This window comes from Ascaphus truei, chromosome 2 (genome assembly GCF_040206685.1).
Source record: "Ascaphus truei isolate aAscTru1 chromosome 2, aAscTru1.hap1, whole genome shotgun sequence".
Classification (NCBI taxonomy): domain Eukaryota; kingdom Metazoa; phylum Chordata; class Amphibia; order Anura; family Ascaphidae; genus Ascaphus; species Ascaphus truei.
In genome coordinates, this window is record NC_134484.1 from 473,741,780 (window position 1) to 473,813,868 (window position 72,089).

Here is a 72,089-nt window from a genome sequence, read left to right on the forward strand (position 1 = left end):
GACGCCCTTTATCAAAGAGTACTGGCCCCTGAATCCACCCATGATGTACGTTCCTATCATCAACAGGATAATCAACAAAGACAACAACAAAAGTCTTTCCCTTTATTTCAAAAGGACAGAAGAGAATCAGAAGAGGGAAGAAGGGGGGAGGAGGGGAAGAGGTTACAGGTCTGCTCCCAAACGGAAGAAATTTTGAGTGACTTTCCTAATGTCATTAATATATCAGGAACTACCCTCTCCCCTATTGAGATGTTACTTTTGGATAAAGGCCTTAATTCTCACCTGCTACGAATTTCGATTTATTCAGTACTACTATTGATGTTTATAAATTTGTTCGCAAATTATCTTTAAAAAAGTTTTTTCATAAATTCAGTGAAAATGTTATTGGGTCGACCGGGGTGGGTGACTTGGATGGGGGGACACCACCTGTTACCGAGGGTAATGTCCCCTCATCCGACTCCGTTCCTCCGGTATCTACTGCTTTGCATACTTTTAATGATTTTTGCACATTACAGGATATGAATGACCTCCTGTCGGAGCAAATTTCTGATGAAATTATTGTACCTACTTTTTCTGAATGGAATTCAGGCTTAAAAAAGAGCTCTATCTTCTACCCCACTCACATTAAAGGTCAATTTTTAACTATGTTTGAAAACTTGGTCATCAGGGACCTTTGTCTTCTAGCTCAAGGGTTTTCATTTTCACGTATTAATCATGATAATTTGAATCAAGGTGAACGCCTAGCTTTGAAAGCTCTACAAACTAATTCTTCATTGGTTATAAAGAGTGCGGACAAGGGGGGTGCCGTGGTGGTGCAGAGTAGAGACAGTTATGTCAAGGAGGCTTTACGCCAACTTGACGATGGCTTGTCCTACCTTGTACTACCCGCGGATCCTACACCGCACTTTTTAGAAGCCCTTGTTGAACTGGTAGACTCAGGTGTCATTATGGAAGTTTTTTCCAGTGATGAGGTTCAGTATATCATTCCATCACATCGTATTGTTCCTATCTTCCACCATCTCCCAAAGATCCACAAGACATTGGTCGACCCTCCTGGTCGGCCAATTGTCTCTAGTATTGGATCTTTGGGAGATGGTCTGTCTAGATATGTTAACAATTTTCTTCAACCTTTCGTGAAAAAACTACCCTCTTTTATACTGGACTCTGGTGATCTTCTTAGTCAAATTAAACATGTCACTTGGGATAATCATTATTTGTGGGTAACACTTGATGTTATATCTCTTTATTCAATTATACAGCATGATCATAGGATGGCAGCTGTTCGCCAATTTATTGAGATACCAGAAATTTCAATTTTTCAATCTGCATTTATTCTAGACGCCATTTTCTTTCTTCTCACGCACAATTTTTTCACTTTTAATCACAAATTTTATTTACAGTTAATTGGCACTGCTATGGGCACGAGCTTTGCTCCTTCGTATGCAAATCTCTTTATGGGTTGGTGGGAAGCACTATTTATATTTTCTTGCACCAACACATTTCGTAATAATATTATTTTTTATCAAAGATTTGTGGACGATTTAATTATTATTTGGAAAGGGGATGTCACTACACTTCACTCTTTTGTTAATTATCTCAATAATAATGAATATAATCTTAAATTCACACTTAATTTCCACTTACATCAGAAGTTCCATCCCTGAGACAGTTCCACAGACTGCAGGACTGTTCTACATCTGGAGTTCTTCCGAGACTCATATCAATGTTGCTTTACCTTCCTAAGGGCGGACAGTTGCCATCCATCTCATGTGATTAGAGCTATCCCTGAAGGACAGTTCCTCAGACTGAGAAGGAACTGTTCTACATCTGGCGGTTTCCTTTAACAGTCTGAGGATCTTGGTAAACGTTTCTTGGATAGAGGTTATTCCGAGACTCATATCAATGTTGCTTTTGACACCGCCCTCAACACAGAGAAAGCATCTTTGTTACCCCTTCGGGATACAGGAAATTCTCCCCTTGGTACATATTCACAGACTCATATGAATAAACACAGGACACATAGATCTATGAAATCTGATAATAAATGTCCACTATTTATCTCACAGTTTAATAAACAAAGTGGGAAGATTAAATCCATTATTTCCAAACATTGGAACGTTTTATCTATGGATCCTGTGCTGAGTAAATACATTGATTATGGTCCTACATTTGTGTACCGTAGAGGGAGAACAGTCGGTTCATATATTTCCCCAAGTGATATAACTGCTCCTAGAACTGATAATTCATCTTTTATCACCAGGGGTTCTTTCAAATGTGGTTCTTGTAGCGTTTGTAAACATATGAAACCTGCCAAGAGGTTTTTTTCAGGATAATTTACAGCATCCACATGATGATAGGACAGGTAGTTACATTAAGAAATTCTACATTAATAACTTTATAAATTGTAAAAGCCAGTTTGTTGTATATCTTATAACGTGGTTGCGGTAAAAGGTACGTGGGAAGAACGATCAGAGCTCTTAAGGTCAGGATATTAGAGCATTTAAGACATATAAGATTGCATGATACTAATCATCCTGTTTCTAAACATTTCTCCGAATGTGGTCAGGGGGGGTATCAGGAATTTTTCATTCCTGGGTATTGAATTAATTAATGAAAGACCTAGAGGAGGTGACCGTATCAATTTATTGAATTGTAGGGAAGCGTACTGGATATTTATTCTTCAAACGCGCTTCCCTATGGGTTTAAATATTGATTGGCAATTGGCCGATTTTCTGTAAATACATTTACTATAGAACCAATATATGTTCTCTAATTTTTCAATTATTAATATTTCTTTATTTTTATTTACAAAGGTTTTTGTTTTCTTATTAGCATTTTTTTTTGTTATCTATATGTTTCTTTTAAACATTTATTTTTAACATTATTTCTAAATATCCTTTCTAAACATTTTTCTAACATTTTTCCTGCTGCCCCCCTTTTTCTAATTTATATATTTTTTGCTTGTATTTTGCATTTTTCTGTGTTTATCATAATTTATGTCATTATTTTCAGTTATTACAGTACATTTATTCTTAATAGTTATTCCCTTGTTATTACATGTCAAGATAGTATCATTTTTGCTTTTCATCATAGTTATCATGTTTCTTTGTTTTTAAGTTTTATTTTCACATATCATTATTTTAATATATTCTTGGGCTATATGCATTTTTACAGTGTTATTCATGCTTTTTTTTTTTTTTTTTACTTATTATTATTTTGTTGGGGATATAGAAGATCTTCAGTCCTTATGCTTGCTATTATGGTTTTGGGATCCTTTTTTTCCTATTATAGCTGCCGTATGCATTTGCCCTTACTTGTTTGGCTTCCTCCTGCTTGTATTGACAATTTTGCCCTTAGACGGCGCCGTGTCGTTCTGCGCATGCGCAATGGTGCGTATTGCGTCATGACGTCATCGCGATCCCGTTTTTGGCGCAAATTGCTTACAGGTAGGAGGGTGTTTAATGGGTGGTGTTACACTGTATTATTATCCTTGATAAAGAATGCTGTGACGTTCGAAACGCGTTGGATGGGTCTCATGACACATTAAAGTGCCCTTTTATTCATTTTTTGACTTTGAGTCCTTCTTGCTCCATTTGGCTCCTGCGCTCCGTTCATCCTTTTCACTTCTGGTAAATCATCATTGGAAGCAGCACAGCCTGTCAGCCACACCAAGGATATGTGAGTACTTGCAATTATTCAGGGGGACCTGCCAATGAGACTGATTGTGGGTGGGCTTGCACTACCCACCACCTGTCTTCAGGAGGAAAGTACCCATTTGGTTATTATATATTACCCTCATCATTACTCATTACAAAATACCTTTGGAAGGCAGTGGTCTTGGCTATATTATAATAGTTTTTCCTGGCATTGAGCGCTTTTGCCAATTTTTCTGTCTTTCTTTCTTTCTTTCTTTCTTTCTTTCTCTGAGGTTGTCAATCAAAGGGGTGGATATTGGTTGGGACGCCCCCTGCTGTGTGTGGGCCAATCTGTATCCGGCTTCGTCTTGTAATGAGTCAAAGTTAGAGACACTCACCTGAGATGTTCAAATTGGCACATACCTCCTAAATTAAGTAGTCAGTTAATCAGTTAGTCAGTGTTGATTGGGAGCTGAGAGAGAGGAGACAACACAGAAGAAAGCTGTCTCTTCCCTTTCCCCCATGCTGAGGGAAAGGGGGGTCAGGGAGGGGGGTGTGGAGAAGATCATGCTACTAGTCAGGGCTCTGCACTAGGTAGACAAAGGACTGATCATGTAAAACTGCTGTGACATGCTGTATCTGCAATAAAGCTGCAAGGAAAAGACATTGCTGTGTGGCTTTCTGTCTCTGCATGAGGAGTGTCAGTGAGGATCTATCCCCTAAAGACCCCAGAGGATCCTCACTGGCTGGAGGCACTGCACCACCTGGAGAAGCAAGGTAATCTGTCCCCCTGTTCCTGTCCTGGCTCTCCCCACACCACCGCAGAGCCCTCAGCCCGCCTGTTACCAGCAGGTACTGTATGCAGCACGAATACCCCTGAGAGTAACCAGAAGAGCACCCCCCATATTACTTAGGTGAGGGGGGGAGGAGGGGAATAAAGCGGTTACATTAATAATAAAGAAGAAAAGGGAGTGAAGTAGCGCCAAATAAGAAGTGTTGAAATAGTGTAAAAATCATATTAATGATAATTTAAATGAATATTTCCAAATCGGCAAAATCACTAAAAATTATAGATGTGTATACTACAATTTAAAATAAATATATATAACATATATTATGTGCTCCTATTTTGTGAAAAACAATTTAAGACAACACTCCAAAAACATGTGATAACATAAAATACAAGAAAAAGAAAAATTGATATAAAAACCAATCCTTGAGTGAAAATTCTTAAATAGGAAAAAATAGTCCTGGTATGAGGGGATCTCTGGCAGCTCTCAAATAGGATGAACCACATCCAGATGATACCTATTAGAAAAGAAAAAAGAGAGTGCACGCCCCATTGCATAATACAGTAAATTTATTGGGAAAGGGGAGGGGGGGGGCGTAGAAAATCCACTCAATCTAATTTAGATTTGCAGGGGATCTCCGGAGCTGAACAGCATTGGTTTCAGGTCCGGAGACCCCCAGATTCCTGAGATACAGGCCCCGTTATGGGGTGCCTGTAGAGACAGACACAGCGTGGGGAGAGAGACAGACACAGCATGGGGAGAGAGACACACAGCGTGGGGAGAGAGACAGACACAGCGTGGGGAGAGAGACAGCATGGGGAGAGAGAGAGAGACACAGCATGGGGAGAGAGAGACAGCATGGGGAGAGAGATAGAGACAACATGGGGAGAGAGAGAGAGCATGGCGGAGAGAGAGAGAGAGACAGTGAGAGAGAGAGACAGCATGGGGGGAGAGAGAGAGAGACAGCATGGGGAGAGAGAGAGAGAGAGAGAGAGAGAGAGACAGCATGGTGAGAGAGAGAGAGAGAGAGACAGCATGGGGAGAGAGAGCATGGGGGGAGAGAGAGAGAGACAGCATGGGGAGAAAGAGAGACAGCATGGGGGGGGAGAGAGAGAGACAGCATGGGGAGAGAGAGAGAGAGATAGAAATGTAAATATTTGCAATAATTGCACTGAATTTGTGTTCTATTGTTTTATTTGTATTTTTTTCCCTCCCGGGCGGGGAGCAGGGGCCACTAGCAGTGGACGGGGAGCAAGGGCCAGTAGCGGTGGGCGGGGAGCAGGGGCCAGCAGCGGAACATGGGGAGCAGGGGCCAGCAGCGGCAGAAGGGGAGCAGGGGCCAGCAGCGGCAGAAGGGGAGCAGGGGCCAGCAGCGGCAGGAGGGGAACAGGGGCCAAAAGGGGAGGGATGGGAGCATGTAACTAAAGCAAAGAAAAAGGCAAAGGCAGAGGTTACACTGGGGAGATACAGTCATCAGGGATACCCCCCTCAAATACCTATGATGCATTGTCTTGGGGGGATACTATGAATGCAATGGAGGAAGGTGGAACAGAAGCCTCAAAAGTGAGGGGGAGGAGGAGGCAATAGCAGATACTGTAAAAAAAAAAAATGTAAATATTTGAAATAATTGCACTGAATTTGTGTTCTATTGTTTTTATTTGTATTTTTTTCCCCCTCCCGATGTAAATATGTAATGTTTTGACTGTCTGTTTCCAAAATAGAACAGAAACAGTGGGAAAAACTGTGGAGAAATATAAATATTTGCAATAATTGCACTGAATTTGTGTTCTATTGTTTTATTTGTATTTTTTTCCCTCCCGATGTAAATATGTAATGTTTCGACAGTCTGTTTCTGTATTGTATATGTTGCATGTTTTTCAACAAATAAAATCAGAGAACTCTGCTATCTGAGCTGCTAGCCAGACCGATTCACCAACTAACTCTTTCAACCAAAGTAAGCATTGTTAATTTGTTTTCCTGACTGCTTAATACACACTTACGGTTTGGTAAATGGTTTAGCCAGCCAGCCTGCTAGATAGGCCTGGAGTGTTAGTCAGTTCTCCCAATGTGGAGCAGGATTTGTTTTGGTTTTTAAAGGGACAGTGTACCCACATGTTATGTTATGCTGTGGAGAAATAAAGCCACTGAACGTTTTCATTATCCTGAAACTACACGTGTGGACTGTTCCCTGACCTCGGCTACAGGCCGTCCTGCCACAGACACACACATAGAATGGGGGGGGGGGTTAGGGGGGGAGAGAGACACACACAGAAAATGGGGGGAGACAGCAAGGAGAGAGAGGCAGACAGAATGGGAATAGAGAGAGACACACATAGAATGGAGGTGGGGGAGAGAGACACGGAGAATGGGGGTGGGGGGAGGGTGAGAGACAGAATGTGGAGAGAGACAGAATGTGGAGAGAGAGAGTCAGAGAGAGAGAGAGATAGAGAGAGTCAGAGAGAGAGAGAGAGTCAGAGAGAGAGAGAGAGAGTCAGAGAGAGAGAGAGACTCTGTTTTAAACGCTTGTCACGGGGACGCGCTTAATAACACATTTATATTTCGTGGGTCCTGATTGAGCAGAACAGGTTGAGCAAAATAAACTGAGATTTATTCCCTTGATAGGCATACACACGACAACTGCAGAATACACTTAATAATTACACTCACGGGTAGAGAAACAGAGGATAATGTCCAGAAAGGTGCAAAGCACCAGAAGATTGTCCTTTAAAATGTAGTCCTTTTGCAAATTGCCAAATAAATAGCCAGTCCAATCCTTCTGTGAATGTGCAAAGTCTTTTCTGGTTCTTTATGGGTTCGGTCTGGAATCCCCAGGGCTAACGAAATCCTGAAGCAGGGCAAGTTTCCTTGTTGCGATGTTTTTAACACCTTGCGTTCTGGAATCGTAGCCGCTGTACTCAGGTCTTATCCGCTTGAAGAAATCAGGTAACAGCAACAGCAATGGAGGCATGTGGCACCTGCCACAAGCTGAGAGACGTACACTAACTCCCACACCCCTGTGTGAAACTGTTACCCCTATACCCTGCAATCATTATACCCTACCCCCTAGTATTCGTGTAATTATTGTCCCCCACCCCCTATTATTCACGCTTTGGCAATACTGAAATGTTCTTTCGTCATGCCAATAAAGCTGATTTGATTTGAGAGATAGAGAGAGAGAGAGAGTCAGAGAGAGAGTCAGAGAGAGAGAGAATATGGGGAGAGAAAGACACACACACACACACACAGAGAGAATGGGGGGAGAGAGAGACACACACACACAGGATGGGGGGAGACACACACACACACAGAGAATGGGGGGGGAGAGAGACACACACAGAGAATGGGGGGGGGGGAAGAGACACACACACACACACAGAGAATGGGGGGAGAGGGAGACACACACACACACACAGAATGGGGGGGAGAGAGGGAGACACACACACACAGAATGGGGGAGAGAGGGAGACACACACACACACATAATGGGGGAGACAGGGACACACACAGAGATAATGGGGGGAGAGAGACACACAGAGAGAATGGGGGAGAGACACACACAGAGAATGGGGGGAAGAGAGAGAGACACACACACACAAAATGGGGGGGAGAGGGACACACACACACACAGAATGGGGGGGAGAGGGACACACACACGCAGAGACAGAATGGGGGTGGGGGAGAGAGACACACAGAGAATGGGGGGAAAGAGAGACACACACATACAGAGGATGGGGGGAGAGGGAGACACACACACAGAATGGGGGGCGAGAGACACACACAATGGGGGGGGGGGGGAAGAGACACTCACACAGTGAATGGGGGAGAGAGACACAGAGAATGGGGGAGAGAGAGAGAATTTGGGAGAGAGACACAGAGAATTGGGGAGACACAGAGAATTGGGGAGAGACAGAGAATGGGGGAGAGAGACAGAGAATGGGAAGGGTGGAAAGAGAATGAAGGCATGGGGGGAAAGAGAATGGAGGCATGGGGGGGGGGAGAGAATGGAGGCATGGGGGAGAAAGAGAATGGAGGCATGGGGGAGAAACAGAATGGAGGCATGAGTGGGAAACAGAATGGAGGCATGGGTGGGAAACAGAATGGAGGCATGGGGGGAAAGAGAATGGAGGCATGGGGTGAAAGAATAGAGGCATGGGGGGTCATAAGAGAATAATGGAGGCATGGGGGGTCGTAAGAGAATAATGGAGGCATGGGGGATCGTAAGAGAATAATGGAGGCATGGGGGGAAAGAGAATGGAGGCATGTGGGGGAAACAAGAATGGAGGCATGGGGGGGGAGAGAATGGAGGCATGGGGGGGAGAGAGAATGGAGGGATGGGGGACTGAGAGAATGGAGGGATAGGGGGAGAGAGACCGGGAGAGAGAGAATGGAAGATGGGAGAAAGAGAGAATTTGGGGTGTGTGTGAGAGAAGGGGGGACAGAGAGAGGTGGAGAGACACATAGGAGAAGGGGCGCAGTTGGTGATGTCGTCATGTTTTATTTAAAAAATGTTTTTTTACTGTGGCCCGGTTTTAACTTTTGTAAATCTAGTCACCCTAATTAGAGAGGGTTGGAGGCATCACTTCAGAAGTGGCTAATGGAGCCAACAAAGACTGTGCCGTGCCAGCTAGGGCAATCATTGTCTTATTCATGAGCAACATGGAGCGGTTTGTTCATCATGTCGTGGACAGAGGAAAAGGTCAGGACCTCTCGGTATACCGCATGTGCGAGGTGGATGGCTGGGTAAAGGTCTGGCCAAGAGACATTGCACTATTCCTTCCACCCGGGGGAGGAAGTATAAAGGAGCTAGTGACTTTTACCCCGGAGCACGATTGTCAAGAGATTATCACGGCGGAGGCTCACAAAAGTCAAAGTGAGGTACCCCCACATGATCAGTTAGGGGCACCCCACCAATGGTCTCAGCTGGCGTCGGTTATCATATGTGACCTGCCTTGTACCCTGTTGTGTATAGTCAAACGTGATAAGTTGTACGTGTAGCCCTTTTTGTGAACACCTGAACTAAGGGACTACGGTACATAAACCTGTGGCTTCAGGAGCTCTGAGCCTCCGCATATTGGGAGCCTGGGGGTATACCTTTATCACTTGTGGTGCAGCGCCTCCACTCACCCAGGATCCCCACTATAGAGATTATACCCTGAGCAAGAACCTAACAACAACAGTATGCAACCAACCTTTTTATATAACACATGAATAACAAATGATATGCAGAATCATCAGATAACCTTTACATATACACACACAACGTGGCTCGGCCACACCTTATTGGGATGATGTCCTGTACATAAGTGGCTCTGCCACTCTCCTTAGGAGTATGTCTCATAACCAGTAAAGTATGGTACCATATGCATTCTCTCAGGGAACCCAATTAGTTAGTGGGAGGCGGGATCAGCGCCTGGTGACCGGTGTAGGTGCACTTGTAGATAAGGATACCTTCCGGTCACTACGATGACCTTGACACTCCACGGGTCCTGGTGTTAATCCAGCCTTGCGCCGTCTCTCCCTTCTGCAGCACCGTCAGATGTGAAATCCAAGATGGCGGCCGCAGCTCCGCAGCTCCGCATATGAACCTCACTAAAGGGGAACGTCCCTGACGACTATGGGCGTCCTTACAAATACAGCACCCTACGATGGCGGGGGAAAGACTCCTGGGGCTGCGGGCATACCCTATCTAAGCAGACGGGTCACTGACCCTCTGCTCTCGCACACGAGGTTCCACCAACCTCCTCCTTCACCTCCCTCGCTGCTCTGACCCACCGCCCACACGCATCCGGTTCCTGCATACACAGTATCGCATCCCATTGGTCCTCAGCCTCAGCTGACCTCCTCACAGTCAGAGTTCATAGTTCAACCCCCTCCAAGTCTTTACTTATGATTACCCTTCGCGCGCTTCCCTCGCGCATGCGCAGCCCAACTGGTACGCAGTAACTTCGCTGGCAAACAGGGACAATATGGCGCTGCCTATGTAATTGACAGCGCGGAACCTTTAATATATATGGACATCCTTACATACGTATCATGCTCTGCATTTTTATTGTATAACCTTATGCCGAGTGACGTCGTTCCCCAAGCGGGTTCGTTGGATTTTTCACCAGGGGGAGGATGTAGCCAAGTCCCCTCTGCGTGCCTGCTGCCCCGCGACCCCTCCCTCGTTTCTTCTGCTGCTGAGGGTCACTCGATGGACCCGCCAGCACTTCTGGAGGGTGGGGGCCAGTGCAGGGAGCGCTTTGGCGTTCCAGCGGCTCCCGAGCAGGGCGCCGCCATCTTGCTGTAGATCGTGCATGCGCAGTGAGTCCCGACGGCCCTGCAGAGTTGCGAATGCGCGAGGAAAGCGTGAGCGGAGCCCGCAAAACCCTAGCCTACCAGGGAAGGCTCTTGGAAGGGACTACAAGTCCCATGAGCCTCAGCAGCGCCCCATATGACGCCAGGGAGCCAATAGGGCTGGAGGATGGCCCTGCAGGAGCAAAGAGATACATTTCGCGGGCTTGGAGCACGTTAGTCAGTTGGTGCCAGGAGAAGCTAGGGGAAGGAGGTAGGGTGCAGGAGTCGGTGACTCCCTGCACTAGGCCAGCAGCCCCCAAGGCCCCAGCTAGCCCTGAGTCACCCAGTAGTCTGAGTTGTGTCAGGGACAGCCCCCAGGTTAGGGACCCTGCCACGTATTATTCAGAGCCAGTTAGGGACACAGCAGAAGCTGCACGTCCGTCCAGAGGTTTGGGCTCAGACCTTCGCTGTTGCTGCATTAGCTATCCGGGTGTGATCGCCCCGGACTGTAGTTCCGGTGAACAGTCGACGTCAGGATCCTTTGTGAAGTTCCTTGGCAGGCCCGGGCACCGGAGTGCCCGGCAGGTAATCTACAAGTGCACCAACGAGTCTTATCACATTCACATGGGACATAGTGGCTGCGCAGTCACACATATCCATCTCACTTGAGGGTGGGGTAATACTGTGTGGGGTTACTGGACACTGGGTGGGATCATCCGGTGGAGGTGAAGGTAGCGTCCTGCGCGACGCCGTAGTTAGTGTCTCCTCTAGGGAGGGACAACTGTTGATATATGTGCATATGCTTATGGTTGCTGCAAGTAAAGTCATTGGTTGTTTTACATACGTTGTGTGGAGTGATACATATATTTCCTGCGAGCAACCACTCCCCCTCTGGTGGAAGCCATTGCAGGTGGAGGCGCTGCACCAAGTACGAGGTTATTCATATTGTCATACGTGCCCCAGGCTCTCCGTGGCGGAGGCTTAGGCCTCCTGTGAGCCTAACAGGTAAAGCACCACGCTGGGTAATGCATATAGATCCTCTCATATAGACCCTATCTGCGATTGGGGGGGGAGGGGATATGGGTTACATGTCTAATACAGGGTTTTTCAACAGGGTTTCCCTGGGCATCCCTAAGAGGTTCCCTGTCATTTTCAGGTCATTTCAAATTGTGCCAAATGCAGAAAAAATTACAAAGCATCTGATTAACCTCTTCTATACCACATATGTCTGATCGCAGACACGCTATTAGAGAGGGTTGGGATCCCTCAGAATATCACAATATAATTATAGGGTTCCTTAACCAAAAAAAGGTTACACACTGGTCTGTGTATCAGCTCCTGTCTGTGTAAATGCAAATTGTGTCTGCACAGAACAAGCAGGGGAGGTGTGAGCACAGGCAGAACATCACAGCAAGCAGGGGGGGGGGGGGGGGGCACAGGAGGGGGGGGGGGCACAGGAGGGAGGAGAGGACACAGCTAGCAGGGGAGGAGGGGAGGAACACAGGCAGAACATCACAGCAAGCAGGGGGGGGCACAGGAGGGAGGGGAGGACACCGCTAGCAGAGGGAGGGGGGCACAGGAGGGAAGGGAGGGGGGCACAGGAGGTAAGGGAGGGGACACAGGAGGGAAGGGAGGGGACACAGGAGGGAGGGCAGGATACAGCAAGCAGGGGGGGGCACAGGAGGGAGGGGAGAATACAGCTAGCAGGGGGAGGGACACAGGAGGGAGGGGAGAATACAGCTAGCAGGGGGAGGGACACAGGAGGGAGGGGAGGACACAGCTAGCAGGGGGGGGGGCACAGGAGGGAGGGGAGAACACAGCTAGCAGGGGGGGACAAAGGAGGGAGGAGAGGACACAGCTAGCAGGGGGAGAGGACACGGGAGGGAGGGGAGGACACAGCTAGCAGGGGGGAGGGAACACAGCTAGCAGGGGGAGGGAACACAGGAGGGAGGCGACAGGGAGGGAGGGGAGGACACAGCTAGCAGTGGGAGGGAACACAGGAGAGGGGGGGGACACAGCTAGCAGGGGGAGGGGACACAGCTAGCAGGGTCTTACCTCTGATCCTCTGGTCCTCTGTCCTCCGGTTTGGAAGTGAGATCCCAGTAAATAAGAGACGTCCCCTCCCCAGGTACAGACAGGGCTGTGTTATCATGCAGGAGAAATGAGCAGCTGCTGAGGGGCTGATAAAGGAGGGGCAGAGGATAAACGGGGCAGTAACCCCCATAAGGGTAGTGGGACTGTCCTCTTCTCCTACACAATAGGAAGCTTCAGACATTCATTAGCTGCTCACATCCCGGCCTCCTGAGACCTGCAGTCTGGGCAAATAGCCACTAATGTACTGGGCAGCAGGGGACTGGGACCAGTGAGGGAGGAATACAGGGAGTAATCACAGGCCGGCAGGACTCACTCACAAGCAGCAGCAAGGTAATCATCAGAATATATTAATATATCTGCTTAACCCCTATTTTAGGTTTTCTTTATTTGTATGTATATAATATTAATAATCTGTATTGTAATATAGCACTTTTTCCCCTCATTAGCACATAGTATTATTACAGACGCAGTCCCTGCCCAGATAAGCTTACACTCTATGTTTTTGGTGCCTGAGGCACAGTGAGATAAAGTGACTTGCACAAGGTCACAAGGAGCAGACACCAGGAATTGAACCAGGTTCCCCTGATTCAAACTCAGTGTTATTGTTTACATGGTGTCTGTACTGCTGCTTGTTCAGGATTCAGACCCCGGTGAGAGGCAAAATGACTGTACATAGTTACATAGTAGATCAGGTTGAAAAAATACAAATGTTCATCAAATTCAACATGTGCTAAATTTAGACGACAGTTACTTATCCTATATTTTTATTTACAGTATTTTGATCCAGAGGAAAGCAAACACAAAACCCCAGTGACGCATCATCCAATGATGTCTCATAAGATGAAAAATAAATGACTTCCTGACTAGATAATGGAAGATTTCTCCCTGGATCAACATCCTTCCCATATTTGCTTATTTGCTATATCCCTGTACACCTTTCCTTCCTAAAAATGCCCAACTTCTTTTTTTGAAGAGATCTGTTGTATCTGCCCCCAGCCCCCACTCTGCACAGTATGTAAGAATTGGATAACAGGGTTTCCCCCGGTCAGCCAGTCCTGGGGCACAGTACTGCCTATTGTTAACACCAGCACCCTGAGAGTGATCAATACCACCATTTTGTATCACCTTTGGATATTAAGAGTTCTTGTGTCAGTAAATAAAAAGGAACTTTCTGAGGAGGAAACATTGCAAGGGATGGTTGCTCAGATCAGAGGGCAGAAACAGAGGGAAGAAAGCAGAATAGAACAGAAACAGTGGGAAAAACTGTGGAGAAATGTAAATATTTGAAATAATTGCACTGAATTTGTGTTCTATTGTTTTATTTGTATTTTTTTCCCTCCCGATGTAAATATGTAATGTTTTGACAGTCTGTTTCTGTATTGTATATGTTGCATGTTTTTCAACAAATAAAATCACAGTACTGCCTATTCAGGGTGACTCTCAGGATCAATACACACAGCTTCAGTCTAGGCAAACTTAGCCAGATCCTACAGAGGAGACATTATCACCGTGTACTAATGAGTTAACCCATTGGAGCCCTAATGGCTGGACACACATATAATACATACACAGACAATTCAACACATTGCACATAAAAATAGGCCCCACTGCAGTCCCTCTACTTGTGCTGTTTGGAGGTACTTGCAATAAAGGCCTATGAAAGTCCCCTAATCCAGGGGTGCGTAAACGTTTTCCATGCAGACTGCGTCCCACTGCCGGCTCCCCCACCCCTGCTAGCGTCCCCCCTCATTACCTCCGGCGTTCTGATGTTACATGACCCCAGGGCGCCAGTTGACGCCACGTTGCCATGGCGACACATCGCCAGAAGCCATCTGAGCCAAGGTAAGGGAAGTTACAGAGGCCTTCGCCGTTCCCCCGGCATTTCATTTAAATGTTTTTAAGAGGAGCGCGGGGCTTCTGTAAGCGCCGCCCCGCAGTTTGTGCACTCCTGCCCTAATCCAGGGGTGCGCAAACTGGGGTACGGGAGATTTTTCTGGGAGGGCGCGGTTGTTGCAGAGGTCAAGCGCTCGTCCCCAAAGCATTTAAATTAAGTGCCGGGGGATCGCGTGAGGCTTGTGCAACTTTCTTGCTGGGAATCCGAAGCTTGGTGGGACGCATCACCATGGCAACGCAGCGTCAAATGACTGTGGCAAAAGAGGTAAGGGGAGAGTAGGCAGGGGGCGCAGCTTCAAAAGTTTGCGCACCCCTGCTCCTAATCTATGCAATTTATCACACACACCTGGTCTTAGAGGAACGAAAACCTACTGGGATTTCTCATAGTGACATTATTTGATTTTATTCCTCTACCAGATGTTATTTCTACAGTTATATATTTAACATATTCGGCCGATTAACCATCAGGTCCCGAAGCTTTAAGTGATTTACAGTAAGATGTTTAATCGCTCTAGAGACTTCTCCTGCGGTGATGGGAATGTTTGGAATATTTTTGGAGTTCTCTTGAGAGCTGAGGGAGTCTCACATCTCTCAGAATCCTTCCTGCTGATCCAGGTTAATGTTTGGATGATTATATAGGTCTGCGTAGGATTTATGCAAGAAGTCTGCTATTTTTTGGGATAAAACATGCAGAAGAGACTTGACTCTTTTAACGCGTTTCGTTCCTTTGTCAGAGTTGCAATTAGACGTTTACATCCGTACCGTTTTTTAAACGCCGCTTTTTTCATTCAATTGCGTTTGTGACTCCATTACTATCTAGATAGCAGTGCACCGCCTCCTCTGCATTTATATCCTTCTACATACCTTGGCTGGAACACTCTTGTTAAGGGACGGATCCACGGCTGCTCCACTTCTGACGGCATCTTCATAGTGAGTACTCGCGTAGTGCCCAGGCTCCTGGTCTCTGTGTGACACAGGTTTAGTGGGGGTTGCGGGATATTGGGGTTGGTGGTTTGTCGGGTGACTCACCTCACAGTGAGCGCTCCGATATTCTGATCCCTTCCCCCGCCACATTCACCCCAGCATCCTGTTTCCATGTCCGCATTGTTATATCAGGCTCTGGAAATCAGTCATGCCTTCTCCACGCGGCCTGCGACAAGCAGCTGGACTGACGGAGAGAGAGGACACTAAGAAGAACCAGCGTTCCCCTGCAACTCCACCCAGTTCTACCTGCGTCTCTGTCTGTGTAAGTGCTTTACTTCCCCCTCCTTCCTTTCTTCCTTTTTATTTTTATTGTATTGCACTATTTTTGCCTTTTCTTTTTTCCATACATTGGTTGCTTGCAGCACCATATCTGCAGTATACTCCCCATTAATTTACCTTGCTCCTCAAACATGTGAGTGGGAGATTCACCCTCTTTTCACTTCACATCTACCTCTTTTGTCACGGTTTTTGTGTTTTTTTTTTAATTTTTGTGTTTATTACACACACTCTGGTGATCTTGCTCTTTGTTTTCCTGCTGCATTTCTGTGTTGTTTAAAAATATTTTCTCAGAGCTACAGTTCCACTATAATAGCAGGGGTCGTGTCTCAGAATGTGGACTATTATTTAGAACCATATGTCACAAATTTACGTTCACACATACGGGACACGTTGCATGTCATTGATTCCACCTCCGGTATTATATGGAAAGATACCTTTCACTGGGTAACATGCGTTGTATCTTCACTGTACACATGTATAGATCACACAAAAGGTATCCAGGCTATTAATCACTATCTTGAATTAGATGTAAATTTGCACTCTTCACAAAGGTTGTTTCTTTTAGCATGTATTAAATTTATTTTAAATCACAATTATTTTTTATTTGAACACACATATTATTTACAAATCTGTGGAACGGCTATGGGGACCAGATTTGCCCCCAGTTATGCTAATCTCTACATGGGACTGTGGGAGAGTATCCATGTGTGGGAGAATGCTCGGCTTGGGGGAGGGGTCTGGTTTTCTATGGCCGTTTCATAGATGATATTCTTATTATTTGGGATAGTGAGAGGGAAATCCTGGAGGAGATTCTAACATCTTTCAACGATAACCAGATGGGTCTGAAATTCACTTATAATATACATCCGGATGCTATAATTTTCTTGGACCTGGAACTATTTATAGGTGTTGAACAACAAATTCCATTTAAAAACCATTTAATAAAGCATTTTTAGATGCCAGTCTTTTAAATCGAGACACATTATTAGAACAATTTAAAGCTAAATCAGAGTCATTACGTAAAACCAGGAATGAGGAAAAAAGAGGGGGATTTACACCAAAATTCATTACACAATTTAACCAATCCGCTCATCAAATTAGAAACGTTCTAAATTGTCACTGGAATATATTATGTAATGATCCTGTAATTGGTCATCTATTACCAAAATATGCTCCTGTAATTTTCAGAAAAGCAAGGAGCATCAAAACTTTGATAGCTCCAAGTAAATTAAAAACTAAGAAAATAAAAATTCCGATTCAGCCAAAGAAGTGGGGAATTTTGGATGCGGGAGAGGCCGATGTCTTACTTGTAGACATTTAAGAAAAACAAATAAATTTTCATCATATTCAAATGGCACCTCATATGAAATAACAGACTATATCAACTGTCTAAGTGAATATGTTGTGTTTCTTATCTCATTTGAACGTGGCCTACAATATGTAGGCCGTACATCCAGGGCTCTGAGTACACGGTTCTTAGAGCACCGTAGAAATGTTATTCATGGGTGCCAACCACATAGCCTCTCCCGCCACTTTTTTGTACTAATCATCTTAAGGATCCAAAATCCCTATCAGTTATGGGCATAGAGTTCATTCCCCCTTCATATATGGGAGGGGATCGTTTCCAAAGACTATGTACAAGAGAAACGTATTGGATGTATATTTTAGATACCACCTACCCAAAGGGACACAATGACCATATTGACATAAGTACCATAGTGTGATCACTCAAAACAATGGGTGTTCTTCCGGAGGTCTGGGTTGAATGCTTATGCATTCCCTCCGGGCTATGGTCATATGTCTGGTCATTAAGGGTCTCTGTTTATATATACATCATATATTTATATATATTCTAAAATCAATTTTATTATTGTAACATGAAAAGGATATTGGTGGTTAATCTATGGGATGGTTATTATCTATATTGGTGTATCCGATTTTTGTTCATAAATGGTCTATATTAAATTATTTTCACTCTAAACACATAGTAATCACTTTTATTACACATATAGTTCTACTAATTAGACATCAAACACATATTTTCATTTAATTATAATTCAATATTTATTAAATTTACACAATTCACATTTCACATATCAATTTTTCATACATCACATATTTAGAGTACCGCTAATTTTATTATCAGTCACACATAATATATATCTTCATATTGCAATTACATTTACATATTCACTAGTTATAATAGCACACAATAGTATAAATTATTAACACATAGTCATTTGATTTAATCTATACATTTACATTAATATATACATTTACATTATTTGCACTATACACTATACAAGCAAGCCATGTTTTTCTTCTGTTCTTGCTTCAAATTCATCTGCTGTTACTTCTCTGACTCCCCATTGGAATCAATAAACCTGGTACTCACACTGATGTTTTGACGTGTGACATTAGGTATGTTCATTATGTGTACTTTATGGGTTAGAAAATAGGGTTCAATTATGTGGTTAAATATTATTGAACTAAATATACTATTACAGTGTCTATATAGTTATAAGCAATTCTCTTCTCCAGATTCTGAAAAGTTACGGGTCATATTAAACAGAAAAACCTGATGTCATTTAGATTCTGGTTACCAGTTGTGGTCTGCGATAAACATTGAATTTGTATATAATACAGGTATTGTAAAAATGATCTCTTTGTATATTCTTTGTATTATACATCCATTCTTTGTAAATTCCTTAATCCTCATTTTCAAATTCCCTATTCCTCATTTGCGATTTTGAACAACTGCTGTCAAACTAATTGATGGCTAATTATATTAAAGAATAGTTCATTTATTGATAAAAGTCTTTTATTCATTTAATTCTAATCTAATGCAATATCCCTTTATGTCCTATTTTTGACTTATTCTCAAAAAGCTCAACTGGGTCTTCATAACATTATGTGATTATAATTGTTAAAATTGTTAATTGTATATTTGACTAATTATTTAATATATGCAAGTACCTCCCTATAAATACTGTGAAGGGGCATCTAGTGGGTATCCCCTGATGAAGTCATCATCGATGACGAAACGCGTACGGCGTGGTCTGACTGAGGCCGTCACTTGCCTATGAACTCTGGTACTATTGGAAGTGCGACGCTGGTTCATGTGTCTCCCGTGGTATTGTTGCCGGCACAAAGATCTTTGAGTTGCTGGTTCCCGGAGGGACTCCTTACATTGAACACCGAATTGGAAGGACATCACTTCCGGCTATCCGGTTACACGAAGGAGGGACACGGGAGGACGCTATTGCCTCTATCCGGACGGAAAGGACAGCGTTGCTGGCACATGAGAGCCAATCTCATACCTGCTTATTAATACAGTACTCTTGTGAGTGGGCATTTGCTTGATTTTTTGTTCCATAAATTACATGTTATTACGTTAATATATATATATATATATATATATATATATATATATATATATATATATATATATATATATATATATATATATGAAAAAGAAGAGAAAAAAAACAGGCGCACACCTAGTGCATTAACGTAATAACATGTAATTTATGGAACAAAAAATCAAGCAAATGCCCACTCACAAGAGTACTGTATTAATTTACTTTACATTGTATGTGTGTATATTTCACTATTTATATTAGGATCTTCCATTATTTGGTCCCTTATATATTGGTAAAATAAGTAATTAGTTTGCGCTTGTCATTATTTGCTCTTCCTCATTTATTATGGACTGCTGCTCCAAAGGGCAGACGCACTTACCATAACACCCTCCTACTGCCTCTGTAAGCTCTCCCTTCTTACCCTTCAGATTGTAACCTCTTCGGGGCAGGGACCCCCTTTCCTATTGTTACTGTCATGTCTGAAACGCTTATTCTCCTTATGTGTTTTATTATGTCACGTGTATTACTGTGATGTGCTATGTACATAAATGGTGCTATAAAAATATACATACTGTGGCAGGACGCCCTCGCGGCAGGGTTACTAAGACAGGTGTTAGGCTTAACTATAGTGGTTTTATTAATCCACAAATATCGCTAAAGAATGGGTACACCATCCCTTTAAGGCAAAAGAAACAATAAAATGAAACTAACTAAACACTCTGGCCCTTTCTAACTGGGCCACCAGCTAAGCTGGTTACCAACTCAAAACATATGCTGCAATACAACAGTCCAACAAGAAATATAACAGTCTTTATGCAAAAGAAAGATATAAAGTTCTTATCTAGCGTTGAAGAAGATTCTCTCCCTGGGTCTCAGTGTAGCCCCTTCAGCAAGCCCAGAACGCCGGCTCCGAGGATCAGGCTGTGTCCAGCCCGTAGCAATCTTTATCCTGGGTGGGAGTCCTAGCTGAACCCCGCAGGCCTGTTTCCTGCAGTCCAAGGGCACAGAACAACCAGGGCCCCTCTTGGTTGGGAGAAGACTCTCTACCTTCCTGGGGGAAAACTAGCTCATCTGTGCAGGACATTTCCTGCCTTTTAAACCTTCATTTAGGAGTGCTGGCTTAATTAGTTCCAGGTGCAGCAAGCTCCCACAGAGGAATGTAACCTCCTGCACACTGGAACTTACACACTCCACCAGCTCTCTAGTCCACGAGGACAGTGTCTCTGTCACAATATATACATCATATAAAGATCTCACTGTTTATTTATAAAATGTTTTACCAGGAAGTAATACATTGAGAGTTACCTCTCGTTTTCAAGTATGTCCTTCATACAGAGTTATGATGACTGATACATTGTTACCAAGACATGGGTACATTAGGTGAACAGGGTTATACATTATATATAAAGACATTACATTAGATAAACAGGGTTATACATTAAATATGAAGAGATTGCAGTTAAAGAAAATAAGTTATAGGCGTATGTAACAGACTGCATTAAAATGTGAGACAGCTTTAGTTTTGAAAGAACTTAGACTGGTGGCGGCTGTGAGAGTCTCGGGTAGGATCTTCTAGTTGTGAGGTGCATGGTAAGAGAAAGAGGATACTTTGTTGAACACTGGGACCATGAAAAGTCCATTGGAGTAGGATCTCAGATAAGTGCTGCATGTTGCAGGGTTGCGGAGCTTGTTCAGATCGACGGGCAGCTTGCCCAAGAAGTACGTTATTTGAATGCAAGACAGGAGAGATGAAATTTGCTCCTAGTCTCAAGTGATGGCCAATCTAGTTCTTTGAGCCTTTCGCAGTGATCTGTGTTGTAGTTACATTGGAGGACAACGCGACATATTGAATTGTAGAAGGTGTCTAGTTTGCTAAGGTGAGTTTGGGTTAATACAGAGGATCACTGTGGATCACAGTCTGGGTGATAGAGGTCATTAGGGACGATTGTACAATCTTGCGGCAGGTTCATACAGAGTACAAACACAAAATAAGTGTCCCTGGCGCTAATGTAATCAGTCCAAGATACCGTGATCCGACAAAGACAGTCTGTGATGCAGGGCTTCTTCTGGATGGGTTTTTATTCTGTAAGTTGGGCTCTGTAGTTCTAGACAGGGACGTGTTGCTGTTACGTTACTGCGCAATTGGTGTGCCCTTTGTTTCTGTTATTTCAGAACCAGTGAGGACTTCACATTAAGGACACCCTTCCCATCTGGAACTTTTACCAACCAGTCCATCAACCCATCCAGAAGAAGCTCTGCATCACAGACTGTCTTTGTCGGATCACGGTATCTTGGACTGATCACATTAGTGCCGGGGACACTTATTTTGTGTTTGTATATTGTTTTATCAGATTTGGAATGATCTGTCATTTATTGTTCCCCTAGGCTGCTTTTCTAACACTTTTCACTATATGGTTGATAATTATTATTATTATTCACTTAATTTTACACAATTCTTTTAGTGTAGGTTAGCGCTTACAGAAGGTTTCTATTTGTTTGTTTGCTTAGGTTCATACAGAGGACACATGACCTACGTGTTGTGTGTTATTATGGGTGTGATGGGTTCTTTATAAATATGCAGAGAAATGGTGTTTCTCCAGGGATTCCTTATATAAGTTATATCAAGTTGCAAAGGTCGGTTCTTACTTCTCCAAAGGAGCTTTTCTTTGGCTAAATAAAATGTGCTGAAATACATTTATAAATACATCATACTGTTCTGTGGTATTGCAGGATGTTACTGCCAGGTACAAAGGAGATGAGTGAAGGTGACTGATATGGAAGAAAATAATGAGCAGATGAGGGTGGGAGTGATCAAAAACCCCTATTTAATGTGGTGAGAAGTGGGGTCAGGTGAGGGGATGTTACTGCTCTGATTACTCTGCATTGCCCACTTCTCACCGTATCAAATACAGTAAATAAGAGAGACAGTGTCAGTATGGAGCAGAACTGCGGGACCTGAGAGAGTATTGAGGTTGTTATCAATGTCTCTGGACTGGAGAAAACAGCACCAGATTTATTGAAGATAAAGGCCCATATGTAGTATGCAGTCTTCTGCTGTAAGAAACCTTAGGTTTGAAAGGTTATACTAAATTCTGCATATTTGTTCAATAAAAACAGATCATACACATGACCTTTCTTCTGTTTCTTGTTTTATACAGGCACACCCGGCATCCCAAAAATATAAATCAAGGAACCTCCTAGAGTATCTCTGCACTTCCAGAGGAGCACTGCCCCCTACCAGCATGGATCCACGCTTGTTACGTGAGTACGGGAGATATTTTGGTGGCTTTGAAATCTGCAAGGAGGGAATATCTGATTATTTGTACATTATGCGAGTCAAACACCCAAACTAATCTTGTTTTTTCTTATAGAACCACCAACATGTAAGATATATATATATATGTCTTCAGCTATTTTGGTCATTTTGTGCCAGAAGGTTGAGAGTAACATATTTCTCTACAAGAGGTGTTACATTTATACCAATAACAGAAGAAGAGCCCTCTCTCCCTCCAGCTTTACATGATGTATTTTCCTTTTCTCGTTGCCAGGTTTCCCAGTGGTTGTGCTGGAGAGGTTAGAGATTGAGTCGGAGAAAGAAGAGGCAGACACTGGGGAACATCTGACCACAATAAGCCGTGAAATAGATTCATTTCCTGTTGGGGGTAAGTACCCTGACACCCTCACTTGTCTTTATTCAATTTGTTTAAAAAAATGGACTGATAATATATTCAGACATCCTCTCCCTACAGTCACTAATCATGAAATTTATTTTGAATAAGAAAAACCAAGAATCGCTAAGGGTATCCTTTAGAGACCCACCGTACGAGGAGGTTTGGCGGTGCCCTGTTTGCTAGCTTACTACAAAGTGGCCCAATTGGCTCAAATTCTCCAATGACACACGGACCCAAGCTTAAGGAGATGGGTGGAGTTGGAGAAAACATGTTGTGCACCGATTGAACTCCAAAACCTGATCTGGCTACCCAAAAGAGGGGTAAACAGGATAGGAATACCGCTCCAGACCATTGCCAGCTCACTACGAGTTTGGGAGGCCACTAAATTCAGTTGTAACTTGACTACCAAAGAATCACTCCTGACGCCAATCACCGGTAATCCAGATTTCGCTCCAGGGATGAATAGTAATAATCTATTATATTGGACACAGTCGGGAATTACCCGCCTCAAAGATCTGGAGGGTAGGATACATATACAAACATTTAAGCAAATTAAGTCCACAAAGGCTATCCCAAATAAAGAATTCTTTAGGTACCTCCAGATCAGAGACTTTTACAACAAAACTCCAATCAGGCCAGCGAGAACAAATTTCGAGCAGCTGTGTTCCAGAAGTACGGACTTACATCTAGAATGTACAGGGAAGTGATCTGTCCAGAGACGCCTAGTGAGAACAGACTGCGCTACATCAGACAGTGGAAGACAGACCTAGGGGAAGTGTTAGAGGACAGAGACTGGGACAGGATTATCCAAGCAGCAGCAAAAAGTTCAATCTGCACCACTAAAGGAGAACGCATATAAGGTCCTTATGCGGTGGTACTACACTCCAGCTCGTTTAGCTAAATTTGTTAGGGGCAACTCTCCGCTTTGCCCAAAGCAATGCGGTGAGATAGCAGACTTGCGACACATGCTGTGGTTTTGCTCAAAGGTGGTCCCGATTTGGGAACAGATTTGAGACTGGTTACAGCGGATTCTCAGTTGGGAGATTCCTCTGGACCCGTGGTTGTTCCTTTTGGGCAGACGGATCCAGGGTCGGTCAAATGCGACGCATAAATTGATCGCGCATTTTGCAACAGCCACACGATGCGAGATCGCAGCATTATGGAAGCAATCAGAAGTTCCAATTATACCCAAGATCAGAAACAGAATTTGGTATGTATGTCGGATGGAACAATTAACAAGTCTAGTTAATGACACCGGCACAAATTTCCTAAATGTCTGGGCACAGACAGATATCCATGGGGTGGATGCTACTGCAATTTTTCTTTAATAGCTATAGATGCGTTCTCCTTTGGGGGTCGGAGAGCTGACAACACTTAGAGACGTACAGGTAGACGACAGCCCCAACTATTGACAGCCTCTCAGCCACTAGGGAAGTCACGAGAGACCCGAGGAGGAAGTACGACATGTAAGGTTACTGGACGGTCGGACATCTCTAGAGCACACGCGAACACGGTGTTCCGGTGCCGTTCGGCCCTCCCTATCTCCCCCCCCCCCTCTCTCCGTCGTTACACCCCCCCCCTGTCCGTCATCTTGTTCGTCTTGTCTGTATTGTCATTGAAATGTTGCATATGTCTGTTAAACCAAAAAGATTGGAGGCTGAATACAATGGGCTGTGATATATTGTATGAATATGTAACTCCAATAAAAAATTTGAAGTTGAGAAAAAAATTGACTGAAATTTCTACAATATTAGGGAAAACAGCATGAAAGCACGGTTAAAATTACAAGCTTCACTTTCTAATGGAAAAATTACACACATGACTTGTCTAAGGTTATATTGAGAATATTATTGTTGTAAGTATATCTTTATATTGCGCCATCCATGTACATAGCGCTTCACAGCAGTAATACATGTGACATAGTAATATAACACAAGATGGTGTAAGCCCTCTTTCCTTCATCTCGGACTATAGAACCTGTTACTGAGGTGGGGGCCTGAGTCCTATAACTTGGGGTTTAACTCTAAGGCTGAGTCCATAGACACTAAGCCCGTGCGGAGGAGCGCGGAGGCTGTGGGAAAGCGGGTGCTTTCCCTGGCCTTACTACGCGCGCCGTCCGGGGGCGTGTCTATGGGCGGGCCAGTGACGTCATGGAGCTGGTTCGCCCTCATTGTGCAAACCGCTTATGTGACCAGCCCTGCGTGCGTAATCTAAAATTTGAGTTTTGGCTACGCTTTTTTAATTACTTTTTTTTAAATTACTGTGATAACGTAGCCTATGTTCCAGTGCAGAGGATTCTCTTTCACTTTGGGTCTTTCCTCATGGGCTGTCTGACTCCTGATTTTCTTCCTCTGGGCTGGGCAGTACTCACTGAGGTAGGTCACTGTGCTTTTATACTGGCCAGCAACTCCACTTGTCTCCTCACTCCATGGGTCTGTCAGGCACTTGCAGAGTACTTTTGCAAGCACCCTCACACTCCAAACTCTCTCCAGCTCTGACCCTCACAAAATGGCTTTCTCTGAGACATACGTGAAAATCAGAGGTACCTGTCAATGTAATACTTCCTGGTAAAATGTTTTATAAATAAATTCAATGTTTAACTCTCTCACTGGTTGATCCCATTCATGAGCATAACTGTTAAAGGGGCAATGTCCTGCATAGCATAACAATTAAAGGGGCCATGTCATGTGCTGCTTGCAGGCACAGGGGGCTACAATGGGAAAAGGCTATTTTATGCCAGAAGGTTGAGAGTAACACATTTCTTTACAAGAGGTGTTATATTTATACCAATATCAGAAGAAGAGCCCTCCCTCCCTCCAGCTTTACATGATGGATTTTCCTTTCCTCATTGCCAGGTTTCCCAGTGGTTGTGCCGGAGGAGAGGTTGGAGATTAAGTCAGAGACAGAAGAGGCCGACACTGGGGATAATCTGATCCAAATAAACCGTGAAATAGATCCATTTCCTGTTGGGGGTAAGTACCCTTACACCCTCACATGTCTTTATTCAATTTGTTTAAAAATGGACTGAAATTTCTACAATATTTGGGAAAACAGCATGAAAGCATGGATATAATTACAAGCTACACGTTCTAATGGGAAAAATACACACATGAGTTATATAATTGATTTGTTTTGGAGCGATGTCGGATCGCCGTCCCGTCGCCAGGTACTATAAGCGCAGCCTTATAGTGAGTGGGAGCCAGGTACTATAAGCACAGCCTTATAGTGAGTGGGAGCCAGGTACTATAAGCGCAGCCTTATAGTGAGTGGGAGCCAGGAGTAATTTAGACACAACACAAACTGTAAAGACTTAGGACCAACGTTATATTTTTATATCTATAAGTTTGAACAGGGATACACACACAACCACACAGTGGCCACAATTCTACCCAAGATTACTAGTACTGGGCTTCTGATTTTATATATTACAGTCACTGCAACTGAGTTCACATAACCTGTTGATCAGACAGGGTGTTTGCACAAGAACACTTTCCTTGGAGCTCTTGATTCAACAAATACTAGATGCAGGCCCGTGATTCTTAGGCTGGGCTTATAGTGACGGTGACATCACGCTGCGGTCACTAGTAAAATCAAATTGACTTGACTTCCAGCGACCAAGCCGTCGCGCTTACTATATGCGCACGCGACGGCTTCAATACATTTGTTTTGAAGCGACGTCGCTGTCACTATAAGCACAGCCTTATAATTAATGTGATAACATAACCTTTGTTCCAGTGCAAAGGAATCCTCTGGGCTGGGCAGTACTCACTGAGGTGGGTCACTGTGCTTTTATACTGGCCAGCAACTCCACCGGTCTCCTCACTCCATGGATCTGTCAGGCACTTGCAGAATACTTTTGCAAGCACCCTCAAACTTCAAACTCTCTCCAGCTCAGACCCCACAAAATGGCTGTCTCCCAGACATACTTGGGGGTTAACACCCCTATTGAGGGATGATAGTAATAGTAATATTATAATTAAACTTACACGGACTTGTGTAAGTGTTGGTATATAGAGGTTTTTTTGATAAACACTCCAACTTGTCCCAGGAGGAGGAGGGGGGGTAGGGGTGATTATAATAGTCACAGTAAATTACTTACACGGCCCTGTGTAAGTAAAGATGTGGTATAATAGTCTGTGGGGTTCAGCTTAACCCTTCCAAGATGTGGACCACAATTAAGGCACCAAACTGTGTTCTTTAGATGAGAACTGCAGTCAGAGCTCCTCTTTTGGTTGCTTGGAGTTAGGCAATCCTTTTCATTCTCCCCGATCCAGCAGTTCAGGGGGTGAGTGAGGCACGGTATCAATATAAGGTTTCAAACGGAGCATTTATTAAATAAAAACAGCTGCACAAATAAACACAGGGATGACACTCACATAAAATAGTCGGAAGCCTCGACTGGTCAAAATTAAATAGGGTTGGAGCTATTTGATTTTGACCAGTCGAGGCTTCCGTAGCCAGTGAATACCCTGACAGCCACAGCCTGCTCCTGAGCAGATGCGTGTCATCTCCTGCACTCCGGACGCGGAAGTGGAGTAGCTCTTGCGGCTGGAAAAGTCTCACTCACACACGGCTAAGAGCCTAAAGACTATTTTATGAGTGTTATCCCTGTGTTTATTTGTGCAGCTGTTTTTATTTAATAAATGCTCCGTTTGAAACCTTATATTGATACCGTGCCTCACTCACCCCCTGAACTGCTGGATCGGGGAGAATGAAAAGGATTGCCTAACTCCAAGCAACCAAAAGAGGAGCTCTGACTGCAGTTCTCATCTAAAGAACACAGTTTGGTGCCTTAATTGTGGTCCACATCTTGGAAGGGTTAAGCTGAACCCCACAGACTATTATACCACATCTTTACTTACACAGGGCCGTGTAAGTAATTTACTGTGACTATTATAATCACCCCTACCAACCCCCCCTCCTCTTGGGACAAGTTGGAGTGTTTATCAAAGAAACCTCTATATACTGTACCAACACTTACACAAGTCCATGTAAGTTTAATTATAACATTACTATTACCATCATCCCTCAATAGGGGTGTTAACCCCCATTTGTGACTATCTGTGGGTTTTTTGTGTCCTGATTTCTTTAACCCTTGCTCCCCTGTTTTTTCTGTTTTTACGTATCTTTATGGGATTTGGATGATCCCTACACCGGGTTGAAGCAGAGGGGATCGAAGGTTGTCTTTTGTTATTTTCAGAGATAACCCATTGGAGTTATTAATTATCTATTACCTTACACTATATTATTTTATTTCTGTTTCGTAACTTGGGGTAAGCGCCTAGTGTTTCTGTTTTTTGCTCCCAGACATACGTGAAAATGAGAGGTAACACCCAATGTAATACTTCCTGGTAAAACATTTTATAAATAAATTCAATGTTTCACTCTCTCACCGGTTGTCCATTCGTGAGCATAACTGTTAAAGGGGCAATGTCCTGCATAGCATAACAATTGAAGGGGCAATGTCATGTGCTGCTTGCAGGCACAGGGGGTTGCAATGGGAAAAGGCTATTTTGTGCCAGAAGGGTGAGTAACATTTCTTTACTAGAGGTGTTATATTATACCAATATCAGAAGAAGAGCCCTCCCTCCCTCCAGCTTTACATGATGGATTTTCCTTTCCTCGTTGCCAGGTTTCCCAGTGGTTGTGCCGGAGAGGTTGGAGATTAAGTCAGAGACAGAAGATACCGACACTGAGGATAATCTGATCACAATAAAGAGAGAAATAGATCCATTTTCTGTTGGTGGTAAGTACCCTTACACCCTCACATGTCTTTATTCAATTTGTTTAAAAAAATAGACTAAAATGTCTACAATATTAGGGAAAACAGCATGAAAGCATGGATAAAATACAAGCTACACGTTCTAATGGGAAAAATACACACATAACTTATCTAAGGTTATATTGAGATTATTATTGTTGTAAGTATATCTGTATATTGCGCCATCCAGGTACATAGCGCTTCACAGCAGTAATACATGTGACATAGTAATATATCACATAATGGGGAAAAGCTCTACATACAGAAAAGGTTTTTTTTTTGTTTTTGCCTCTTCACCCCGGGTGGGTATAGGTGACTTCAACGGAAATTTGTCTCCATAGTTTGCGGTCTTGGGCTAGAGTTGTTAGGTGGTATAACCAGTCTTCATTAAGTGTTCTTCGGCTAAGGTTGAAAGGGCGCATACCCAGGTCCTCAACTTCTCGCTTAAAGTATCTCAATGTTGTAAGCCTAACGCCAGCCTTCGGTCGTTTCCATGTCGGACCAGGTTCAGCCATTAGGGTTATTTTTTGAATTCTGTATGTCTGCATCCGCAATGTATGGCCTAACCAACGCCACCGTCTATGTTCTATAATGGCACATTTTCGGAAACGTCGCATTTTCAGCAAATTTCCGCATTGGACGTCCTATCAGTATATTTGTTTTTTGTTAGTCGGAGCAGGCACTGATTTTGCAATAAGTCCAGTTTATGTTGGTGTGTCACCTTTACCGGCCAGGTTTCACAACCGTATAATAAAGTCGGTAGAATAACAGCTTTGTAAATGCAGACCTTTGTCTTTTAAGCGTATGACTTTACTGGCCCAAAGTTTCTTAAGTGAGCCCCACGCAATTGTAGCTTTTTGTATCCTAGCGTTGATTTCTGATGAGATGTCTCCATTTCCAGTAATATTGCTTCCAAGGTAGGTAAAGTGGTCTACAGTCTCGATGGGCTCATTTTGAATGTGGATCGTTGGGTCCACTAGATGGTTGCAGCAAATTAAAAGTTTGGATTTACTACTGCTCAAAACTAGGCCTAGCTTACAGAAAAGTAGCAATAGGACAAAAAGTCTCTGCCCTAAAGTGCTTACAATCTAAGTGGTAAGTAGGAAGAATTTAGAGTCCGTTGGAGGGTGTTCTGGTAACCGGTCAAGGTCGATGTATAGTATGAGCCAGAAGTGATACCCACATACTTTGTTAAAGAGGTCTGTTTTAAGATAGGTCTTAAAGGTGGAGAGAGGATGCTAGTTGGATATTGAGGGGTAAGGGCATTCCAGCCATGTGGGTCAGTGAGTGAGACTGGATTTAGGCAGGAGAGGACTTCAGATACAAAAAGGGTATACAGAAGACATCTTTAAACAGAACGCAAGAGTCGGGCAGGGGTATAGTGAGACATTAGGTCTGGGATGTAAAGAGGGGCGGAAGAGTATATACAGTTGCCTTAAAAGAGACAGGGGAGAATGTTGCAAGTAATACGGGATTTGATAGGAAGTCAGGAAACGGATTTCACCAGGAGAGACAGTGAGACAGATTTAGGCCGTGCTTATAGTGCCGGCGACGCGACGTCGCTTGAAAACAAACGCATTGCCGCCGCGTACGCTTATAATAACTGCGACAGCGACAATGCGACGTCGCGAAAACTTGATGCCGGGAACATTTTATTTTTCAAGGGCTGTCGTGTCATGTGACAGCCCTTGAACCAATCAAATCGCCAGAAACTCGCGATGCCGCCACCCGGCGAAATATAACTTTGCCGGTGACGACGGCGACGGGTGTCGTCAGCCGACATGTCGCCGTCGCCATCGACGGCACTATAAGCGCGACCTTAGGAGCGAATACAGTGATTCTAGCAGCAGCGGAGGGACAGAGGAAAGGGTGTTTCGTTACAATGTTTCAGAGGAAAAAACAGATTTTTAGCTACATTTTGAATGTGAAGGAGTCAAATGTGAAATGTATTTATAAATAAAATGACCAGGAAATAATACATTGAGAGTTACCTCCTTGTTTTCAAGTATGTCCTGGGCACAGAGTTATGGTGACAATACATTGTTACATTAATGGAACAGAGATGATACATTCAATTTACAGACATTTAATGGACAGTTGGAGATAATGATTATTGGCATATGTAACATTTACAGACAAGATTACAATGTGCGATAGCTGAAGTCTTGAAATTACTTGTGCTGGAGGCAGTTTTGAGAGTCTCTGGTACATTGTTCCAGACGTGCGATGCACGGTAACAGAAAAAGGAGCGACTGTATTCCTTGTTGAACCTTAGGACCGTGCACAGTTTTTTGGAGTCTTATCTCAGGTGATAAGAGCTGTGTTTGGTAGGGTTTTTTAGATAGTCGGGTAGCGTGTTAGTGTTAGGAACTGCGATATTATGGTCATGCCTTGAAAGTAGCTCGCAGGCTTAAACGCTTTGGCCAAAGGGTAAACTAAAGGACCCTTTTTTCAAGAGATATATCGGTATTTCACTGTGTATTTTTGTCACATTGGATGTTGCTCTGGACTTCTTTGTTTCTTGTTTTATACAATTAGCCACGTCCAGTAGCACTACTTTTGACATGCATATATATATATATATATATTTTGGGGGGTTTCTGAGAGCTTGCTGGGTATCTGTGTGTTTGGGTAGCCGGGTAGCTTGCCCAGAAAGTATTTGAAGGCAAGAAAGGAAAAAAAATATTTTGTGTTTGGACTCAAGGGATAGCCAATCTAGTTCATGGAGTATTTTTAAATGACGTGTGATATTAAATTGTAGTACAAAGTATGGCAAAGTATGGCATATTGTATGGCAAAGTAGAGGGATGACTCAGGAAATTGGGCCAAAAAAGAGGGATATCCGTCAGGCATTGTGGTTGGGATTTAAGGGGACAGTAGATACCAGCAATAATAATGGGCTTAGAGAAGGGGAGACACATTTTACCAACTAGCCTTTGAAAAGATGGGCTTGAGGGGCAATTTACAAGTGTAAATTGTAAGTAGTCTTCAATATAAAATAACACCCCTCCTCCTTTCTTTGACCTAGCTTTCTTAAAAATGGAGTATCCCTGAATGGAAACATAGAGGGTTTTAAGAGTTTGGCATGTCTTGGTGAGAATTATGGCTTTAAGCTTATGTACGAGGCACCATGCCCTTAGTTCATCCAGTTTGGGCAGCAGGTTCATTTTCAGAATGGGTAACCAAGGACTGTCCAGTGCTCAAGGAAAAAGACGCCTAGCACAAAAGGTGTGTGTGTGTGTGTGTGTGTGTGTGTGTGTGTGTGTGTGTGTGTGTGTGTGTGTGTGTGTGTATAAAAAAAAATTAAGTTATGGTGGGTGAAAAAGGCAACAAAAAACCTCCACCGTTAGCATATAGCCAATAAATAATATAACTTGTGAGCACATTCACATGTCTTAGACAAGTCTGCAACCCTGCCTTTCAACCATTATTACCTAGCATACAGTGCTCCCACTGCAGCAAGGGATTCTGGGAAATGAAATGCAAATTAGCACACGTGTCGCCTTTTGCCGGGAATATCCATTCACATGGAGCCCATTCAAGCAGATGTATTGCCGTTCACACAGCTTTTAAGCACAGCATGGGACTAGCAAAGCAAGTACAAACCACTCACAGACATGTTTCAACCATGATGGGTATCATCAGTGTGAGGTTGGTATATACTTGCTTTGAAATATTTCTAGGCTGGGTAGGTTATATGTGCATTGCTTGTAGACAGGATAAATACTATCAACAGCAGATCCTATCCGAGTCCACATATGGAGTTCATATACTCACCTTCCCGGGTCCTCAGAGGGAGACTGCTTACTTGCCTCTAAATGGAACCTCGAGTCGTACAGATGCAGCGGCCATTATTCGAACAAATCACGCGGTGTATACCTGGGAGTACCCATGTGATGGTGCGCGATCTCTTCCAACCGTACCGCGTTAAGATGCGAGTGCATAAAATGGCATTTTAGTGTTCTAGCTTTTAAACACCTGAAATTGACACAGTGGCACAGTACTGTACACATTACAATTCATTGCATTTAATTGCCCACAATCCATGAAATTCAAACAAAGCAACCACGATAAACACGTGTGCCTGGGGTGATTGGCCGCGTTATTGCCGCGTGGAGTACAGCAGCGTACACGAAAACGGCGCCGTAATTTGTTAAAGTAATGGCCGCTGCATCTGTAGGTGGTCTGTAGGGTCCTTGCCCCGTATACAGTATAAAGTGATCATCACTATAACACCATGGTCTTAGCTAGCAAAAGATCTCACACGATGTGATCCGTGAGATATGTTGCTAACTGTGACTCTGGACAATTTGGAATTCCTGTATCATCTTCAGAAAGGTAGAAAGTAAAAACTTTACTTTAGAAGAGTTGCAGCTTGCTTGTGATACTGGGTCTATGATAGTCCTGCCAGCAATAATGTAGAAGGGGGCAGTATGGCCAGGCTTGGGAGGACCTCTCTCTAACATGTTAAGTTTGAATCCGCAGAGGGCCGTCCATGATTATTATTGAGGTTTCAACATTGTGAGCACCAAAAACTCCAACATGTGTTTAGCACTCTGTGATAATCTTCATCACTCAGGGTTAATAATTAAGTACAATCAATTACTTCTCCCCTCAGGAATCAGTATAAAGTATGTCTATGAAGTGATATCACAAGAAGAGGTTCTACTCCCAGCTTTACATGATGTATTTTCCTTTTCATCTTTGCAGGTTTCCCAGTGATTGTACCGGAGAGGTTAGAGATTAAGTCAGAGAGAGAAGAGCTGAACACTGAGGATCATCTAACCACAATGAAGAGTGAAATGGTTACATTTCCGGTCGATGGTGAGTACCTCCACATACTTTTATGTAGATTAAGGTTATCTAGTACCAGGTAGTTTGGTCACCTTTCGGGAATATTCAGGGTTAATTACCTCTCATTGGAAGTCCTTGGATATGCTGGGTGTTCTAGAACAAGCCACATGCAGCAGAGGTAGAGGAGCACTATGGCTCTCTCTCAAATAAGTATAAAGGTTGGAAATGCAGAGTTATGAGTCTCTGACCATCAATGGGATGGGATGTAGCGCATTTGGGAAAACTGCAACCCCAGCGATCTGTGAACTTGGCTGCAGGTGATTGGGGAGGAGTGGCATACGCGTCACGAAGCTGGTTCGCCCGCATTGGCTGAAGCGTTCAAGAGACTTGGACGTTAAACGGCCATCGTTTGAAAAGACAGAAAAGTTTGTCTTTTGAAAACGTGGTCGCCTCAGCGATCTCCGTAGTGCGCCAGCGCTCTCCGTAGTGCGTCCGTGCACGCGCACTAAGGGTGCACTCGTGTATTCTCCGGGTTCTGGACATATCAGTGCTTCCACCTCCATGGGATGGACCACGTTGGTATTGAGTTGGGGTATGTTCATCTCTACCTTGATCACACCATCGATTGGGTAAATCTGGCTACTGAGGCCCCATACGGTCATGGTCTCTCCGCCGACTTCAGCGGTAGATGCTGCAGATGACGGTCGTAGAAGGATCAGTAGACAATGGTCACCTGAGACCCGGTTTCCAATAGGGCCGAAGCATAAATTCCTTCGATTAGTACTCAGATCAGTGCTGTGGGGCCAATTCGACTGGTGAGGTCAGCTGGGAGCTCCTTCTCTGGACTGGCAGGTGCCGCACTCCTCCGTTCGTCAGGCGACTGAACCTCTGTGTGAGTAACGAAAGTCAAGGCCACTGACTCTTGGTAGTTACCTTCTGAGGGCAGTTTCTCCTTATATATGCCTCTCCCCCACACTCATAGCAGTGACAGGTACATTAGAGTCCTGGACTGAAAAGAACCAGGCTTCGGGATGCTCGAGCAGGCGTTGAGAGAGCCTGTCGGGGCGGTTCTGGAGTACTTGCTGCTGTGGGGTCTTTCTCGCCAACTGCTCCTTTCGCAGAGTTGGCCCTGTCTGCCCGTGGCTTAGGGTATCGAGCCTTGGTGGGGGTTTGGAACCGCAGGATAACCTCTTGATCTTGCACTTGATACATTAAGTCTTCAAAGTTAGGAGGATACTCCGTAGAAATGGTGCTGCTGAACCTAGGAGCCATCAGGTGTGTAGGCAACGCTCCCCGCTGAAAATGTTTGGTTCGAAAGTCATCTAGATCAGACCCTCGGATGACCTTCTTTGAGATCAGGGTCCATTGTGCCAATTGAAGCCGTCGAAGGAACGCCGATAATTCTTCCCCCTCATCTTGTTTGAGGGTGTGGAACTGGGCCAGTAAAGCAATGGCATTGTCCTTAGTGCCGTAAGCTTTAGTTAAGGCCAGGATCAGGGTTTTGGCGTCGGCCTCCGCATGACACTCGCGGTACAACCGAACTATATTGGCGACCGGAGGCCACAGGCATGCCACGATCCACTGCCTCTTGACTGCATCAGAGCAGGACCATTTTGGCAACACTTGTACCGCATGGTCTCTCCACTCCTCAAACTCTTCTTCTCCCAACAGCGTGGGCCACACTCCAGAGAGAGCCTTTAGCTTGAGGTAGTGGTGGGCTTGTGATGACTGCGCAAGTTTGTCAACCAGTAGCTGCATTGCCTCTCCAAACGCAGGTTCTCCCTCAGAGCCAGAGCCGCTGCAGCCAGATCGTCTGCTTCGCCTGGACTTTATGCTAGCCTCACTCTTGCAGTGGCCTCCTGGGAAAGGGGGAAGGTCAGTTCCTACGTCCAAGTTAGGGACTGGCCCTGGGCTAGGGTCCTCCATTTTGACTATCAGCGCGAGGTAGATAATAGGACACCCACTTGGTAGGGCTTGTGACCCACCCTCCTCGCTTAAATCACAATGGGCATTAACTAGGACCATGCTCCACGTAGAAGTGGGGTCCCACTTTTGGCCCAGGGGCTGAACTGTGGCTAACCCTGGCAACCCCCACAGGGCTAGGCACACATTGTATGAATGGATATTGGCCAGGACATGGCCGACGGCCCCACGTGGCAGGGAGGTACCTGGAACTCCATGGCCCACTGGTGGACCTCCCGTCTTGACGGTACAAATATGGTAATACTTTTGGTTTAATTTGGTTTCATTTTGGTTCAGGGCACCTGAGATCTGGATCTCAGCAGCGCCTCCAAATGTAAAACCCCTTCTCTACCCCTAAGGGAAAATGCAGGCATTATGCGCTACGGTGCTACCTGTTGGCTTACAGGGGACTAAGCCTCCGCATGTGGGGAATTTGGGGTGAATGGGTGCAGCGCCTTCACTCGCAAGGTTCCCAGCGTTGGTGGGATAGCTCCTCATGGGAACCGGTATACCTATGCTGTATACCCAGAAATCAAACTCGCACAGGTTATGCAATACGTCTTTACTGTGATCCCACAGTATAGCAACAGACACCAATGTGCAACACAGCAATGCAATACAAACACAATTACAACAGTGCAATAATAGTCCTGGGTTAGCTAACCCCAATAGTACCTAGGGTGCTCGGGCACCTGTAACCCAGTGTCCAGCGAGCAATCCCTCCCAGTGGATGTGAGGGCAGCATTACCCTCTCCCCTTGCATTGGTGCACAGTACCTTCCTGGCTTGAGGTCCAGCCAGGCCATGCGTCCCAGCGAGGGCAAGAACAGCAACAGGGTCCCACGTTGCGGGATCTACAACACAAGCCCTTGACACCTTAAGGTTCTTTCTTGTAGCCTCATGGAAATGTTACTCTCTCTCCATTGCAGTCCCCTCCCTCCTGGCCCACACCCAATATCATTATATACCCTGGATTATGCAAAAGCCTTGCACTATCTACTGAATGTTGGTGGAGAACTCTGAAAACCAGCACACCAACCACTGCTTACTCTAATGGCAAACATCACAAATTTACAACTTGAAAACAACGACTCAAATTTCTACTCATACTGTTACTCTCTATAGCAGGTGACATTGAACTTAACCCAGGCCCTCCCTTTTCAACTCTGTCCCATACAACATAGACCTTTTTGGAACTTGAAGGGGGTACTCTATCTGTCGCCCATATAAATATCCAGAGCCTGTTTCCCAAACTGGATGTACTAAGGGTATGGTGCCTTATGAATTAATCCAAAGCCATCGTTCTCACAGAAACATGGCTAACCCTAAAACCCTCTGCAAATATTGCCATTCAGGGATACTCCATTTCTAGGAAAGATAGGACAAAGAGAGGAGGAGGGGTGTTATTTTATATTGCAGACAACTTACAATTTACGCTGTTAAATTGCCCCCCAAGTCCACCCTCTTTTGAAATCCTAGTTGGCAAAATCTGTCTCCCCTTTTCTAATACCGTCTTGGTTGCTGGCATCTACCGCCCCCCTAAAGCCCCTCTCCGTTCAGTTCCTGACTGTTCTGACCAGTTTCCTGGCTTAATTTCCTCTCTGATTGAGAAGAGTGAGCTGCCAGTTCTTCGGGATTTCAACTACAATTGGCTCAACCCTAAAAACAAAATCCAGATACAACTCAAGTCACTTAACCTAACGCAACTAATTTCCCAACCCACATGGACAAACTTGAAATCTCACAACCATTCCTTGCTAGATTGGATTCTCACCTCAAATCCCAGCAGAATCCAATCCTCTGGCATCCTTCCTGACATTTTCAGTAACCATGCAATAGTGTACTGTGTAAGGAAAATGAAACCACTTCAATCAAGCCCTAAAGTTCTCCTCACTAGAACATTTAGAAACTTTAACCCACAACAGTTTCTGGCAGACCTTACCAACTGCCCTTGGTACAGAATCAACTTAATTCCCGACCCCGATTCTGCGCTCGACTTTATCCAATCCGAGTTCTTAAAACTCTGTGATACCCATGCTCCACTATGCAGAATATGATATAATCATTGTATACAATAATTATTACTTTATGGGGTGCGCTACTAACTTATTAGCGAAACGCAACCTAAACCACAAACATAAACCTCATTCTGAGAGTACCCCTATAGCCCCACCCTCTCCCAACACTACTCACAATTTTCCATTTTTCCCAGTATCTGAAGAGGAGATTACACAAGCGCTCCTCAAACTAAAACTAAGCAGCCAATGTGGACCTGACACTGCAATCTAAGTTCCTAAGACTTGGTGCCCCAGCCATTGCCAATCCAATTGGTTTCATAGTCAACTCTACCCTAGAAGAAAACAAAAAGAAGAGCGCAAAACGCCAGTAGTGAAGCAAATTAAATACAATTGTATTGGTGTTAAAAATGGTAAGTATTAGGCGTACATCAATGTAGAACAATTAGAGCATATCTGTGCAACATAAGCACAATGTTACCACATGGTAGTCATCTGGGTAAGTATATCCCACTGGTGCAGCAGCTGTCTCCTGTATGTTGTCAGTGGCGTCTCTCACTCTGTGGGACCCTCACGGATGGCAGCTGCAGCCCTTGAGCTGTTTGGATTTTACCACTGGCCGTGGCGTCTGCGGGACTCGTGGTATTCAGCCTGTTGCGAAAGTACTTCAGTCCTTACTTCCGTCATGCACATGTGTGCCTGGGAAGCTCCTTCTGCATCCGGATCACCGTAAAAAACGCGTGGTGTGTAGTTCCGGCGCTTGCGCACTGCTGTGACGTCACAGGTGCCGCGCTGAATCGCAATCAGAATAGCAGCTCAAAGTCCAATGCCGCAATAGATGATGACAATAAAAATACTGTATAGGGGCTAGAAAAAGGTGCCAATGCCTCTAAAATTCATCCAACGCGTTTCGAAGCTGTAGATGCTTCTTCATCAAGTAGATAAATGTATGCTGTATTCTGTACAGAAATGTACATGAGCAAAAAAAAACACATCAATTATTGGAGGAAAATGATTGGGGGGGTGGGGGGGATGTTCAACAGACAACGGACTTTTTGGAGGTGATGTAGGTGGAGTTGAAGGTTTCGGCCTCTTGAAGAATCTCTTCATTGAAGTCTGGACAGATCCTTTCCTTTTCTGCGTGTAGATCTCTCTATAGCAGCTGATTTCGTTAGACACCCCACGACTGACTGTTGAACTCCGTTCAATGTTAGGGTCATTGTCTTCAAATATGGCCAGTGCGCTATCAATGTGCTTGAATGCCGCAGCCAACATTTTGCTTGACAATGATTTACGTGGCTGTGGCTGGGCCACATCAGCAGGTTGGTGGGCCTCCTCTTCAGCAATTTTTTGCTCTTCTAATTGCATGAGGTCTTCAGTGCTCAACTCGTTAGAATGTGAGGCGAGCAACTGCTCAATATCCTCGGTTTCCACCTCCAAGTTGAGATCTCCGGCCATTTGCACAACAGTTTCTGTAACTTCTGCAACAGTCTCTGTAAGGCCTTGGACATCAGACACAAAATCATGGCACAAATTACGCCAAACACCATTTAAATTGGATTGTTTCACCTCATTCCATGCCTTTCCGATGTTTCTCACTGCATGGAGAATGTTGTAACCCTTCCAAAATTCTTTTAAGGTTGGACCACCTTCCACATCGGTTGCTCTGATGGCCTGGGCAAATGTTCGCCTGAGATAGTAGACCTTGAAGGAAGCGATAACACCCTGGTCCATCGGCTGTATCAATGAGGTGGTGTTGGGGGGCATGATCACCACCATGACGTTTAGATGATGGTCATCCAGGTACACGGGATGGCCAGGAGCATTGTCCAGGAGCAGCAATGCTTTGAAATAGAGGTGCTGGTTCATGCAATATAATTGCACAGCTGGAATAAATTGATGCTGGAACCAGTCCTCAAAAAGGCTCCCTGTTACCCATGCCTTACAGTTGGACTTCCAAATCACTGGAATTGTGCTTTTTGCATAACCCTTGAATGCCCTAGGGTTTTCTGCATGATAAACAAGCAAAGGTTTTAGCTTGAAATCACCTGCAGCATTTGATCCAAGCAGAAGAGTCAGCCTGTCCTTTGCAACTTTAAACCCGGGCATAGATTTTTCCTCTTTTGCAATGTAGCTTCTACTGGGCATTTTCTTCCAGTAGAGCCCAGTCACATCAACATTGAACACTTGACGTGCGCAATAGCCACCGTCCTCTATAATTTTGGCCAATGTAACAGAGAAGGTTTTAGCTGCCTCCTCATCCACACTAGCAGCTTCCCCGGTCACTTTAATGTTATGCAAGTTTGCCCTCTCTTTAAACCGCATAAACCAGCCCTTACTTGCAGTGAACGTTTCCTCAGTGGTCCCTTCTCCATGCTGTTGCTTAATGTCCTCATACAGACTCAAGCCTTGGCCTGAATAAAGGCTAAACTAATGGGCACATGACGCTGGGATTGATCTTCCAGCCATATGATGAGGAGTTTTTCTACCTCAGCAATATGCCCAGCACGTTGCCTTATTGTTGTACCTTGCATAGGTGCTGAGCCCTTAATCTGTTCCAAGATTCTTGCCTTGTCTTTGATTATTGTCACAATAGTTGTGCGAGGTATATCCAAGGCACGTCCAATTTCTGTGTTTGTCTCTGCTTTCTCAGAGCGCTTTATTATGTTTTGCTTAGTCTCCAAAGTAATAGATTTTCTATTCTTTTTTGGATTAACAGTACTTTGCTTTTTGCTTTGATCAGCCATGGTTTAGGGCCTAAAATACACCACCAAACCTTCACACAGACTGTTCAGAATGATTTCCCTAGCCTGCAGCCGTCTGGTTGTTCATTTGTAGCAATTTTTGTAAGCGCCGTAAGCGTCGGATAAGCCGTCCGGGCGTTGTAAAACGGGCCATAGGGATGCATTGACAAGCGTCGGATAAGCCTTTCGTCGTAAAAGGAAACGTCGTAAAACGAGGCCTGTACTTGAAAACGAGAGGTAACGCTCAATGTATTACTTCCCGTTAAAACATTTTATAAATAATAAATGAAAATTTCCCTTGGAGTAAATCACATTCTTGGTGACGGAACTGCACTCACAGAAGTGACGTCACTGCTGGCAGAAGAGGCCATCCGTGTTGCCAGCTCGGCGCGCATGCGAAGGCCTCCCGCGCACGGTACGAATGCACTGGAGACGTTGCCGCCGGCTCGGCGCAGTAAGTGTGGGCGCGCACAGACACCGCACAGGCACAGATTCAGCGCACACAGAGACACAGACACACAGAGATACACAGAAACACACAGAGATACACAGAAACACGAGGAAGTCACAGTTACTATACATATAGAAGTGCAAATAGGTAAAACCGGGCGCGGGGGGGGGGGGGGTATGGGCTGCGCACGCACGTTCTAAGTCAAACTTCTTTGCGTTTTTGTCACTGAAATTGTTTTGATTTTTAATTAAAAACATCACCCTCACAAATACAATTTCTGTGACAAAACAGTGACAAAACACAGTCGTTTCACTTAAAATGCGCATGCTCAACACACACACACACACACACACACACACACACACACACACACACACACACACACACTATTTTAAAGCATATTTTTATCTTGGCTTTCTTATATGTCCTTTGGTGATCAGGTCCTGTATTATGTACTTTGTAGACATGTCGATAAGTACAATCTTACTGCTTCCATAGGAATTGAGATGCTAAGTAGCAAACCGTTGCTGCTAATAAAATGCCCTTGATTAATTGATCATCAGCAAGTGTGACCACCTCTATAAAAGCCGAAGTTTTAGCACTTTGCTGGTCTGGAGCATTCAGGTGTGTTAACACAATGCTAAGGAGGAAAGTCATCAGCAATGATCTTAGAAAAGCAATTGTTGCTGCCCATCAATCTGGGAAGGCGCGCCAAACCCTCACGATCGTCAAACCTCCCCCGCTCAAGGGGGCCTGGTACCCCCGCAGCCTCCCCCTGGCCCTGGGATACCACTGGCGCCCTTGACGCACTCAATACGTCCTGAGGGATTGGCCTGGCAAAATTGTCCTCCGGCCATGACCAGTACACAGTGGATTGTAAAGTCCAGATCCTGCAAAGCCGGGCATTCTCCTTTGCCTCCCTCTGCCCCCCACCCAGTGCCTTGTGAACCAAGTCCATGGTGAAAAGGGCTCCTGTGCAGACTATGCTGCACATTGCCCAGAGACTGGCATATCTCTGCACCAACAGGAGACCAGCTATCCAGCACAGACCGTCGCTTTCCTGTCAACCAAGTCTGGGACAGGGTTATGTCTCTAGTCTGTAGGGACCCTACCTGCCCTGGCTCTGTGCCAACCTGTAGCTGCTCCGCTATACTCCTGACTCTCCTCCCTGGCTGCCTATCTACCCACAGCCCTTCCTTTGGGAACCCTAGGGAATCTGTTAGGGGGGTCACTCCTGGCCAGTCAGGACAAGGGACCTTCTGCCTAGCCTCCCCTAGGCCCAGCACCTCAGCCTCTGCTGATGACTCCTGCTGCTTGCTACCTACCTGCAGCCTCCCCTCACTCCGCTTCTCCCTAGCTAACCCTAACCTGGGTCCTAGGGACACCTGAGTGAGGCCATCTCCCTGACACTGTCTCCCCCTTACCAGGGATGAGCTCAGGGGCACCTCTCCAGATGCAACCGCCTTAGCGCTTGGCTGGCAGGTATCCCTGGGGTGGCACAAACCTGCCACTGCCCCGGATACCCCCAGCCCATAGCCAGGCTGCAACAGGGGGCTGCTGATCTGAGACACCCCCTGAGGCTCTGCCAGGGTAACTGGAAACTCTAGCTGCAATACCTGCTGCTTTCCCTCCCTGGCTACCACTAGCCCTCCTTCTCTCACTGAGATCTGAGGCTGGCTACCTACCTGCAGCCTTCCCTCACTCCGCTTCTCCCTAGCTAATTCTAACCTGGATCCTAGGGACACCTGAGTGAGGCCATCTCCCTGACACTGTCTCCCCATTACCGGGGATGAGCTCAGGGTTGCTGGTGCAGATGCACCCACCTTAGCTCCTGGCTGGCAGGTAATCCGGGGGTGGTCTAACTTTGCCACAACCCCGGATACCTCCAGCCCATAGCAAGGCTGCAACAGTGAGGCTCTTAACTGACAGTCCCCTTGCTGCTCCGCCCAGGTAATGGGGAAGCCTGGCTGCCCTACAAACTGCCCTTCCTTCCTCTCCCCTGATACCCCTATCTCCTGCCACCCCCCGGTCACCCCTATAGTGAAACAACAGGGTACAGTCATAGGGAAACATAAGTCAGAGTCAGTCTGCGACTTGGTCTGGCTTACCTTGCTGGTCCCCGCAGAGACCGCCGCCTTCGTTGGTCCCAATTGCAGGGGGACTGGAGCGGCCGCCGCCGGCCCCATCTGGGCTGGGCAGCACCGGGCCGCTGCCGCAACAGCGCCCAGGTTGGGTACAGGTAAAACGGTGCAGGACAAGGGTCCCAGGTCTTTGTGGAGGAACACAGCTCCATGCAAACTTGGTAAAATAACCCCCTCCCGCAAACCCTGTCCCTCCCCCCAAATAAAACTGCCGCCGGCAGGATGCCGGAGTGGCGGCTTCTTCTCTGCCGCCGCCGCTGGTTCTCCGCCGGGATCAGGTAGATGGCCGCTGCTCTCGGCCGCTGTTGCTGATGCAGCCCGTCCAGGTTCTCCAGGAGACGTCCCGAGGAGGGTTGTCACCCCGGCTGGGCGGGAGCATTCAGAGGATGCCGCTAACTGGGTCATCTTTTCCGCAGCTCGTGAGCGTTGGCCCTGAGGGGCTTCTTCGCCTGACCGCACACTGTCAGGGCACTGGGCATTATTGTGGCCCATTTGTTGGCAGTGCCGCAGCAACTGCCGGTGCTTCTCCGCCACCGGTGGACTAACCCCAGCAAGGGGCAACGGAGTCCAGAGCAGAGTTGCCTGAGTGCCGGGCTCATTCCAGAGCTTCTCTGCCGCCGGTGGACTAACCCCAGCAAGGGGCAACGGAGTCCAGAGCGGAGTTGCTGGAGCACCGGGCTCTGGGAGGGGATAAGCAGGTCGGATCATTGCCAGCTTCAGCTGCTCGAGCCGCTCTGCCGGGGACATCTCTCCCTGTGCAAACATCAGGGCCAGCAATTCTGGGTAAAATGGACTGGCCGCCGCAACGACCAATACCTCTCCTGGTGCAAGACTGCCGTGGTTTCCAAGACCACCCGCTCCCTCCACAAGTCTCTGCCGTCCCGGAGCTGGGTCCCTTCCCTGCTCTCCGGGCGGTGTGATGGTTACAGCAGCTGCAGCTGTGGATCTTTGCTCAGCCTGCCGGGTTTCATGCTCACCGATTGCTGTCTCTCTCTCAGCCTTGCTGGCTGCTGGTCCCCGCGCCGACTTGATGCACTCCTCCGGTCTCAGTGCCCGGCTCCAGTCAGATGGATGGCCGGCACTTTGGTTCTGGAGGCAATGCTTCTCAAAAGTAGGGGAACAGTGAGGAGGTGCCATATCTTGTGTTATATGTTGTACACTGTGTGTTCAATATCTTTAGTCCCAGGAACTCGCAATTACCATCAAGTTCCCACTGGATCACAGTACCCCGCAGAATACTGTAATCCAGGTCCAGTTCAGTCCCGCCAGCTGCCACCAGTTAATTACAAGCTTGTCACGGTAGCTTGTGACAGGCTGTAATTTACACCAAAAACTATATATATAAATATATATATACCTGGGTTTGAACTGGGACGGGACTTAGATATAACAAATTGTATTTATTCCTTAGGACAGGTGAACACACAAAAAATGTACAAATAACAGCAAAATATAGACACTTACTTAAAGATTAGGACAGAAGGCCATCAGGATACAGACTGGGCCATTTCTCCCATATTTCAGTTGACATCACAGCAATACATGCAGGACACATGCAGAACATGAAGCCTTTGCATGCAGGCATCAAGACATTACATGAAGACTTTCCATGAAGACAATGGGTAAAAGGGTGGCTTTGACTTATAAATCATTTTAACCCTTACTTACCAGTGACGGCGCCGAGCCATCTGGCAAAAGTCCCTTTGAAGCTTTTGAAGCTGACTTGGGACTTCCATTGACCAGTGTGAAATGTTACACTTAAACTGGTTAGTTCCTTTGGTCAGTTGGGCCAAGCATAAGCAATTAGCAATTTAGCCTTTGATGACCAGGCGATGTAAATTCTAGCCTTTCCTGCTCATTATCATAACAGGGGGGTGGCAGGTTCTCCGAACTCAACCAAAATTTCATATTTACTGCAAATCCCTTCCTAACTTCAGTTAAGTAATACATACAGGCAGGTGAGACATATTAATACATTCCGTCACTCCTGGCGCTCTCAGAGAGACCAAACATTACAGTGTAATATGAAAATTAATAGAGATATTAATATCTGGCACTTAGTAGCGGTTAGATACACAGTGTTTAGACTCAAAAAAATGGGCTAAATCCCACGAATACACATATGTAATTCTTAGCATGTTCAGCCAAGGACATCTCATAATATTCTTATATTTAATAAGGTCACTCAATCCGATTTCCTGCTGGCAGGATACCTTTTGCTGTAAGGTGTGAGTTATAAGGTTCACCCCCACTCTAGCTTCCTGGGTCCCGCATAGCAATTAGGTAATTACCCTTTGATCAGGACTATTAACTTCCAGCAAGATGTCCTATGTAGCATCCAGCTGGCCCATTCACACCTGCCTTTTGATATGCATTTCCAGAGAGGAAGCTTGCATAGGCAAGTGAATAGACTCATATGAGTCACAGCATTTGGTTCTGGACATTTTAAAAACTGCAGAAAGGCACTTTATCAAAAATATATGTTCCCCTTATGACAAAGTTATATTTTTAATATGTGTGTACTTGGGGGGTTCCCCTGAGGCTGCACCCCAAGACTCAGGGTGCTGGCTTACTCCGTTCCCAAATTACCAGTTTTCAGGTAACTGTTTATTCAGCACTGCATATAAGATTAACCCCTTAAGTCCAGACCTCCTTAATCAGAGGCCTTTGTAAGTGTGAGTTATAATGCTCACAATCCACATTAGCTGCCTGAAAACAGGTATTAACATACTGTACACTAAAAAAAACCCTTCTGCTTTTCACATTCCACTTCAATTAAGCCTTTTGAAGTCCAGATTCTCTGAAAAGACACAATTCCGGGGTATTTTCTTAAACTGTAGCTCATTAACCCCTTAAGTCCCAGTGGGTGTGTTATGCAGACACTGATTAAAACCAGACATTACAATGGGACAGGGGAACAGGGGAGAATACATTTACAGGTTATAACAAGGGTTAAATCACATTTCTGGGCCTCAACCCAGTTAACCCCTTGTCTCCCTGGCGCGGTTAGAGGGGGCCATTGGGGGGTAACCCCGTTAATCCCGGGCCAAACCCTCACGATCGTCACAACCACCAAAACATAAAAATAATAAAATAGGCAAACAGACTTCACTCAACCCTTAAAACAGACTGTTTCAAAAGTCTTGACCAATGTATTTCTCCAAACCCCAGGGGAGCAATGATTTAGGCCATGTAAAGAAAAACATTACATAGTGCAATAATGCTAAACACGGTGAAAGTGAAATTATAAAAGGGAGCTCCAAAATTCCTACTCACAATTGAGTAGAAGTATAGAAGCAATAATCCAACCAGTGGCAATGATGTCCCTGGATGGCGTGTGGTAGTAGGATCAGCAATAATAAGAAAGTGAGTAATGGGCAGGGTAAGTTTATGGTGTGGCTTTGTGGTAATAAAGCAAAGGAATGGAAGCAGGCACATGGTCTTTCTAAAGGTGCAGTTTATTGTGCCACCAAAGGTCCAACGTTTCGGCAAATAGATTGCCCTCTCCTTGATAAAGGCAATCTATTTGCCGAAACGTTGGACCTTTGGTGGCACAATAAACTGCACCTTTAGAAAGACCATGTGCCTGCTTCCATTCCTTTGCTCGAGTACTTTTGGGATGTCTGGACCTCCCTGGATACAGCGCACCGGCAGATAAGTACTCCCCTCCAGCACCTACCAGCGGTGTGCATGTGCTTCTACATATATTTGTGGTAATAAAACAAGGAATAAATGCGGCACACCACAATATAATAAAGAGATTGATACAGTTAACGGTGCTCCCTTCAATGTACGATCGGCTGCGGCAACGTTCTTGCACTTGACAAAGACCTATTAGGTCGACACGTTGTGTATGCTTAAATAAATGTTCACTTTTTTTTAAATCTGTGTGCCTCATCTCCTATTTTCATTGTGTGGCTTTGTGGTAAGTTACGGTCTCACCGCTCTACCGCCCGCGCGGTCAGTCACTTCCGCATCCGTCTTGTTCCTCTGGCGTCACTTCTGGTCACATGAATTCACCCCAGGAGCCATCAGGGGATGCCTCTCTCTGAGTCCTTCCGCAAGCCACGCTCTATGCGTTTCGCCGTACGCAAATGACGGCATCCTCCTGAAAATTTTGGAGCTCCCTTAAAATGTTCCACACTTTCACTGTTTTTACTGTAGCATTATTGCACTATGTAATGTTTTTCGTTACATGGCCTTCATCATCGCTCCCCTGGGGTTTGGAGAAATGCAAGAGGGTATAGAAGAAGGTAGAGCCTTAAAGGAGAATGTTATTAGTAATGCAGAGTTTTAATGGGAAGCCACTGGAAGGACCTCAGGAGAAGTACAGCAGAGACAGACCAAAAAGAAAGGGATATTATTCAAACCACAGTGGGTTTTTTTTGTTTTGTTTTTTATGAAAGTAATAAATTAAGTATAGAGTTGGGATGAGGGAAGGCCAGAGAGGTTAAAGTTGCAGTAGTTGCAATAGTGGGGATATGAGGGTATGCATGAGCATGTTAGAAAAGGTCAGATTGTGGAAACATAGCGGAGGGAATAATGGCAATATTTACAACAGCCTGAATGTGAGAAGGGACGGGAGGAGTCATATATTACAGCAAGGCTGCATTTTTGGCAAATAGGATTAATAATCATTTTTATGTGTCATTTTTTGACTGAAACAATATGGAGCAATTGGGGCTGGTTTAGGTGCCTATGTAGACTTCTCCAACCTATCTTTACATTATAGATTTGTCTGGATGGGTTGATATCATGTACACTTAGATAATCAGTACAGTAATAAATAATTATATAATTTGTATCAAAATGAATTCAGTGTGAGAGCTGCCAGAAAGAAAATGTCAAGTCTCTAGGACCACAACCAGTCATTGGGGGCCACTGGATGTCCAGGGCCACCATTTTAAGGCCAGGAGTGAAGAGAACATTTTGTTAATTTAGTAGCGATAAAGTAAATTATGCAGAGTATTTTGGAATGGTAATTTGTTTTCAGTCATTTATTTACAGATTTGAAAACATTTGATTTCTGTCTTTTTTGTTTCCTTCTGTTAGAGAACTGCCTGAATGAGGAGCAAAACTGGAGCCCTGATAAGTCCAGAAGCGGGTTGACCCAGAGCAGCCCAGAAGTGCCAACAAAACATGATTCCTGTCCCATGTTGGATAAGTGCAAAGAATCGGTGCCCCATGATGGTGAATTTACCGGCCCTGTACAGCACATAGTACAAACTGGGTCTAAGTATGGGTCAAGCAGAAGATATGAGCGAGATGGCCAGCTTTTTGTCTGTTGTGAGTGTGGAAAAAGCTTCTCATTAGATAGGGAATTTCTCACACACGTTTGTGCCCACACTAGGGAGAAACCCTTTACCTGTACAGAATGTGGGAAAAGCTTTTCACTGAAGGGGAATCTCCTTTCACACCAGAGTATTCACACAGCGGACAAACCTTTTAATTGTACAGAGTGTGGGAAACGGTTCAGTAGTAAGAGGTACCTTCTCGATCACCAGAGGATTCATACAGGGGTGAAACCATTCACATGTACAGAGTGCGGAAAAAGCTTTTCACAGAAGAGCAACCTCCTCACACATGAGAGGATTCACACAGGGGAGAAATCGTTCACATGTACAGAGTATGGAAAACAATTCAGTATTAAGAGCAAACTGCTTTATCACCAGAAGAGTCAGACAGGGAAGAAACCTTTCACATGTACAGAGTGTGGAAAAAGCTTTTCATGGAAAAGCCACTTCCTCATACATGAGAGGATTCACACAGGGGAGAAACCGTTCACATGTACAGAGTGTGGAAAAAGCTTTTCACTGAAGCAGAATCTCCTTTCACACCAGAATATTCACAAAGCGGACAAACCTTTTAATTGTACAGCGTGTGGGAAACGGTTCAGTAGTAAGAGGTACCTTCTCGATCACCAGAGGATTCATACAGGGGTGAAACCATTCACATGTACAGAGTGCGGAAAAAGCTTTTCACAAAAGAGCAACCTTCTCACACATGAGAGGATTCACACAGGGGAGAAATTGTTCACATGTACAGAGCATGGGAAACAATTCAGTATTAAGAGAAAACTGCTTTATCACCAGAAGATTCATACAGGGAAGAAACCTTTCACATGTACAGAGTGTGGAAAAAGCTTTTCATGGAAGCGCAACCTCCTCACACATGAGAGGATTCACACAGGGGCGAAACCGTTCACATGTTCAGTGTGTGGAAAAAACTTTTCACTGAAAAGAAGTCTCCTTTCACACCAGAGTATTCACACAGCGGACAAACCTTTTAATTGTACAGAGTGTGAGAAACGGTTCAGTAGTAAGAGGTACCTTCTCGATCACCAGAGGATTCATACAGGGGTTAAACCATTCACATGTACAGAGTGCGGAAAAAGTTTTTCACAGAAGAGCAACCTCCTCACACATGAGAGGATTCATACAGGGAAGAAACCTTTCCCATGTACAGTGTGTGGAAAAAGCTTTTCATGGAAAAGCCACTTCCTCGCACATGAGAGGACTCACATAGGGGAGAAACCGTTCTCATGTAAAGAGTATGGTAAACAATTCAGTATTAAGAACAATCTGCTTTATCACCAGAAGATTCATACAAGGAAGAAACCTTTCACATGTACAGAGTGTGGAAAAAGCTTTTCATGGAAAAGCCACTTCCTTGTACATGAGAGGATTCACACAGGGGAGAGACCGTTCACATGTACAGAGTGTGGAAAAAGCTTTTCACTTAAGAGCAATCTTTTTTCACACCAGAGTATTCACACAGCGGACAACCCTTTTCATTGTACAGAGTGTGGGAAACAGTTCAGTACTAAGAGCTACCTTTTCATTCACCAGAGGAGTCATACAGGGGTGAAACCATTCATATGCACAGAGTGCGGAAAAAGCTTTTCACAGAAGAGCAACCTCCTCACACATGAGAGGATTCATACAGGGGTGAAACCATTCACATGTACAGAGTGTGGTAAAAGCTTTTCATGGAAGCGCAACCTCCTCACACATGAGAGGATTCACACAGGGGTGAAACCGTTCACATGTTCAGTGTGTGGAAAAAACTTTTCACTGAAGAGAAGTCTCTTTTTACACCAGAGTATTCACACAGCGGACAAACCTTTTAATTGTACAGAGTGTGGGAAACAGTTCAGTACTAAGAGGTACCTTCTCGATCACCAGAGGATTCATACAGGGGAGAAACCTTTCACATGCAAAGAGTGCGGAAAAAGCTTTTCATGGGCGAGCAACCTCCTCGCACATGAGAGGATTCACAAAGGAGAGAAACTGTTCTCATGTACAGAGTATGGGAAACAATTCAGTATTAAGAACAATCTGCTTTATCACCAGAAAATTCATACAGGGAAGAGACCTTTCACATGTACAGAGTGTGGAAAAAGCTTTTCATGGAAAAGCCAGTTCCTCATACATGAGAGGATCCACACAGGGGAGAGACCGTTCACATGTACAGAGTGTGGGAAAAGCTTTTCACTGAAGGGCAATCTCCTTTCACACCAGAGTATTCACACAGCGGACAAACCTTTTTATTGTACAGAGTGTGGGAAACAGTTCAGTACTAAGAGGTGCCTTCTCGATCACCAGAGGATTCATACAGGGGAGAAACTTTTCACATGTGCTGAGTGTGGGAAACCGTTCACTACTAAGAGGTGCCTTCTCGATCACCAGAGGATTCATACAGGGGAGAAACTTTTCACATGTGCTGAGTGTGGGAAACAGTTGAGTAGTAAGAGGTGCCTTCTCGATCACCAGAGGATTCATACAGGGGAGAAACTTTTCACATGTGCTGAGTGTGGGAAACCATTCAGTACTAAGAGGTACCTTCTCGTTCACCAGAGGATTCATACAGGGGTGAAACTTTTCACATGTGCTGAGTGTGGGAAACAGTTGAGTAGTAAGAGGTGCCTTCTCGATCACCAGAGTATTCATACAGGGGAGAAACTTTTCACATGTGCTGAGTGTGGGAAACCATTCAGTACTAAGAGGTACCTTCTCGATCACCAGAGGATTCATACAGGGGAGAAACCTTTCACATGCACAGAGTGTGGAAAAAGCTTTTCACAGAAGAGCAACCTGCTCACACATAAGAGGATTCACACAGGGGAGAAACCGTTCACATGTACAGAGTGGGAAACCATTCAGTATTAAGAACAATCTCTTTTATCACCAGAAGATTCATACAGAGTGGAAACCTTTCACAATGGGGGAAAAGCTTTTCTTATAATTGCAACTCACTCACATATCAGAGGATTCATACAGGAACTAAATTTATACAGGGGATAAATTTGCTTTTTCAGATTAGTGTTGGGCAACATACTGATAAGATAATAATGTCGTGCTAATAAAAGTGGTTGGTATCTCGATACTTACCATTATTTATTACTATGATATTTATATATGCCAACTGTAGAGAGCTGAGTCGTGTGTGTCTTCCAGAGAGAGGAGGGGGTGGGTCGCCAGAGAGAGTTGTGAATTAAGTTCTGGAATAGAGAGAAAGGAGTGGGGATAGCTCTAGCAAAGGAGTGAAGGCAGGTCTGGCACAGAGCGAGAATTGGGTGGGTCTTACAGATCAAAGTGGGGGCTGGTCTTGCAGAGAAGAGTGGGGGCGGGTCTGACAGGGAGGAGTGGGACTGAGTCTTGAAGAGAGAACATTTGGGGTAGGTCTGGCAGAGTACAAGGTGGGGTGGATCAGGCAAAAGGGGTGGATTGGGATGGGTAGTTCAGATAGAGCAGTGTGCCAGGTTTGGCAGAGAGAAGGGTGGTTGACAGTCTGGCAGAGAGGAGTGGTGGTTGGTCTGACAGAGAGAGAGAGAGAGCAAGAAGTAGGGGCAGGTCTGACAAAGAAGTTGGGGCAGGTGTGGAAATGAGAAAATAGTAGGTGTGGGTATGGTAAAAGAGAAGTAGGGGTGGGAGAGTCTAACAGAATTCTGGGGAATACAGATACATATATCCAATTGAAAAGTGACCCCACAAATCAATTCTCTAATGAGTTACAAGAGCTACTCATAACGTGAAAAGTTATCAGGATCTTAAAGGAAAAAGAATTTACATATCTATCAAAGGAGAAGCCAACTCACAATCTTCTATTTCATACCTAAGATCCATAAAATTTTGACAAATCCTTCTGGAACTACGATAATATCGGCTATAAACTCCCTAACCTCCAATCTGAGTACATTGATGTTTACCTACACAAATACGTTAAGTCCCAGAAATCATACTTAAAAGATGCTACTGGTATATTAATTGCGTTGGATAATTACAAATGGGAGGAAGGAATGATACTAGCTACATGTGATGTGACATCTCTACACTTCCATAGGACGTGAACAGGGGTGTAGAGCCATGAAACATGTATTATACAAATATGTTGAAATAAGGAAATAGAATACGGGGAGCTCAAGAGAAAAGAATACAAATAAACAATGATCAGTGACAGTTTTGCACCAATGAAATCAAATGAAAAATAACTCAGTGTGGTAGCAGTGTGTAATATTTTTTAATTTTTTGCTGTACTCACCCGGCCATGTGTGAGACTAACTCACAAAGTAGGTTCTTTGTACACTGGAGTGTCTCCTTCCCTTAGCTATCGAGTTGTCCTGTTCATTCTCTGTATCGTGTATACACCTCAGCTATAGAGTTGTCCTGTTCTTTCTCTGTGTATAGTATATACACCAATACCCGGCGTCCTCATGATACACCCAATAAGGATGACAGATGACAGATAGCTGTTGTCAGCATTAGAATGTATGCAATGTTAAAATTAATTTGTATATACAGTTTCATTGATCTTCAAAATAGGTGAAAAGTTCTAATATTCATTCTATTTTTATATTGTCTATGCATAGTCTTGATGAATTGCATGTTTTTTTGTGATTACAAATCCTTTTGTTTTTATATCCTTAAGTGGTCTGAGATGTCATTAATCATGCATATAGACATTCTTTGCTTTTGGGTCGGTTATAAGCTTAATAGGATGCATGAGGGTTAAGGTGATTGATTTATCTAAATCACAAATCCAACCAGAGCCTTTTTTTTGCATAGAAATGTTCTTGGGGTTGTTCTGACAAATCTCTCCAATCATGTCATGTGCATGAGGCTATAATTCTTTAGCTTAATGAATTGTTTTTATACCTTTTTATTTGTTAGTGACAGACGATTGCAAATGAGACAGAACAGTATGCAACAAATGTATTCGCTTCTTATGTTATTGTGATTCTGTAACTATTTGCAATTTGTTTCTTGTAAAGTGTTTGTGAATGTTTGAAATTAACTGTGTGTGTTCAGGTGGACGTCAGAACCGGTGGCTGATTGGTTTAGCTTGCTCTGACAGGGGTGACCAATTCACTTCCGGGTTCGCGTTACACTTAAAAACTCTGAACTGAGGGTTACACAAATAGGGACCTTGATAAAGCGCTTGCAGCGCGAAACATGTTGGCCCGTTTTTGCCTCTTTTTTTATGGTCAATTAAACGTAATTTTGGAGTTATCATCTCTACTTTGCCTTTGTTCGGGTGGTGCGACGCCAACTTTCTCTTACGAAGAGGGAAACTTTTTGGATCCATTAACTTAAGACTCCGGTTCCCCTAGGACTCAATGTGGATATAGATTTGGGAGTGTTCCTTTCCTAATCCATTGTCAGCTAGGATTTGCGTCTTATCCGCAACGGTAACAATATGGATACATCATCCAGTTCCACCAGTCCATTCCCCAATGTTTTACTAGGCTGCTTCCAAGTGTATTAATTTCGGACTCTGTGTATGACATTGAGTTTCCCTTTCTGTTTTTAAGCATGTACACTATACTATAGCTATATTGTATCAACTCATGAAATACCTTTAATTGGTTTTCGGTAATTAATTTAATTAAGAATATCATGCTTAAACCAGAACACATTTAAATATGTTTACATCTCGGTTTCAAGATCTATTAGGCTTATTCTTTGCCTTCCAATACTTTTATATGACTAGGCATATTGGCTACTACTATCCACTATGTGCACTGTTGTGTGTCACTGGTGATGGGAACATTTATATTGTATCAACTCATGAAATACCTTTAATTGGTTTTCGGTAATTAATTTAATTAAGAATATCATGCTTAAACCAGAACACATTTAAATATGTTTACATCTCGGTTTCAAGATCTATTAGGCTTATTCTTTGCCTTCCAATACTTTTATATGACTAGACATATTGGCTACTACTATCCACTATGTGCACTGTTGTGTGTCACTGGTGATGGGAACATATATATACACATCATTTATATCCTATTGAACTAGTGACATGTCAGTTTGTATTTTTTCATTTGATTGATTTGATCTCTATTTCCATTTTTACATATTTCTATGAAGAAATCAAGGAAAAATAAATAATGTATTCTACGTCTCCTATGCAACTGTCTATTTTTATTTTTGATTTATAACAACTAGGTAGATTTTGATTAGTAAGCTATCAAGAGTTATAGTCATACTATAGGATAATTCATTTATTATAATGAGCATAATTGTTTATTTTATGGTGTTTAATATGATGTTTCACATTGGATTTTGAGCATATATTATTATGTAAACATTTCAGTGCTCGTGCCCCCATACTTTGCATCCTATTCTCCGCTAGATCACAGTGCAAGATGGGAGGTTCTAATTAGATTAAGGGTATTTACAGCTTGTGGGTGGAGATGAATACTCCTGATGAAGTGGTTCTCGCAAAATGCGTAGAGTTTTGGAGCCTGTCGGTGATTGCAAAGGACGTGGAGAGAAACAACAGCAGTTCCCCCTTTCCTTTAACAGCTGAAACCGAATACCAGAAGTGACGGAACGGGACGCAACTGGTGCTCACAGAGCTGGTGGTGAGACTCCAGCTTACCATTAGCGGCCCTCTTGCTTTTGTGAGGTCGGTTAGTGGGGCTGCCTTAGGTGTAAAATTGGGAATAAACCTTCTATTCTAGCCAATTAATCCCAAAATGGTCCTTACTTGTTTTTTTGTAACTGGCCTTGGCCAATTTTGTATCGCCTCTACTTTGAGTGTTTGGGGTTTGAGTAAACCGCTGCCAATAGAATACCCCAGATACTTGGCCTCCTCCAGACCAATGGTGCATTTAGCGGGGGTTAGCAGTTAGTCCAGCAGACCGAACTGCGTCAAGCACATCTTGGACCTTTGGAAGGTGGGATTGCCAATCTTCACTATGGATTACCACATCATCCAGGTAGGCGGCAGCATACTGGGCATGTGGCTTTAAAATTTTATCCATCAAGCTTTGGAATGTGGCGGGCGCTCCATGTAAGCCAAAAGGCAGCACCCTATACTGAAAGAGGCCGTCTGGGGTTGAGAAGGCTGTCTTTTCTTTTGCCCTTTCTGTGAAGGTAACCTGCCAGTACCCTTTTGTTAGGTCTAGGGTCGTGAGATATCGGACTTTGCCCAGTCTCTCTACCAGTTCATTAACCCTGGGCATAGGATAAGTATCAAATTTTGACAGCGTTTAGTTTACGGTAGTCATTGCAAAACCTTGTTGTACTGTCTGGTTTTGGGACTAAAACTATAGGGCTGTTCCACCCACTTTGGGATTCCTCAATTACACCTAGTTTTAGCATTTTTTTAACCTCTAAACTTATAGCCTCTCTTTTGGCCTCTGGGATTCGGTACGGTTTAAGGTTAACTAGGACCCCCGGTTGAGAGACTAGGTCATGTTCAATTACCCTAGTTCTACCTGGCTTTGTAGAGAAGACTTCTTTGTTTCTTCTCACTAGATTCTGGAGCTCTTGTGTCTGATGAACGGACAGGGTTTCCGCTATGCTAACCTCTGGGTCAGTTTCTCGATTCTCTGATGGACCTGGGGGTACTAGGGTTAACAAGACCTCTCTATCTTTCCAGGGCTTAAGTAGGTTTACATGGTAAATTTGCTCAGGTTTCCTCCTACCTTGCTGTCTCACCTTGTAATTTACTTCTCCCACTCTTTCCAAGACCTCATATGGCCCATGCCACTTAGCAAGGAATTTACTCTCTACGGTGGGAACCAGAACTAGCACACTATCGCCTGGATAAAAAATTCTGACCCTAGCACCCTTATTATACGTATTCCTCTGTGCCTCTTGAGCTTTTTCCATGTGTTCCCTCACTATACTGCACCGACACACTTTATTCGAGCAAATACCCGGTATGTACCTGGCAGATACCTGGAATGCGCCGTTCCTCACCTCTGACAAGCCCCGTTGCATTTGCCTTCCCAGCCTGGGTTCATGCCTGGCTGATGGGCGGCTGATCTGTTAAATGATAATGATTAGGATTTAATAGGCTGCAATGCTTCGCGTGTCTACCAGATGGCATAAATTCATGAATTGTAATGCAGTATATATATATGTAGTGTGCAGTATTGCAGCCAACGGGAATAAAATGCTTCAATCCCTGCTGGAAAATAACTCAATGCACTCGGGCAGAAAACAGTCACAAACCTCAATACACCCGGGTATACCCGAATTCGTGGGACTAGCCGAGCTCGAATAAAGTGTGTCGCCAGTGTAGGTAAGACTGCAGCTATGCGGTCCTGCATCTGGGCAACATGTTCTATTACACTTCTGTATGGGGTAACCTCGTGTTCCCAAGTCTCTTTGGCTATATCCATTAAGCCCCTTGGGTGTCGGCCATACAATAGTTCAGACAGGGAGAAGCCTGTGGATGATTGGGGAACCTCCCTAATGGCAAGTAACCAATGGTATGGTAACAAACAATCCCAGTTTTTCCCATCCTTATCGACCGTCCGGCGTAACATGCTTTTTAAGGTTTTATTGAATCATTCCACTAAACCATCTGTTTGTGGATGATAGACTGAGGTTCTGAGATGCTTGATTTTTAGGAGTTTACATAACTCTTTTGTTACTTGGGACATAAATGGTGTTCCCTGGTCAGTTAAGATCTCTTTAGGAATTCCGACCCGGGTAAACAGGACTATTAACTCTTTTGCTATGTTTTTAGCAGAGCGGCTTGTCCGCTTCCAACAACAAAAATAAGGAACTTTGCAATTTGAGAAAAAGGAACAGAATGATTTAACCTGTTTGGGGAGAGGCTTTTCCCCTCCTTGCTTCCAGCAGCCTTCCTGCCTCCAGCCTCTTGGGGAGAGGGAAGAGGAACCAGGAAATCAGCATTAAATACCTTATTTCTATCTAGCAGGACAGGTGACAGAAATCAGGCAGCAGACAAACTCTGGTCTGGATCCCTCATCCCTCAGTTCCAGCACTTGCCAAACTGTGGGATGGAGTGAACACATTCTGAGGCTGCACTTTCCAGCCTAAACCGGATAGAAGCTGTTCAGTATCCTGGGAGCCCTATATATGGAATTTATTACCATCCCCTGGTTTCTGTCACAAATAGATTATCGCCAAAAAGGCAAAGCCTCCAGATGAGAGAAGAAGGCTAGAAAAAGAGGGGGAGGAGGGGAGGACAGGGTGGGAGGGAGGGGGGGGAAGGATGCAGCTAACCCCCTCCCCGGTCGCTGAGTGCCTAAGTCTATCAATTTGGGTTTGAGGTCAGGGTGTCTTGGCCCTCCTTTTCATATTATCCTATTTTCATACAAAGTGGATGAGCGTCCGAACTCATCTATAAGATTAGCCATGGTTCACAAATTTTGTAGAAGGCTATTGTGTTTTGCCTAAGGAAAGCAGTCAGCTTTTTCATGAGCATCACCTCATTGATCCTCTTTTTTATCATTCCCTTGGAGGGGGTAGATACCTTCTTACAGGAGGCCGCTACCTCACATCTCACCGCTGTAAGAATGAAGGAGGTTAATTTCCTCACAGGTCGGTCAATTTCCTCCATTGGCCTGGCCAGTAGGTAGGCCAGTTGACCAATAGGTATTACAAGGTCCATAACCTCTTTTATTAAAGATTGAACAATGACCCAATACTTCTGAATTTCTGGACACGTCCACCAAATGTTAGCCATGTCCCCTTTTTGTCCACAGCCTCTCCAACTGAGATCAGATGCTAGAGGGTAGCTTTGTTTTAAGCTCACTGGGGTAAAATATCAGTGAAATAGTATTTTATAAATGTTTTCTTCTTTGTGGTACATATGGAAGTTCCTGAGGCTGCTTACCAAATATCTTCTAAATCCTCTCTGTCAATAACTATGTTCAGGTCAGCTGCCCATTTGAGCATGTACTCATGGACTGGGGGGACCGCTGATACTGTATCTCCATTCCAGCGTAAATTTTTATTATTAGACCTTTTTGATGAGCGCCGTTTCAACACAGCTTCTCAAACGTAGAGAAAGGGGGGAATTTTGATTTTGGGGATTTTTTTTATACTAAATGTCTAATTTGGAGATATTTAAATGTGTCCAATTCTGGAATTTCATATTTAGTGCGTAGATCTTGCTCGTGTACAGGAAAGCAGGCATATTGCCACCTCCTACTAATGTATATAGTCTATGACTCTGTCACACCGGTTGCTCGTGAGCTGGCTCTGGGTCACTGCCTGTTTCTGGTTCCTCTGCAGGGGCCGGGTCTGGAACCTCCTCAGCCTGCTCTGTGGTCATTGGGGTACTCGTCTCCCCTGGATCCTCTTCTGGGAAGCATCGGCCCTCCAAGGCCTCCATAGTTGAGGTAGACATTGGGTTAGCAGCAGGGCGGACCACCCATGTATTGGGGTGGTCGCATCCTTTTCTGTGAATTCCGTAGGCCGCAGCAGCTTGAGCTTCAGGAAACGTGCTTCGCAGCGGACACACTTGGCTCCCCAGATCAGGTAGCCACCTGGAAAGTCACACTTGGGACAAAGGCATCTAAGGTACCTCTTCCCTTCCACTTCTACTACCAGAAGGCCTCCTGGTAGACGGTAGTGGGTGAAATCCATATCTCCAGACATATTCAAGTCTTTTTGTACACAAGGCACAGGAGCAAGGGTAAATTCACTCCTCTCGCTCGCCAGGCTCCAAAGAACTGAGAGTGCGGCTCGCCACATCCGGCACCTCCCTTGTTCTCCAAAATCCTTAGGCATTGGTCCACTCTAACGCAGACAGCAGTGAGTTCCTCAAGATCAGCAGGGTACTCTTGTGCAGCTAGTTCATCCTTAAGGGTGTCAGATAGACCTTGCCAAAAGGCTGCCGACAAGGCCTCATTGTTCCAGCCTGTCTCAGCTGCAATAGTACAAAATTCCAGGGCGTACCGGCCGATAACCCTGGGAAAGATGAAATAAAGAAGATGCAGCAGTTATCTTACGGCCTGGAGTGTCTAAGACACGTCTGAACTCCATAGTTACAAAGTTACATAGTAGATGAGGTTGAAAAAATATGTACGTCCATCAAGTTCAACCTATGCTAAATTTAGACAGCAGATACTTTATCCTATATCTATACTTACTTATTGATCCAGAGGAAGGCAAACAAAAAACCCCATTAAGGGGAAAAATTAATTCCTTCCTGACTCCAAGAATTGGCAGTCGGATTAATCCCTGGATCAACATCCTTTCCATGTATACTTATTTGGTATATCCCTGTATACCTTTCCCATCTAAAAAGATGTCCAACCTTTTTTTGAACAAATCTATTGTATCTGCTATCACAGTCTCCATGGGTAATGAATTCCACATTTTAACTGCCCTTACTGTAAAGAACCCTTTCCTTTGTTGCTGGTGAAATTTCCTTTCCTCCAACCTTAAGGGATGGCCCAGAGTCCTTTTTTACTACCCGTGGGATGAATAGTTCTTTTGAAAGCTCCTTGTATTGTCCCTGAATATATTTGTATATAGTTATCATATCCCCTCTTAGATGCCTCTTTTCTAATGTAAATAAATCTAATTTAGCTAGCCTCTCCTCATAAGTTAGAATGTCCATCCCCTTTATTAATTTGGTAGCTCTTCTCTGCACTCTCTCTAGTTCCATAATGTATTTTCTTAGGATTGGTGCCCAAAATTGTACTCCATATTCAAGGTGTGGTCTTACTAATGCTTTGTAAAGGGGCATAATTATGTTTACTTCCCTTCCATCCATTGCCGTTTGATGCAAGATAAGATCTTGTTTGCCTTTGCAGCTACTGCATGACATTGGGCACTATTGCTAAGCCTGCTGTCTACAAGCACTCTTAAATCCTTCTCCATCAATGATTCCCCCAATTTATCTCCATTTAATTTGTAAGTCGCCTTTTTATTCTTGCATCCCAAATGCATAACCTTACATTTTTCTGTATTAAACCTCATTTGCCATTTACCTGCCCACGTTTCCAGTCTCTCCAAGCCCTTCTGAAGAGAAATTACAGGAAAAACGGCGGTGCATCTGCTACTGCTGAAGAAGAATTGGAACCAACAAAACTGCAAACTGCAAAGAACTAGGTGCAAAAATGTATTAGTGGCATAATAAAAACAGCCAGAAAACTACGGTGGTCAAGCAGTTCAAGCTCCAGCACCAGAGCATAGACGTCAGTTCCTGCATCCTGCTACTCGATCAGTGGGTGATTGAACACAGCCAGAAAACATCTACCTTCCCTGCAGAGGAGAGAGGTTAAACCGGCAGCAGATCCCACAGCAGGGCTGATTTACAGCAGCTACATCCACATGCAGATGAAAGACTTCTGAAACCCAGACGTCAGCGTGGTGCATGGGCTTGTCCTATAAATTGCTTATTTTAAACGGACAAAGTGTAAGTTGGCAATCGTCTGTTCATGTTAATTAAAACCTTTTAAATTTGAATTACACTAGGATCGGGCGCTTGTTCTTTTCTTTTTTTCTAAGGTATCGTTGGGAGGTTGGAGATCCCAAGAACTAAGCTGCCCAGGACTTCTAATTCATTTTCAAGGATTTGTATGGACAATTATCTTATATTGATTACACATTTTTGTCTACAATACTAAAGAGACATACACACTATTTTTATAGGCATTTTTATTGTTTTTGTTGCCAACATACATTTTTTCTTCATTTTTTTTTTTTATATATTTTTATATTTTTCATTTTTTATTATATTTTTTCATAATTTTATTTTTTCCACCTCTATATTGCAATTTGCTTAGTTACCTGCTAATTTAAAAGCATTGTTCTATATCTGTGCTGGGTACATCATCCTGCAGTGTGAGGTCTGTTTTGCAGGGTATAGGTGTGTGCTAATAAAGTCGCTGCCTTTTATTTTCATATATATATATATATGTATTTATATTCATGTATTTATTTATTTATTTAGATTTATTTATTTATTTTTTGGGGCGGCTGCTGTGTGTGATTTTTTTTTTTTGTGGGTAGTGGGGGTGGGTGAAGGGGGTATTAGCCCCAACGGTGGTTGTTTAGGGCTTGCAGGGGGGTAGCGGGAGGGGTTAACCCCTTCATGACCGTAGCGGTATTAACTGTTACGGTCGTGAATGGGTTAAGTGCACCCGCAACCCCCCTGCAAGTCCTAAACTCACACCAAGGGCCAAATACCCCCTTCACCCACCCCCGCTACCCACAATAAAGCGGGCACGGTGGGTTAACCCCTTCATTGCCTTAGCGGCTATCAGCTATGGTAATGAAGCAGCATTTCTGTATTTTAATAATATTGTGCAGGAGCAGGGGGTCCCTTGAGCTTTGATTTGTGGCTCAGGGAACCCCCTGCTCACGGTACAATATTATTAAAAATACATTCATGCTGCTTCGTTACCATAGCACATAGCCGCAAAGGTAAGGAATGAGTGTTTATTTATATATGTGTTTTATTCATACTGTAGATGTGCAGAGGGTCTCCGGAGCGGAACCGCTTTGGTTTTAGGTCCGGGGACCCCCTGCTTCATGAGGTACAGACCCCTTTATGGGGTGCCGGTATCCCTCTGCTTTGTTTACATTCCGCGGTCACGTGATTGGGACCTTTAAATGCAGAGGGATACCGGCACCCCATAAAGGGGCCTGTATCTCGGGAAGCAGGGGGTCCCCGGACCTGAAACCAACGCGGTTCAGCTCCGGAGACCCCTTGCACATCTACACTATGAATAAAAATGTATTTTAAATAATTTTTAATGTGCCGATGTTTGCGCAGAGAGAGCAGCGGATCTCTCTCTGCTGCAAACACATCTCGCCCCCGCCGGCCTATAGTATCATTGATATGCATATACAGTACTGTATGTGTACAGTATGTTAGGGGTTATAGGGGTTGTTGTTATACAGTATATATATATACTGCATTACAATTCATGAATTTATGCCATCTGGCAGACACGCGAAGCATTGCAGCCTATTAAATCCTGAACCATTATCAATTAACACATCAACCGCGCGTCAGCCGGGCATGACCCCTGGCTGGGAACGCAGCATGCTCCGGGTGAACAGCGTCGCATTCCAGGAACAAGCCAGGTAAAAATGGTGATTTGTTAGAATAAAGTCTGCCGCAGCAGTAAGTAAAGAAACAAATTAAAATATTTATGACACAGACACACATACATTCCAAGATTTGTCAAACTACAATGAGAATGACATTAATACCTAAATTTTACATGTTGTATTTTATGACTACAATTATTTAATGCACGTAGTATTTAGCAAAACACCTAAATAGTATTGTAATTATTTCACTAGAAATCCTCCCCAGGGAGGTCAGTATGCCGCACAGCCGTGGAGCAAGAACTTCAGGAAAGGCTGATCAGTGATGCATGAAACTTTAATAAGACAAAGTGCAAACGGATCCTCCTGACGCGTTTCGGCCCGTCAGGCCTTTGTCAAAAAAAAAAAAAAAAAAAAAAAGACAAAGGCCTGACGGGCCGAAACGCGTCAGGAGGATCCGTTTGCACTTTGTCTTATTAAAGTTTCATGCATCACTGATCAGCCTTTCCTGAAGTTCTTGCTCCACGGCTGTGCGGCGTACTGACCTCCCTGGGGAGGATTTCTAGTGTTCCGGTGCCTGCTGCCTGCACGCCGGGCTGTGTCTGGTGTATCTGTGTCTCCCTGCTATACCCGGAAGTACCGGCACTGCCGCCGGTCAGGTGACCACCCACCGCGATCTAGCGGATGCAGGGTTGGCGGCAGAAGAGAGTGCTGGCGACGTGAGAGGATCATTTCATCAAGAGACATCGCAGACAGAGGGACATGCAGCATTTTCATGCAGGAGGATAGACCGGCCACTTCATCACGTCCCCCAGCTGTAAGTTATCTCCCTTTAAGTTTTTCTCCAACTTTATTGTGCTTACAGCTAGCCAGTTGCAGAGAATTACATGTACAAAGAATACACTGGGGGATAGTGGCATTCATTACCCAGACTTATTGTTATCCTAAACACCATTTCACAGCTGCAGCTACATTTTCTGAGCGCCTGGTGGGTTAACTTGCTGTTTACCCATTTCACATTTGTAATTATTTCAAATAAAGTTAACTGTATCAACTTTGCTACACTGTGTAATAGAATTTTTAGTCAATAATAATGTATGTTAAAAAACTAACGTAGATTCATGTAGCCAACATGAATTGGAGTTGTAGGGCATAAATGTAGTCTATGTGCAAATGACAGTTGCCTTACATTTGTATGGACATTTGTATATTATACACTTTACATAAGTTTAAAATGTCATTAAATACACATGTGTAATAATGATAAAACATGTAGTAATGCACAAATAATTATGATTTTTATCTAAATTCATATTCACAACACATTTAAAACAAACAGAAAGACAACATGTAAGCATTTGTGTGAACAACAACAACACAAAACAATATTCATTATAAAAAAATATATATTTTGTCTTTTTATTTTGTGAACGAGTAACTGGCCTGTTTGATGGCTCACTTTCATTTGTTCGTGGCCTACCACCTCTTTTACTTATTGTGGTTTTCGGGGTAATGACTGTTGCACTTTGTGTCTGGACAATTGCTGCAGCACTCTGGACATGGGTAGACACTGGAAGATTTTGAGGCTGGTTATAGACAGGTGCACTTTGGGCCTGGTTAGACACTGGAAGAATTTGAGGATGGTTATAGACAGGTGCACTTTGGGCCTGGTTAGACACTGGAAGAATTTGAGGCTGGTTATAGACAGGTGCACTTTGGGCCTGGGTATAGACAGGTGCACTTTGGGCCTCGGTATAGACAGGTGCACTTTGGGCCTGGGTAAAGACAGGTGCACTTTGGGCCTGGGTATAGACAGGTGCACTTTGGGCCTGGGTAAAGACAGGTGCACTTTGGGCCTGGGTATAAACAGGTGCACTTTGGGCCTGGGTAAAGACAGGTGCACTTTGGGCCTGGGTATAGACAGGTGCAGTTTGGGCCTGGGTATAGACAGGTGCACTTTTGGCCTGGGTAAAGACAGGTGCACTTTGGGCCTGGGTATAGACAGGTGCACTTTGGGCCTGTGTATAGACAGGTGCACTTTGAGCCTGGGTATAGACAGGTGCACTTTGGGTCTGGGTATAGACAGGTGCACTTTGGACCTGGGTATAGACAGGTGCAATTTGGGCCTGGGTATAGACAGGTGCACTTTGGGCCTGGGTATAGACAGGTGCACTTTGGGTCTGGGTATAGACAGGTGCAAGAGAGAGTGCGAACACGCGCGAAACGTGCGTCAGGTGACCGGAACGGCATGACGTCACTATGCTGAATGGACGCTATTCACACGCGGGTTTATGCTACTGCGGGGATAGCCGCCGCGACTGTACCAGAGACTGTCTCAGCTGATCAGCAGCTGCTCCGCACCGTCCTGCCCTCACTCACCCTGACTGTTGTACTGAGTGGAGCGGCTTGGGATGGGCATGGCATCCTAGCTAAGTATACCCTTCATTTGTTATTCCTGTTTGACCCCCCCATGGACTCTATGTGTTACTGTGTTTGGTAGGGACATTTAGCCCTCACACTGACACATCAGTGACTGTTCCAACGCTTGACCGTGCGTTACTGTGTTATCCCATACTTTAATGGGGCACTGTTATGCAACTCATATTTAGTTGGGGGTACTATTTGTCTTCAGGGCTTTTTGACAATTTGCGCTGTACTTTACTGATAAGATCACTACTTGTGTCATATGCAGGTATGATTTATGCATGTTTTTTACAGCCTACTGTGTTCAGTTGACTGCTTAGACCGTTGTGTACACACTATGACTTAAAATATCTGTCACCACAGTAGGCAGCTTTATCTGTTTTTCTACTATGAGACTTTTTGTCTAACGGTCAAGGGTAGGGTGATATTGTGTGTGTGATTTTTTCCTTGCATACCTTCATTGTCTTGTAGAGGCCTAATTGGATACGGTCATTGAACCGTGCCTCAGGGCATCCAATATTGCACATTTTGTGCTTGCCCTTCTTCACAATTCATCCATACACACCATTCATTTCTCCCTTACTCATAAGTATGTCTATTAACCACTTATGTCTGTAATGTAGCAGCTTAACTACCATATACATGATTTCGATCTCGGTGCACATACTACTGTGTTTCAGAGGCCATAATTTGATACGGTCACTGAACCGTGCCTCAGGGCATTAATAGCGCACATTTTGTGCCTGCCCTTCACAGTCATCTATTTATACACATTAGGTAGTTTGTCCCTACTGTTTAGTACATTTATTTTCTTAGTTACTATGCCACGCATGTGTTAGTATATTTACTTCATACACTGTTCAGTTTTTATTATTTGTGTGTTTTTCATGTCTTTTCGTTTGGATTCACATCCTGGCTTGGGCCATTTATACTATGTAAGTCTGTGTATTTTGTGACTATATTATCTCACGTTTTTCACTCCTTCAGATTCAGTATCAGCAGCTTCCTATACATGTAGACTGCTGATTTTTTAGTAATAAGGGTATCTGACTCATGATTGTGCTTCCCATTCTGAAGGTTTCCATAAGTGAATTTTCTTGCTATTTGGCCCATTGTTAGTTGATGTATCATACTTTGCATTATCTTCCATATGCAATTGTTTAGGAAGATCCTTTGGTGTGTCATTAAGGGCTGGCCTTGGACTTCTTGTACCATGCCCTTCTTTACAAGTTATTTTTATGACTATATACGTGATTAAAGGTTTTTAATATATTAACCATATCATTCTCACCCATCGACCCGAGTGCATTCAAGGGGGAATCTTTTGTTTTGTTTTTCTGTATAGACAGGTGCACTTTGGGCCTGGGTAAAGACAGGTGCACTTTGGGCCTGGGTAGACAGTGGAAGAATTTGAGGATGGTTATAGACAGGTGTACCTTGTGCCTGGGGATAGTCTGGAACCTTATTTGACAATGTATTACAGCAAAGGGAACTTCTTTCTGTTTGAGTAGTTGATAATTTTCTTTTTTTTGACCTTATTTCAGGTGCCTCTTGAAGATTGTCATCTGTACTAGATGTCTGCATTGCTTCAACCATCGTTGGTGATTCAAGATGAAAGCTTCTTACTTCGGAAAAGTCATCAGTGGATAAATGTAACACCTCAATTTGTGGTGAAAAAATTCCACCATAGAAAGGGCCTTCATTGTTGCCGCTAAAGTGGCCTTCATTTCCTGTTGAGTTGGTCTGAAGTTTATTCCCTTCTATTAGAGTGTTTACAAGTGTTTTGAGTGTGATATTCATGATATGCAATTCTTCTGGGATTTTTAAGATGATATTTTTCATTTGCCGCATTTCTGATGCCATAGTTTGGTGTACTCCCATAAGTTCCTGATGGTGGGTATTTTGTATTAAAATCATCCTTGATTCGGACGCATCAATTGCTTCCAAACTGTCTTGTTGATTTCTGGCATGATGTACTCGAGGTGCTTCTGTTTATACTGGACTCTGATGATCATTACGTTCAATCTCTGTATGTATAAAAGAAAAAATTCTACATTAACATTTGACATTGTTAACATGTTTTTATGTCTGCATGTGTTGATCAAACTCATAACAATTTACATTAAAATTATATTTATATCCACAAACCTTTAAAAAAAAACTTTGTATGTGGCATTATTCAGCAGCAGTTAAACATGATTAATTGAGTGAATTATTACATCAGGCTTGAACAAAATTATTATGCACATACCCCTTTTCATCAATGTAAGTTATTGTGACACCCCCTGCCACATAAATAATCGTCATATTTTGTAAGGGTATTAAATGTAAATTCAAATGTGTAAATTATTGTGACATGTTTCCTTTGCTACATTATGCTGCTGGCTGGGATAGCGGTGACATCACCAAGTCTGAAAGCACGAACACAGGCTGTCCTGCATAATTTGGCACACAAGTGGGGTGTCATGGATCGTCAACATATGTGTGTGTTTATTTTGATGTGTGTGTACGTTTAACAACGCTCATCAACAGTGAAAGTGAAAACATTTTGACTACACAATCACAAAGTTTGAGACTGTTTACCCACCATTTTGTGAACAAATGAATGACATCACACACTAACACACACTAAGACACACACACACACACACACACACACACACACAGGTTAAACTACTAATAGTGTAGTGCAAGTTCCAAACAGCCATGCTTCTTCACAGTGGAGCCAAAAACCAAAAAATTAAGGACAAGAAGGGTGGCTTGTGTCTGTGTGCAGAGAGAAGACCCGTGCACGGTGCAAGCACAGGGAAGCAGAAACTACGTGCAGTTGCTGTGCTGCACCCTACACTATTGTGCCCTCTGACGTTTCATGGCAGAGCCAGCGACAACAGCATAACTAATGTTTACATACACATTTAGCGCAAAGATGGGTAACATGTAATATTATAAAAGAATGAATGGTGGTGATAGCCCTACTTTAGATGCACATTTGATACACTATGTTGAAATCAATTTTACTATACCAAGTATACTCCATATTTTACAATAACAAAGAGTTAGTGAGTATTTAATGTTGAACATGAAAAAGGAATATTACTGTAGTCAATATATTCATGTCATACGAAATGAAAGAATGTTTGTATTTGAAATTTTTACATTCATAGTGACCTTAAATAGTAGCAACGTAGAAGATTTTTTACATGCTAATTTGTGAGCCATAACTTCACACACCCTTGTATCTCTTTGTGACATTTCTATGAGTGCAACATCATGTGTCAAGTTGCTATTAATAAGTATGGTCATATCACCAAGATGTGCATGTGATCTATGTTCATACATATGTTTGTGGTTCCCTACAAATAAACACATTCTATAATCATAACATGATCGCCTCACCTTCCAGTAGTGATGATGCCACAAAAGATTCAGGTGTGGACATCTCTTCTTGTCTGTTGTGACGCACAGGGGTCACTATATGAATAAACAAAAACATACATTTGACAAGAACACATTTGTTAATGAGAGAAGCTTAACTGGGAGTAGCTAAGATGAATAAAATCATTGTATTAGTCCATTTTTTCATTACTATCATCTGTATATGATACATGTTCCATGTGTCAAAATAATGCACCTAAAGCGAAAAAACTGTCAATGTAAGTACATAAGATTAGAGAATTCATATAATGAAGGATTATTTGAAAGTAATTGATAACATACAACATCGCAGAAATTGTTCAGGGACAGTGTGTCAATATCCTATAAACAAAAATCTATTAAACAACATTACAATACAATTTGTATACTGTCACATTATATACAACATTTGTCTACAGAACATGAAATCATGAGAAATTATTGACCTGATGGAAATCTTTCTTCATATACGCCAAATCCCTATCACCAGGCAAACCAGATATGACTACAGGCAACAATTTGTCTCGCAACTGCTCCTCCAAACTTGTTAATATTACAGGTGATGCCGGTGGTCCACCTCCAGTGCCGGAAGCATGTCTCCGCCCAAATTGTATTGTTTCCTTTAAATTTCTTCGGATATCGTTAAAGCGTTTGCGACAGTTTTTGTGTGTCCGGACCTGATTGCCACATGCGGACACTGATAGTCGAATATCCTCCCGTAATTGTCGTCGGATTGTGGAACTGGTCCTGCCTTTAAATATAATACAATAATGGACTACTATTAATTATCTTCTTTGGTAAATTAGCTCAAATGAGTGCGCTATTGAACACATTGTAACAAATACTATTTTCTGAAGCCAGGGTCACCTTTGATGTGTGAATGGCTCCCGATAGCATTAACACAGTTCCCTTTTAAATCACTCCAAGCCCTGTAATATTTCCTCCACTTTATTGAGAAAAGCAGTAGAACACAGATACTTGTGGATGGTATGTAGTGGTGATTATTAGTTAGGAACCGGTAAAAAGAGATGGCCTCACCATGGGGAATGAACAGAGAATGGTCTTGTACTCACTGTCTCCAAGGTTGCAAAGGAAGTGAGGGGCAGTGTGGGTAAAGGAATAGCCTAGGGGCAGGCTATCTCTGAACAAACAGGAGGGGGGGCGGACAGCCCATTCTGGTGAGGATCTCAGAAACTGCAGTAGCAGCTCACTGATTCCATGCCCAGAGGCAAGAAATGCAACATTGTTGCAAGTTACACAGGCACAGTGTGTGTGCAGGCTCCATGCAGCTGGGAATAAGATCTGACAGGCAGAAGCTGGAAAGGAGAGAGGGAGGTGAGTCAGAAAGGTAGTTCTGGTTCCATGACACTCCCCGTCTGGTATCTGTAGATACCACTATATAACAGACTATGTGGAACATATGTGCAATGCATAACAAAGACAACATCACATTCTCAAACGATGCAAGAGTCCATGTCCACATAGCGATGTGACACCGGCCGGTATCACTGGTATCAAGGTCCCTTGGTCAAGGTTCTTTGGCAAAGGATGCAGGGTGGATGCACAGCTCCAGGTTTGCTGGTTGCACCACAATGTCTTTGTGTAAAGGTCTCTGGCACTGTTTCCTTTTGGCCTTGTGAGAGAACGGTCTTTTTGTCTCTGTAGTTTTACCCACAGAGTGCATCCCCTTGTAGGTATGCCAGTCGTGGTAGCTTGTCGCTCTATCACCTGGCATTTGGCAGAAGGAGATGGCTTTTGGCTCCTTGTGGAAGCGGAACAACACTTCTGGAAGACTGGTTCACCTTCCTCCATTAGAGGTGCTGGCTTTGCGTGGCCGGTAGAGAATATCTTCTGGATGAAGGCCACAAAGTTGTTTTTGGTCTCTGGTTCCCTTTTTAGGTCGCGGAGGTGCGAAGTGAACCTAGAGATGGCATGTTCTCCATTGTTTGGGAAGCGTCCTTTTGGTGAATGGAATGGTAGCGGAGTCACCCAACTGCCTTGTCCGTCTTTAGAGAACTCCTTGACAGTTAACCTCGGGAATCCATTATCTTCCCTCGATGGTGTTTGCTTGCCGTCCCTTGTTGTTTGGAACGCTGTGCACCGTAGGTCATCGGTGCATTTCTCTTGTACGAGAACATCTCCACGTAGTTTGGTGAAACACTTTTGTGTCTCTCTGTTGACTGCCATCGGGAGGTTATTGTCTCCCTGGACGTGATGAAGAACAGTCTCTTTTGCCCTAGTAAATCCCTTTATGAAATGTCTCTGTGACTGCCTCTTTTTAGATGTGTGAGGGGACAGTCCTTTTGACACTGTGGCTTCACTTGTGGGGCGCAATATTTTGCGAGGAAGCCAGCCGTGGCAGCTGGTTGCTTTGTCACTTGATATTCTGTGGAGAGGAACAACTGTACGTCTTAGTCGTGTCATTGCTCGTGAGAGGACCGCTCGATTGTTTATTGCCTTTTGGACGATCCCTTTGTCGGTCACCTGTGAGAGGTTACTTTCTTCCTTCGGTGGAATCGACTCATCATCCTTTGCTGTCTGGACTGCTGGGCATCCCAGGCCATTGTCACATCCCCCCGATGTGAGGATGTTTTTGTTGATCTCAGGGGTATGACCTTGTCTTTTCTCTTCCCTTGGCCCTTCAGTCACTTGGAGATGGCCAAGACATGGTTCAGAGAGAGATGTGTGTCCATATTCTGTTACCACTGTTCTGCGGGCATCAACATAGTCTTGCCCGTGCTCTGTGTTGGTGCATGCGTTGCCCACTATCACCCATCCTAGGTCAAGTCTTTGGGCGTATGGTGCGTTGTGGGGTCCGTTATGCTGTTTACGGACTTTATGTACCCTCATGATGTCCCTACCAAGCAGCAGCAAGATCTTGGCGCCTTGTTCAACCGGCAGGATGTAGTTGGCTATTCCTTTGGGGTGGGGGTAATGGCGTGCCACGTCTGGTGTGGGAATCTCGTACTTGTTTGTGGCCATGTGGTTGCACTCGATGAGTGTGGGAAGGGGCATATTCACTTTGTTATCCACCGAACGTATGATGTAACCGCTTGCTCTTCTCCCTGTTGACTCAGTTGACCCTGCACAGGTTCTGAGGGTGTAGGGTGAGGCATTGTCCTGTAAGTTGAATAGGTTGAAGAACTCCGTCTTCGCCAATGATCTGTTGCTTTGGTCGTCGAGGATTGCATACATCCGAATAGCCTTCTCAGGTTGTCCCTGGGGGTGCACCGCGACAAGGCATATTTTGGAGCAGGACATTTTGTCACCTTCTTTTCCGCAAACCTCAGTGCGCTGAGATGTGACGGATGTTGGCTCTCCTTCTTTCTCCCCGCCATGCTCCGCTACAGAGGATGGGTTGTGGAGTTGGTGGAGTGTCAGTGCCTCTGGGTGTAACGATGTCACGTGCTTGTCACTTTCGCACACTGTGCATTTGATCTCTTCTTTACAGTCCCTGGCTAGGTGAGTCGTGGAGCCGCAGCACCTGAAGCAAACTCTGAATTCTCCAAGTAACCTCTTGCGTTCCTCTAGGGACTTCATCCTGAACCCAAGTCACTCGTTAAGTGGGTGTGGCTTCTTGTGTATGGGACATTCCTTGTTTGGGTACCTCGGTTCCTTGACTCCGGCGACCGACTGATCGGGAGTAGTTTGGGTCGTGGGGGGCACGTTCGTCCTGTGGACCGAGATGGGTGTTTGAGTGTTACCGTACCTCGCCACTGGTCTCTCATTCCTCAGGCTGCTTGCACTGTGTGTGGTTTGTGCACCTAAGATGAAACTGGGATCATTCCTTGTCCTTGCCGCTTCGCGGATGAAGCTCACGAAGAATGAGAATGGGGGGTAGACGACTTGCTTCTCCCTTTTGTATTTGGAGCCTTGTGAGATCCATTTTTCTTGGAGGTTGAAGGGTAGCTTCTCCAGGATGGGTCTCACTCCACAAGCTGAGTCTAGGGCGTTGGGACCTATTAAGGAATGGTCTTTCCTTGCGAACTCCAGTTCTTGCAGCAGGTCCCCGAGCTCTCGTAACTTCGAGTAGTCTTTAGTTGTGATCTTGGGGAAGCTGTCGATTCTTTTGAAGAGCGAATCCTCGACTGCTTCGGGGCTGCCGTAGGTCTC

At 44.2% G+C, this 72,089-nt stretch overlaps 1 protein-coding gene across 6 annotated transcripts; it reads left to right on the forward strand.

The window, feature by feature from the left end:
* The first annotated feature begins 12,697 nt into the window (after positions 1-12,697).
* Positions 12,698-53,360, forward strand: LOC142488328 (uncharacterized). Of its 6 annotated transcripts, XM_075588699.1 has the most exons (9): positions 12,699-13,126; positions 15,510-15,619; positions 15,806-15,935; positions 22,473-22,575; positions 22,863-22,976; positions 25,841-25,957; positions 28,618-28,731; positions 33,457-33,570; positions 47,905-53,360. In XM_075588699.1, the coding sequence occupies exons 3-9, from the start codon at positions 15,822-15,824 to the stop codon at positions 51,018-51,020; spliced, it is 3,792 nt and encodes a 1,263-aa protein (XP_075444814.1). In that variant the 5' UTR covers positions 12,699-13,126; positions 15,510-15,619; positions 15,806-15,821; the 3' UTR covers positions 51,021-53,360. The 6 variants fall into 6 exon arrangements, with proteins under 6 accessions (XP_075444815.1, XP_075444814.1, XP_075444819.1 ...); XM_075588700.1 differs by lacking the exon at positions 25,841-25,957 and having other exon boundaries at positions 12,698-13,126; XM_075588702.1 differs by lacking the exons at positions 12,699-13,126; positions 15,510-15,619 and adding an exon at positions 18,494-18,598.
* Positions 53,361-72,089: the final 18,729 nt, after the last annotated feature.

Excerpts from the sequence above, each read along its gene's own strand:
- LOC142488328 (XM_075588699.1), top strand. The coding sequence starts at position 15,822 with ATGCCTTCTCCACGCGGCCTGCGACAAGCAGCTGGACTGACGGAGAGA. Across the intron at positions 15,936-22,472 it reads CTACCTGCGTCTCTGTCTGT|GCACACCCGGCATCCCAAAA; the intron begins GTAAGTGCTTTA and ends TGTTTTATACAG. Across the intron at positions 28,732-33,456 it reads AGATCCATTTTCTGTTGGTG|GTTTCCCAGTGATTGTACCG; the intron begins GTAAGTACCCTT and ends TCATCTTTGCAG.